Source organism: Notamacropus eugenii, chromosome X (assembly GCF_028372415.1).
Source record: "Notamacropus eugenii isolate mMacEug1 chromosome X, mMacEug1.pri_v2, whole genome shotgun sequence".
In the NCBI taxonomy this organism is placed as follows: domain Eukaryota; kingdom Metazoa; phylum Chordata; class Mammalia; order Diprotodontia; family Macropodidae; genus Notamacropus; species Notamacropus eugenii.
Window position 1 is genome coordinate 95,388,411 of NC_092879.1, and position 72,089 is coordinate 95,460,499.

General features: G+C 41.4%; 1 long non-coding RNA gene across 1 annotated transcript; it reads left to right on the plus strand.

The window, feature by feature from the left end:
* The first annotated feature begins 45,773 nt into the window (after window positions 1-45,773).
* LOC140515637 (uncharacterized) lies at window positions 45,774-46,739 on the plus strand. The gene is made up of 2 exons (XR_011971111.1): window positions 45,774-45,855; window positions 46,323-46,739. It is a non-coding gene; the product is annotated as an uncharacterized lncRNA (long non-coding RNA).
* Window positions 46,740-72,089: the final 25,350 nt, after the last annotated feature.

A 72,089-nucleotide genomic window follows, 5' to 3' on the forward strand; every position in this document is an offset into this window, starting at 1 on the left:
ATTTGCATTTCTTTGATCAACAGTGATTTAGGGCATTTTTTCATATGACTATAGATAGCTTTAATTTCTTCCTCTGAAAACTGCTTGTTCATATCCTTTGACCATTTACCAATTGGAGAATGACTTGTATTCTTATAAATTTGACTCAATTCTCTCTATATTTTAGAAATGAGGCCTTTAACAGAAACACTGGCTATAAAAATTGTTTCCCAGCTTTCTGCTTCCCTTCTAATTTTAGTTTCATTGGCTTTGTTTATGCAAAAACTTTTTGATTTAATGTAATCAAAATTATCCATTTTGAATTTTCCCAATTGTGTCATTTCTTACAGCTAATTTATACCTTATTATATTCATACACCATAACTTTTTCAGCCATTCCCCAAATGATGGGCATACATTGTGTTTCCAGTTCTTTGCTATAATCAAAAGCACTGCTATAAATATTTTTCTACACATGGGCCCTCTCCTTCCATCTTTGATCTTTTCGCAATATATGCCTAAAAGTGATATCACTGGCTCCAAAGGGTATGTATAATTATTTATGAATACCGAAATGCTATTCCTTTAAGGGGTAGTTCTCAAGTTATTTTCCAGAATGGCTGGACCAATTCACAGTTTCATCATGAATGAATTAGTATACCACCTTTCCTGCAGATCCATCCAACATTTATAACTTTCCTCCTTGGTCATCATTACCAATCTGATACAAACCAACCCCTGTTTTGAACACGTCTATTTCTCTTTGAAGACACCACCATCCCTCTAGCTTCCCAAGTTCCCAAACTCAGCACCATACTGAACTCCCCAATCCCCTTCATCCCACACATCCAAGCCACTGCCAAATTTGACCATTTCTACCTCTACAACATCTCTCCTCTCAAATTAGGTAGCCACAGACTTAGTTCAGTCCTTCCTGTATAAACTATTGCAACAGCTTAATTGGTCTCACACCTCAAATCTTTCCCCAGTCCAATATTTCCTTTAGACAGCTATAGAAGTGATCTGCCTTAAACACAGGTCTATGTCACTGTCCTACTTAATAAACTTCATTGCTCTCTACTGGCTGTAGGATAAAATAGAAATACCTGTTTAGCTTTTAAAACCATTCACAGCCTGGCCCCATTTTCATTCTGTACCTCTCATTAGACTATATATGTCCCCATGTACCACTGTTCATGATACAGTCCTTTTCTTTCTGCATTCTCTGGTCTAATCAAATGGGCCTTCTGTGTGGTTTTCACACATGGCACTCTATTTCCTGCCCCTAGGGCTTTGTTATGTCAGGAATGCACCCCTTCTTTACATCTGCCTCATAGAATCCCTCCCTTCTTTCAAGATTCAGCTCAGTAACACTTTCTATAGTGGTAAAAGCTGAAAACTAAAGTAGTTGTGGAATGGTTGAACAAGCTAGGGTATCTGAATGTAATGGAATATTATTGTGTCATAAGAACTGATGAAAAGAGTGAGTCTGGAGAAACCTGGAGAGACTTGTATGAACAGATGCAGAATGAAGTAAGAGAACCAAGAGAACAACTTGAACGATAAAAAACAAGAATGTAAAGACAAAAACTTTGAAAGACTTAAGATCTTTGACCAATGTAACAACCAACCATAATTCTAGAGAATTGATCACAATCTATGTTACCTCCCTCCTGACAGAAATGATGGACAATATGGGAATTTGTTTTGCTCAACTTATTTGTTACAGAGCTTTGTTTTTCTTTCTTCTTTCATTTCAAATGGAATGGGGAAATAATGTTTAGCAATTAAAAATAACATGAAAAAAATTAAAAGACTCAAGCAGTACCTTCTACATGAAATCTTTAATGATCCGCTACCTGCTAGTGTCCTCCCTAATCTACCATATATTTATTCAATACATTCAATATGTATGCACATATTGTCTTCCCCAGTAGACTATAAGCTCCTTAGACCTGAAGTTGTTTCATTTTGGTCATTGTATCCCTGACACCTGGCACAGCATATAGCAGCTTAATGAATCACTGATGATGGATTGCTTGGCATGTTATTACCACAATGCCCAGGCTGAAGAATTCCTAGGTAAGACCTGGTATCTGTGCCACTGGGGTTTTAACTGTGCTCTCCAAGTGGTCTCTTCATAGCAAAAAGAGTGGTCTAACAATATTCTTCCTGTTGGACAAAACAGAACTAGAATGATTCCAGAGTCTTGTCAACTCAAAATACTATGAGCCATTGGTTACAAAAGAGCCACTAGAAAATTCTCTGCATCTTCTGCATTGAGAAGCATCATGGTATGGTAAGAAGCTGGATCTTTAGAAGCATGACTTCAAATGCAGATTCTGTTATTTACTGTGTGACTGTGGGCAAGTCACTAACCTTCTCGGGCCTCATCAGTAAAATGAAAAGACTGGAATACTAAAGTCTCTGCCAGCTCCAAATCTGTGATGTGGGAGCCAAGATGCTGAACACCAGAATAGGGGAGGATGTCAAAGAAGGCCTGCCTCCATGCTGTAGCTAGTAGGACAAATATCTAGCACTGTACTGGATATATATGAAAGCAACCCTGACCTAATATACGTTATACTTATTTTTTCTACTAATATGTCAATAATCTCTCCCATATTAAAGAGAGAACTCTGGCTACAATCATACAATCAATGCCAAACAACTTTTTGAAAACTTAAAAAGTTAAGTTGATTTCTTTGAGGTTCCTAAATATATATTTTATGTCCTGGAGATAAATCTACCTATAGTTTTGTATGTGCGTGTGCGTGCGTATGTATGTACAGCTGAATTTTCCATTTTTAATCACGATATTTTTATAGTCTGTAGCCAGTGCTTTTCATACTCTTATTTTTAGTTATCTAAGAACTTTTCCTCAAAAGCTGACAGAAACATCACACTGGGTTTGTTAGCCTAAAGGTGCAGCAGGCCAAAGTTTAAAATGGCACATTTCTGTAATTACTGCAGTCGGGGTAGTAATCTCACTAGTCAACATTCCAGTCAACATTCAGTGGCAATTGGAACTTTTCCATAAGGGAATTACATCTTTGCTGGTTAGAGACTCAACAATCCTGTCTTCCCTAAAATGCTCACCTTCATACACATGGGTTTTTAAAAGATGCATGTTCTTTGGGTAGTATCTGATCAGGTCTCTTTCCCCTCGTCTACAATGATGTAAAAAAGAAAATTACTAAAAAAAAAAGAAAGAAAAAAGAAAAATGTTGAAAATGAAATGAGTGTTCATTGATTCAGGATTAGTTGACCAAAACATGGAATAGGAATGCAACCTACAAGCACAAGTGTTACCATTTAACCTTGTCCTCTCTAGCAGATTGCCCCCTCTACCATCCCGGTTGTTGTTTAGATGTTTTTCAGTAATATCAGACTCCCTATGACTTCATTTGGGGTTTTTTTGACAAAGATCCTGGAGTGGTTTGCCATTTTCTTGACCAGCTCATTTTACAGATGAGGAAACTGAAGCAAACAGGGGGAAGTGACGACCAGAGTCACACAGCTAGGAAGTGTCTGAGGTTAGATTTGAACTCAGGAAGATGAATCGTTCTGACTCCAGGCCAGGCATTCTATATACTGCAGTGCCACACAGCTGCATCCCCATTCTCTCCCTACTCTTTCTTCAATTTCTCCTCAACTGCAGATTGTTTCCCTTCTGTCTGAAACTCAAAAACTCCTCTCTTGATTTCTCCATCCCCATCTTTCATGGTGAAATTCCTTGAGAAGCTCACCTACAACTGAGGCCTCTGCTTCCTTTCCACTTATTCTCTTCAGTCTGGCTTCTGACCTCAATCCTTCAACAGAAATGCCAATGCTCCCTTCACTACCAAAGCAAACGGCCTTTTCTCGGTCCTCATCCCTCCTGACCTTTCTTTAGTCTTTGACACCGTTAATTACTCTGTTCTTGATTCTCTTTTCTCTCTGTTTTGGTGATAAATCTCTCTTCTGGGTCCCCACCCCCTAGCTGCCTGATTGATCTTTTTCAGGATCCTTTACTGGATCTTGATTCAGGTCATGCTTGCTAACCACAGATATCCCTATGGCTCTGTCCTAGGCCCTCTTCTCTCTATATAACTATTTCACTTAGTGTTATCATCTCCTATGAATTCAGATATCATCTCTATGCAAGATGTATTTAATGACTCTCCTGATCCCAGTCTCACACCTCCAAAAGCCTATTGGACATCTCGAACTAGACAACTTGAAATGGATGTCCTGTAGGCATCTTAAACTCAAAATGTTCCAAACTGAATTTGTTATTTCCCTCCAAATCCTCCCCTTTTTTCTAAATTCCCTATTACTGCAGAGGGTACCACCATCCTCCCATCAGTCACCCAGGCTGACAAGAGGTAAATGTCATCCTGGACTCCTCATTCCCTCTCTACCCACAGGCAATCAGTCACCAAGGACAAATAGAAAAATCTCCATTTTGATTCTGAAAGTCCTTCATAATCTTGCTTCTTACCTTTCCAGTCTTCTTCCACTTTTCTCCCCTCCACAGACTCTACAATTCAGCAACACTGAACTTTTTCCTATTCTTTGCACAAAACAGCACATCTCTGACTTTCATGAATTTTCACTGGCTATCCTCCACATTTGTCATGTTCTCCCCTCTGGTCTCTACCCCTGGCTTCCTTCAAGTCTCAGCTAAAATGCTATGTTCTTCAAGAAACCTTTCCTGGTTCCCCCTTAATACTAGGGCCTTCCCTCTGAGATTATCTCCAACTTACCCTCTCTATATGTTGTTTTCTCAACAAATCAAGTTAACAAAACATTTATTAAGTGCTCACTATCTGCCAGGCATTATGCTAAAGACTGGGAATACAGATCCAAGTAAAAAGAAGCTGGGCCCTGACCTTGAGGAGCTTATATTCTAATAAGGGAAGACAACATATAAAAGGACGCTGAAAAGGACAGAGAAATGCAGAAGGTACCCACTGTGGGGCCTAGTGGAAAAAGAAGTCTGGAGAGTAAAGAGCTGAGCCTGGAGCGAACATGGTTAGCCTGGGCCATTCCTTAAAATGCAGGTTCCAGGAGGAAATGACCAATCAAAGGAAGGGCCCACAGGGGCAAAGGGATCTTCTGGAGTTCAAGAAAGCCACAGAAGCTAAACCATCTTTCAAGGTCAGGGGGCTGCTGGAGCCTATAAGCCACTTGAGGGTAGACTAGCATCTGGGATATAGTAGGCAATTCAATGGAGCTTGCTTGTTGACTTGATTTGACCCTGGAGAATTAATAGGGAAACCGACCTTCCTATTCTCAGAAGACATGGGACTCATAATGGTAGACTAGGTAGATATTAGCAGATTGGTTTGCTGGGCTGAATGGCTTTGCTAAATGGCTTTCTTTGTTATAAGGAAAGGTTCAATGGGGATGGGAGGATAAATGGAAACAAGTGTGGTATAAATAGGAAAAAAAAAGCTTTTTAAAGACACTATTAATAAGAAACACATACAAACAACACCCCCAATATGGCTCTGAGTTTAAAATCCACATGGAACAAATCACCAGGGTGTAGCTGCATGCTGACAAAGGCTGGTCTCCTTCTATGACAGGTGTGCTTTCAAGGTTCTTTTGATCCTGTTCCTGTTTTGTGTTCTCTAAAGCCAACAGCTGCGATCACTGTTTAGTGTCTATAGGGCCCAAATTCCTTTCTTTTTTATAGTCTTTGAGTAATTCCATTTCCCTCCTTCCCTCAATGTTACTACTGTTCTGTTTTAGGGTGGGGGTGGGGATAAGGCTTGAAGTCTTTGTAGCTGGCCCACAGTCAGGCAACTCTAGTTGGGAAGCTTGAGTCAGTCATCTAGGCTTAGACCAGTAGAACCTACCCCAAAAGAACCTAGGGTTTTCTTTACTGGGGACGATCCAGAGTCAGGTTGGACTTACTAGAGACTCTGTAAACCCAACACATTCCTTGAATCACAGCCATGGGATCATAGTTTTAGAGTTGGGAGAGACCTTAGATATATATAGATCAAGTATTAAGCACTTCCTACACTGTAGGCCAGGGATCCTCAGGTGTGGCTTTTTGACTGAGTCCAAGTTTTACCAAACAAATCCTTTTATGTAGGGAATTTGTCCTGTAAAGTTTGGATTCAGTCAAAGAGTAGCTCCTGAGGCTCTAGAGGGCCACTTGTGACCTCAAGGCTGCAGGCTCCCCACCCCTGCTATAGGCACTATGCTAAGTGTTGGGATATAAATACAAGAACACAAGATGATCCCCGCCCTAAAAAGTTCACTACAAGTTTGACTTTTAAAGTTTTGCATGACCTGTAAGCCAAACAGACACAGTCTGTGGATAAAGTATGAGCAAATGTAAGAGAGCCTTCTTATGTATTTTACGTCCTAGACTTCAAAACTCTGAAGATCTCAAATTCTGCAAAATGAATTGGTACACTGTGTGTGTGTGTGTTACCACACAAAAACCTGGTAAAATACCTAAAATGTCCAAGTAAGAAGCAGCAGCAAAGCCCTGCTCTCTCCTATTTTACCAAAAAGTGAGGAAGAATATCAGGCCAAATAGTGATCAAGAACACAAGGAAAAAACGGACAGTGATTCTTTTTTTCAGCCCAGATCAGCCATCAGGGGATAGCCAGAGACCTCGTGGGACTGGGCATCCAGGAAGGCCTGCACATAGTCTGTGGTCTGTGGCTGTGAAACAGGGCAAAGCAGTCCAGTGCTACAAATGAAAGAACACTAGAAGCTACGTAACTCCAACTCTTGAGCTGGTTGAGTTTCCAGCATAGGATAAGGCTAGAGGCCATGAGGATACCTGGGTAAGGAATGGTTAAAGATACAGGGTCAACTGGGTCTGAGGTTTAGCAGGGAGTCGGAACATGAAGCAAGCCAGCAGCTGTATCATTCTGACCTGTCCCATTCTGGGCTGTCCTTGCTAACTGATTGCCTAGAAGGAGAGAGAGTGTGAGGAATCCAGAATGATACGTCATTTGTCAGCCTGGGTGACTGATGGGAAGATGGTGGGGCCCTCAGCAGGAACAGGGAATTTAGAAAAAGGCTCCCCTTTATGGGGAAAAGATAGTCAATTCAGTTTAGGACATTTTGAGTTTAAGATGTCTACTGGACATCCATTTCAAGATGTGTAGTTCGAGATGTCCAATAGGCCAGATTTGAACTCAGGTCTTCCTGACTCCAGGCCCAGCATTCTGTCATTACACAGCATCTTCTCTTGGGGAAATATGAAAAGTGAAGGGTGATCTTTCATTTAATAGAGGACTTCCAGGTATTCCTAATGAAATTACCAGAGTTTAGCAGAAATTCTCAAATGTAAAGAAAGGAGTCAGGAGGAACATTAAAAAGTTAAATAAATTTAAACAATTAGAATATGACTATATAAGCATGAAGTGTTTATATTCTTACAAAGGGAGAAGAAAAAAGTGTCCCCTTAGAATCCTAATGTCATCAAGGGGATTAAATAACACAAAGGCCCTGGGAGTGACTTTATTAAGCTTTAATGATTTTAAAAGAAAGAAAAGGGAGAGAAAAACGAATACACTAGAGAAGAAAGGAGAAACAAAGATAGGGGAATAATATATAATATAATCTGAGAGAGCAAAAAGAAGACTACACAAACAAGAAAGAAAGGATGGAGGAGACAGGTTCTCTTGAACCTCACTTTCATCTGAACAAAATGAGGTTAGAACACATACACAGACAAAGAGCTTGGTTTATAAATATATTAATTGCAACAGGGAAACAGTAGGGACCTGGGAGAGGAGAGACAGGGAAATGACAGAAACCATAAGCAAAGCCAATTCCTAGATCAGAGGATAGATCATAAGGGGGAGTTTAAAAGGAAAGAAAGAAAGGGTAAGAATCTATGATTGGGCCTGGAGGGGAAGGAGAGACTAATTACATCAAGCCTATAGCACTGGTGCTGAGCACACTCCTCTCAAAAACACCCTTTTTTGTAAAGAGGGGGTAGGGAGCAAAGAGACAAAACGCACAAGAGAATAGGATGGTGGGGAATACACCATTAATGATCAACATCATGGTCAGCTTCACATTAGGAATGTGAATGGTATGAACTCATCCAGAAAATGAAACAGGATAGCAAAATAGATAAAATGAATCTAATAACATGTTGTTTACATGAACATACGTGACACTTAAAGATTCACAGAATTAAAACAAGGGGCTGGAGCAAAATCCATTATGCCTCAATGAAAGCAAAAAAGCAGGGACAGCAATCATGATTTCAGACAAACCAAAACCAAAAGCAAAAATAGACTTGATTTAAAAAAACAAAAAGAGAAACTACTTTTTTCTGAAAGGTATCACAGTCAATGAATTAATATCAAAACTCAACATATATGCAATAGATGTGACATTAAATACTTAAGAGAAAAGCTAGGTGGCTTACAGGGAGACAGAGTAAAACTATAAGAGTAGGGAACCTTGATGTACCCCTTTTATAGATACACAAATCTAACAAAACATAAACAAGAAATAAGGTAAAGACCTAAAGAAAATTTTAGAAAAGTTAGATATGATAGTTCTCTGGCAATTATTGAATGAAAATTGAAAGGATTATACATATTTTCAGGTGTTCATAACATCTTTACAAAAATTGACAAAATAAAGGCATAAAACTGCACAAATGCAGAAAAGCAGAAATAGTAAATACCCTTTACTGACCACAGTTCAATAAAAAGTATATTCAGCAAAAGACTCTTTAAGGTATTAAAAATTAATTGGACACTAAACACTTAATGTTAAGGAATTGGTAGGTCAAAGAACAAATGATAGCAACCATAGCTAATTTCATCAAAAATAATGATAATAATGAAACAACATTTAACAACATAGGGGATGCAGCCAAAGTAGTATGTAAGAGAAAGTTTATATCTCTAAATACTTTCATTAACAAAAGAAAAAAAAAGAATAGATTAATGAACTGGGCATGAAACTAAAAAAAAAAAAATAACTAGAATATCAACAAAAAATTTTAAACCCTAATTTAACACCAAAATAGAAACTGAAAACCAAGGAAGAGATTAAGAAAAATGGTAACAAAACAAAAAACACTGAGTTAGTCATTTATTAACTATCAAGTAATCTGATTTTTTTTTAATAGGAAAAATCAGTAGCATAAAAAGAGAAAAGGGTAATTTACAACAAATGAAGTAGAAATAAAGAAAATTATTAGAAACTCTTTTGCCAACAAAACTGACAATTTAAATCACAAAAATTTAAGCTACTTATATTAACAAAATGTGAAATAGGGAACTTCACCCAATCTCAGAAAAAGAAATTAAACAATGAACTCCCAAAGAAAAAAGACTCCAGGTCCAGAAGGATTTACAAGTAATGTGAAACATTCAAAGAACAAGTAATTTCAAAATCACATAAACTTGTCTGCAAAAATAGGAACAGAAAGAATACTACCAAATGATACAAATATGGTCTTAATATAGACTCCATGGAGAGAAAAAAAAGAGACAGAAAGCTACAGATCAATCTCTCTAATAAACATTGACATAAAAATTTTAAATAAAAAATATTAGCAAAGGCTACATTAACATATAGAAAATTCCAGTTCTTCAGTAACTTCAGCAAGTCTCGGCCACATAAAACTATGCTGGTTCTGGTATAAAAAAGACTTGGCTCATATATGGTCACTTTGAGAAGGACTGAATCAAAAGAAATTATATACTGTGTCCAGGTTGGATTTATGCCAGGAATTCAAAGTTGTTTCATATTAAAAAATGTAATTGACCATATTGATAATAAGAATAATAAAAATCCTATTATATCAATAGATGGAGAAAAGGCTTTTGACAAAATTCAACACTCATTTCTGTTTTAAAAAAATACTAGAAAGCCTAGGAATACACAGACCTTTCCTTTTTATGGTCATAGCATCCATCTCCAGAGTCAGCTGCCCAGAACTACTTCTAAGTGTGAAGTACCCTCTTCCCCTCAGGCCTCACTTTCTGATTGGCTGTAAGAGGGTAGTACTGGAAAGAAGTACTGAGTCAAATCAGAGCCCAAAGAAAATATCATGGAAAATAAAGAATACAGGGACAAAGGGCAGAGAGACCCTAGGGAGCCTTAGCCTGCCACAGTAACAGTGGGGTGGTCAGAAGAGAAAGAGGGCAACAGTAATAACTGACTGCCCTTGCCCTCAATAATAAGATCTGAAATTTTGATTTGGCCTTTGGGGTTGGCAGGTTAAATGCTCTCATTTTACAAGGAAACCAAGGCCCAAAGCAGTGAAGTGACTTGCTCAAGGCAGAGAGTAGCAATGACAGGAGTCACACCCTATTCACAACAGCAAGGTCACCCTGAGAAGACAACACATTGTCTTTTGGCCCCTAGGAGAAAGTTTTCCCTAGAGGAGCTGGAAGGAACGTGTTAGCATTCAACACACAAAATGACTTCTGGAGAATGCTGTTTTTATACCATGCATGGCCTCTCAGAGCATCCAGGGGTGATGCCAAATTCATGGGATGCTTCTTCTGGTCAAGAAGAAATAAACCCTTAACTCAACTCTGAGACCTTTCCAAAGGATATGGTCCTCTTCTTGTGTGTGATCAACAAATATACATCCTTAGGGAACCATTAGGGAACCATGTCTAACATCTGCTAGCCCTTACCTCCCAGTAAGAGTGCCCAAAACCAAGGCAGAGGACAAAACACGCTGTCCCAGAGTCAATAATCACCATGGTTGTGCTGCTGTGTGGACTGCCCTACCTGTATCAGTGCTCGCCATGCTGTTCCCAACTCTGCTCTTCGCCTGCTTCCTGCAGGCCAGACGGACCCCTTGATCTCCACCCCTGCCCGTATATACCCAGACTCCACTTCTCCCTGTGCCTTTCTGCCCACTATGACTCACAAGACCACTCACTGCGTATACACTCTGCCTATGTCCCTACTGCTGATAAGGGTTTCTAAGCAATGAAACTCACTAAGCACCCTACCAAGAGAGCTCCTGAGACTAGATAATCTCTGCCTGTCCTTAATGCTTTGACCTGGCACCTGGACTGTGGGGGACAGGGGTCTCTCTCCTCGGAGGTCTCCAAACAGAGGCTAGCTACCACTTGTCAGATATGTTAGAGCAGGGGGTCTTTTTAAGTTGGAGTAGATGGCTACTCTCAAGTCCTATCCAGCTCTTCAATTCTGTGATTCAGACTGGGCTTCGGGCCTCTACATTCACAGTACCCACATACCCTTTCTTTTTCTATCAACTCCTGGTCATTAGGAAACATTCCCTATAACTCTGATTTTAAAAATACCTTTTGGACTGGAACATTAGCCAAAGGCTCCTGCAAATCTAACTCCATTACATCACTGAGTCCTACCTATCCATAGGCTTACTGCCCTTAAAAAAAACGTTCCAGTACATAAAGTGGATATTCTGTGGTCTTGCAGAAGTCATGTTGCACCGGCCCCAACATAGGTATGTTTGCTGAAAGCTTGGGCAATCCAATGCCTTTTTACGTTCTCAGTGCTTTCCTCTTGTGAGAAGGAGATTCATTTCTCTCTAGCTCTTTGGGTCTTCTCTAAAAAAATCATAACTTACACATATCCTGAACAATGTTCTTCCAAGTAACAATTTAATGGAATACAGCCATCCAAGAGTATAAGATCATAAGGGGGACTAGTCTCTCTTTTGGTTCATTTCATTTGTACAAGATTTTTGTTGTTGTTGTGCTTGTTCTTCGTTCTCAAAGAGGAACATGACATCAAGATGATGACGTGATTAAAATAGTAACTGTTTCTCTTTCTCCCAGGAACCTGAGGGTCTTCTCTGGTTTGATTTTTTTCTTTGGATTAAAAGGGCCATCCCTTGAGTAACTTAAAGAAGCCAATTCATTGAATGGGTGTATCTCACTCAAAGTGAAAATGTGTTAAGACCTCAGCCTGAAAGGGCTAGGGTCTCCCATTGTATCCTGGGCCATCTCCAGTCCCCCTGATGAATATCAGGCCAGGGGACCCAGAAGGCTCAGGACAAGAAAGTGAGGTTGGTGACCTTACACAGCCCTCCCTCACTCAAATCAAAGTCAAGTGCAAGTCATGTCATCATATTGATGTCATGATCCTCTTTGACAAGGACAAATACAAGATTTTACAAAATCACTGAAAGTCTATTCTTAAATGTTGTTCCAACAGATGCCCAATATCTCAAGAATCACTTAAAATCACTAGTCTATAATGTTTGCTGCAGGGTCTGTTTGGAGACAAAGATGCTCTAACCAATTTTGGAATGATACTCTGGAATTAGGTTTAGAGAAATTATAAAGATGGAGACATAATCCTTAAGTTCTCAATGTAACTGTCAAAGCGGTTACTAAGGCTTCAGGGAGCTTTGGGCAGGGAGGCTATGATAAACATCCACTTCCAGCTTATATAAGCAAATGGACAGTCTTTGTGACTTCTAATTCCTTATACCAAAACACATTTCAAGGCTCTCAAGCTTGCATGTTCTGGGTCAGAAGTGTCAAACACAAGGTTAGTTGCCTGATTAAAGCCAGAGTAAAATGTAATTGGGAAACATTTAGTCAAATAAATAAAAATGCAACAGAACACAGATCATGCTAATACAGGACTTTCTAAGGCAGTACGTGACCTGCAAGGATCCTTACAGACAGTCTGGTGGCCCCATTTTCTATTTGCGTCTGCTACCGCTGTTCTAAGTGATTTCCAAAAAGCAGAGCATAGCTTGCCGAACTGAATCGTGCAGCTATAAAAAGCAGCTACAGGCAGAAGACTTCCAAAATGCTGATGATTCCCAAACTGGAATTTCTCAGATGATTCTTAAGCCATTTTCATTGCCAGGAAATATTTGTTTCTCTTTTTCATAGAATGAAATGGTGCGAGGTTAAGGCTCATTCCCAAAGGAGGTAGTGGAAATAACATCACCATGTACCAACATAGAAATTTTAAAATATGACTAATATAGTTTTTGCCACTGATAGCAACTGCAAAGATACTGAGTACTCAACATTACCATTCGCTTTAGTGAACTATTAAAACTCACTAATAATGTGCAGAAATTTCAAATATATTTGAAGAATATTTAAAATGACTCTTGAATTACTTTTTTTTAGAAAATTGCAGTAACAACATGGTATAGTGGAAAGAGTTTAGGATTAGGGAGAGACCTAGGTTCAGATCTTGCATGCCCATGTCATTTGTCTACCATGCGCATCAGTTTCCTCATTTGTACAATGAGGCTAATAATAGAGAGCCCTCTACAATCCTATTATGAGTGTACACATATGTATGTATGCACATATGATGTCTATATGTGTGTATACCTCTATATACGAACAAAATGTCATTTAGCAATCATTCCAACTTTTATGAGGCAAAGAAATAAATCATAAACTAAGCTACTAGTGGGTGTGGATTGTTGATTTTTTTTGTCCGGATTTGTGATTTCATTGTGACGTGAAAACCCTGGTATGGAAATTCCCTTCCCTTGACAGAGACCAATACGTGATCTATAACTTCACTCTTCAAAAATTGCCTGACACACAAGAGGTCGCTTTGACTTGCCCAAAACCATAGATCTAATATGTCTAAGAGGGAAGATTTCAACAGGTCTTCCTGATTCCAAGGGTGGTCCTCTATCCATTATACCACATTTTATCTCTTAGCTACTAAGCAGGAGAAATGAAGTGGTGAATTGAAATAACATAACTGGAAAAAGTCAACTTGGAGGAAAATCAGTTACTTACATAGCATGAGAGATGGAGTTTGAGAATGTTAAAAGTCGAGGCCTGTTTGAGGTCCAGAAGAGACTGACAAGTCTAGGGTTCACCTGCTATGTAACTACTGAACTACTGTAACTAACTATTGAAAATTAGAGCACATTCTCCCCATTTCTTTAAAGGGAAAACATCAGATTGCATTTCTTGGAAGAGGGAAAACTTAGAAGGAACCTCAAGATGAGTGATCATGACCCACAGCAAGTTCAAAAGGTATAAAAAAACCTATTTCTGCAAAAGTCTTACATACTGCTGGGGGAAATCAGTGATTAACAAGCCTATCATCTAGTTCCCACATTATAATGCTGGGTATATCATGAGCACAGAACCAATCACTTAGTATAAGAAGCCAGAGCTGTACTTCTTTTCCTCTAAAAAGAAACAGAAGATACAAGGGAAAATCTCTTTGGGGAGGTTTCAGTTACCTCTGGCTACGTGGGATCTCCCAGCCAGAATGGGTATGGTTCCACATTTGAACTTCTTTGAACACAAACAAGACACTTGCCTGAATCCCTTCCGTATCTCTGGCTGACGTTCACTTGCCGACTGACGAGAAGCATGATCTCCTTGACAAATACAGCTTCCTTGGCCTCCTCAGCTGGTGCCAGGTTTGTTTTGTCCAAAGTCTAGTGAGACCATTCTGCATAAAGTCACCATAAAAAGACATGGTGACTTACTATTCTATTCAATTCGACATAGCATCTTCTAAATGTAAGGCAGTATGCTACATGCCAGAGATACAAAGAGAAATAACAAACAGTCCCTGCCCACAGGAAGCTTGCATTTTACTGGAGAAATGGAGAAGATGCATTCACGCCCTGTGTGAACTGTCAGTTGGCTTCAGCTTTAACATGAAACCACTGGTGTAGCAGTGACAGACAAAGGGAGACAAAAACACTCAGAATTTCAAAGCTTTTATGTATAAACTGTCTGTTTTAATTCTCCATTTGGATAAACCTCACCAGCTCCTGCAAATGGAGCCTAAGGTCAGCCTGGATGCAAAATGAAAAGGATAAAAATCTTTTCAAATAAAGGTTTCATTTCAGTCCAGTTTGTACAATAAATCTAAAAGTGTTGTCATTGTAGCATGCTGGAATCCAAACAACCCTGTATTTGACACCAGAGGGCCTAAGTTCATATACCAACTCTGCTATTTGTTGTATTTGTGAGGCCCTGGACAAATCTCTTCACCTTGTGGAGCCTCAATTTTCAGTAAAATAAGTATATTGAAACCCAGTTTCTCTAAGGTCTTTCCTACTTCCAGAGTTCATCACACACACACACACACACACACACACACACACACACACACACGTACAATTATATATGAGTTATTCTAGAAAGGAAGCCTGGTATAGTGGAAAACACTGGACCAGGTGTCAGAGGACCTGGATTAGAATCCAAGCTTTGCCTATTGCCTAGGGTCACATGACTAGTAAGTCACACCTCTCTGTGCCTCAATTTCTTTATCAATAAAACAAATATATGGCCTATCCTGCCTTACTCATAGCACAGGGTTATTGAAAGGATCAAGTGAGATAGAAAAGGTTCATGAAGAGGGAGGGAACAAGAATTTATTTAGCATTTACTCTGTCCCATGGCTGCACTAAGCACTTTATAAAAATTATCTTTGATATTCACAACAAATCTGTGAGATAGGTACAATTATTAGCCCCACTTTACAAAGGAGGAAACTGAGGCAGGCAGAGGTTTAAGTCATTTGCCCATGATCACAGCTATTTAGTGTCTGAGGCTGAATTTGAATTTAAGTTTTCCTAACTCCAGGCCCACTGTCCTATCCACTGCACCACTTAGCTCATTAGATTAGGAAGGAGCCTTTGAAGTAATCTGTTCCAGATTCCTCTCTTTCCAAGTGAGTAAATTGAACCCCAAAGACGTTAAATGACTTGCCCAAGGTCATGTGGTAACCTCATGCAGACTCTGACTAGAACTCACAACTGCCAACTCCTAGTCCAATGTTCATCCCACTGCATCAAAATTGCAAAAATGATTTGGAAACTATAGGGAAAACACAACAAATAGAAAATGCCATTAACAGTATTCCTAAAGAAATGACTGGGAAAGCTAGAGAAAAGATAAGGAAACTGGATTTGAAAGGTTTGGAAGGTACTTTTTGACCTTATTTTATCATTAGCATTAGAGCAAAACATTTTTAGCACACATCATAGGGCAAAACACTTGAGAGGGAGTCTAATAGTTTAGAGGATATTTCACAGAATCTCCACCTGCTCCCCATCTACAAATTTACAAAGAGATTTCCAAACCATGGTTTCCTAATGGCTCCAAAGCAATCACTTGAGAAGGTTTAACAAAAATCCTGGGTTTTCCTTTGGATTCACAATTCTATTTTCAAGCTACAACATACTGAAAAATAAACACAAGTAAAACCCTCTACCATTAGTTTTAAGTCTGAAGGTGGCCCCATTTTATTCATTAACTCTACATAGCCTAGTTGAAGAGCTGCATGGCACTATGGGTAGAGAGTTGGTCTCTGAATTAGGACAATCTGGCCTCTGCTGCTATATTCTGGCCATGGGGATCTCAGAAAACACTCAGAGTTCCTGGGGCCAACAGGAAGCTCAGAACTTTGTACTGCAGAACATTGCTGAATCGGTTTGGTAGAAGAAGCTTCCTCATCTCGGCACTCCCTACACCAACAAAATCCCAGATCTAGGACAAAAAAGTAGCTTCACTTGTTGGCTACTGACTCAGGGAGGGACAGTAGGGGATTTACACCCTTTGCTGAGTGTGCTAGAAAAGAGTTGTCATATCCTCATGCCAGCAGACTTCAGTGTTAGAGCTACTCTGGGGAGAAGACAAAGCAGCTGCATCAACATTTTGGACGCATTGAAATATCACTGAATTGTCTAGCTGATATGAAACCTGACCTGAAGGCTCAGAGATTATATGATCACAGCTGTAGAGCTGGAAGAGACCTCAGAGGTCACCTTGACAAGCTGCCCCATTTTACAGATGGAGAAACTGAGGCCCAGGAAAGATCAGTGATTGGCCCAAGGTTATATAATAAGCATCAAAGGTAGAATTTGAACCAAGGTCAGTCCAAATCCAGAGCTAGTGTTCAGATACTTCCTGAAGAATAGAATGTGGGCTCCTTCAAGACAGACTGGCCTATTTCATTTTTGTCTTTGTATTCTCAGACCCTGGCAGAGGGGATGGAACCCAGGGGCTCATTAGGATCATCAACAAAGAACAGCAGATTCAATCTCCTCACTTTGCTTTGAAAACCAAGGCTTGGAGAGGTCAAATGATCTGCCCAATGCTTCCTGAAGCTTCTGAGGCAAGGACCATTCCAAGCGGCTATGCTATATTTAATCATGCTTTTCCAGGTCTTAGGTAAAATCTTCCTAACTTTGATCCTGGTTCTTTTAACCTTCCCATAATTCTCCACTATGCTTCCAAATATGCTGATGTCATCACTTTATTCTCAAACCTCTGTGGCTCCTTGTTACCTACAAGACTAAGCTCAAACTCCAAACTCTGCAATTCAGCTTCCAACTTACTTGTCCAGCCCTATAGTCTACCACCACCCTTTGTGGCCTTGAAGAGAATATGGCACATGGTGGCCAAAGAGAGGATTTGAGGGACCAGAAGAGTATTTGGGAGGCAATCTGAGTCTGGGAAGATCTGAGCTACCTCTGCCCCAGATACCTCTGGTGCCCCCTGGGGAATCCTCTGCTCTCACTGACTGAAGACATTTCCTCAATAGGAGTTCCTTTTAAATGCTGGAAGGTCTCTCTGGTATAGAGATGTCCAGTAGGAAGAGGATTAGATTATTCTACTTGGCCCCAGGGGTAGGATGAGGAACAATGAGGAAGTTGCCAAGGCATCCCTTGGCTTGACATCAAAACCCTTCCTATGCAATCCAAAAGTAGGATGGGCAGACTTTAAAAGCAGTGAGCTCCCCCTCCCTGGAGACTGTGGAGGAGAAGCTTCTCTGACCAGTGAACGGCAATGTCATAGAAGGAATACCTGGTCAGGCATGGATTGGACTAGATTTCTGAGGGCCAGTCTAAGTCAAAATACATGATGGTATCATTAGTGTGAGCAAAGTCACACTTTCTTTCCTTGGCCAGCAGTTTTCTACAACAGGAGAGCCATGATCAATGACCTACAAGGTCTCTTTAAGCCCTAAATCTCATGATCCTCTCTGCCCCACATTCTCATCCTGCATTATCTTCTTCTATCTCTTTCTTCACATTATCCAGTATAACTGGAATGGATTCAAGCCATCAATAAAACATTTATTAAGGGCCTACTATGTGCCAGGCAGTGTGCTAAGCTCTGCAGATACAAAGAGGCAAAAAGCAGTCCCTGAACTCAAGGAGCTTCTATCCACATGTCTCAAGAAGACAACATGCAAACAAATATAAACAAAACAAGGTCTATATAGGATAAATAGAAAATAACTAACAGAGGGAAAGCCCTGGAATGAAGCGGGGCGAAGACTTCCTGTAGAAGGCAGGATTTTAGTTGAGGCTTAAAAGGAAGCCAGAGAAGTCAGTAGCCAGAATAGGGAAGGGCAGTATTCCAGACATGGAGGACATCCAGAGAGAATGATGGGAGCCAAGTGATAGAGCACATTGCAGGTGTGATAGCCAGAAGGCCAGTGCTAGTGGACTGAGGAGTAAGGTATAAGAAGATTGCAAAGGGAGGAGGGGGTCTAAGTGATGAAGGGCTTTGCATATCAAACAGAGCATTTTACATTTACTCTCAGAGACAATAAGGAGTCACCTGAGATTATGAGGCACAGGCTTGGGGTGGGGTAGAGAAAGATTGGGGCTACGCAAGAGTGGTGGCAATATAAAAGGAGAGGAGGGGCATTTGTGACAGACGTTATGAAGGTAAAATCAACAAGGCCTCAGCAGCAAGTTGCATATGGTGGCGGGGGATGAGAGAGTACAGAGTCAAGGATGACCCATAGGTCAGAAACCTGACAGACTAGGGGGATGATGATACTGTAGTCAATGATAGGGAAGATAGGAGGAATTCACATACCACTAAGGACATATAAGGTCCTTTACACTTCCAAAAATATGACTCTCCTTAAATGTCCCTACTCCCACCAGACATTCTGCCTGATTCTCTCCTACCAGTTACCATCCGCCTTCGCCTCACCCTCATTAGTCTCAAAGACTGTGCCATTTCTGTTTTCTGAGAGTCTGTCATAGTTGCACTTAGTAGGTACCTAACATTTCCTAAAACAAGTTTAAAAGTCTTCAAGACAGGGTTCTTAGAAAAGCAAAGCTAACAGGACACATGAAGGACGCAGCTTAGAGCCACACTTTCAGGCAAAGTCAGAGCAAAAACTCCCAACATGCATCTGTCAATTCAGAAGCAGCAGAGGAAGAATAGGAGGAGCACTTTGAATCAAGGCCCTGCTGCTCTCCAGCTGTGTGGCCTCAGGCCACAAAGAAGCTCTCTGGCTGATTCCCTCTTCTGTCAAATAAGGAATTTAGACTAGATAAGGCAGTGAAGAGACCATGCACAGGCTGCTGGGTTTGTATTCTGAAGACCTTGAGCAAACCATTTTCCCTCCATGGGTCTCAAGTTTCCTTCTCCAAAAAATGAACGGCGTGGCCTAGCTGACCTCCAAGGCCTCTTCCAGCTGACTGAGGACCCTCCAACTCCAAGTCTCCAAGCCTACATAGAGATCCCCAAAGAAATAATCTATGTCTGCACCAAACAGCAATATAGCCACTATTCAGTATTAGAATGAAAGGTACTATCAGGTAATCATCAATCTGCCTGAGCAGCAGGCTCTGCACCCAGCAGACACTAAACAAGTGGATCACAGATCAGAGTAACAAAGTCTCTTGGAGATCATAGTCCAGGCTTTCTGAACCTAGGGCCCATAGGTTCTCTGGAGAGTTCAGCAAGTCCATGAAGTTAGATGGGCAAAAACAGTGACATCTTTATTTTTGCTAACCTATGGCTTCCTTTGTAATCCCAATTTTATTTAACATATTCCTCTGAGGGGTCCCCAGGCATCACCAGACTGTCCAAACAGTCCAACACAAAAAAGGGTAAGAATCCTTGATGTAAATCCAAGTTTATGGGAGAGGCCAGGGAGATTTGGGCAGCTGAGGTGACACCCTGGGTCACATTAAAAAATGTGAACTAGGATTCAAGCCCAGGTCTTATGGACTGTCTCTCATTTCCCCAAACCCTGGCCCCTCTCCTTCAATAAAAGCTGGCCAGTCCTGTCAAAGCTACCTTCATGCCATCCCTCGCCCAGGCTCCTTCCTCTCCTGCTATTGCCACCAGCCTAGTGCAGGCCCTCATCACCTCATGCCCACAGGTCTGACCCACTGTCAAGCTATTCTTCCAAAAGTATAGTCTGTCACCCCACTACTCATGAAACTCCAGTGGCTTCTTGTCTCCAGGGTCAAATGGAAAATCCATGGTTTGACTTTGAAAGTCATCTATAAGCTTCCCTTTCTTCTGACACCCATTCCCCTTCCCACACACTCTACAATCTGGTGACACTGGACTGTTAATCTATTTCCCAAATCTGGGCATTCCTCTGGCTGTCCCCTGAGCCTGAGATTGACCCCCTCTTTATCTCCATCTCCTAGCTTCAAGTGCCAAAAGACGCCTTCCCCAGCCTCCATTAGTGCTAATTCTTTCCTTCTAGAGTTATCTCCCATTTATCCTGCCTAGACCTTCTTTGTACATTGTTGTTTGCATGTTGTGTTCAACAGAGTTCCTTGAGAGCAGGGCCCATTTTTTTTGTCTTTCTGTGTATCCCTGGTCTTTAGCACAGTACCTAGCACAAAGTAGTCGTTTAGTTAAATACTGGTTTTACTTGACTTCAAATACAGTATTCTTCCTATTTCAATATACTTATTCTAAAAGGACACAAAAGATACTGCATAAAGCAGGTGTGACCAATGCACACGTGGCATTCATGTCCCGCACAGGACAAAGCGGAGGTCTCTGGCAACACAGTCTCATGGCTGGAAGGCCCTCCGAGGCCATCAATCTGAGGAGCTTCCAGAAGTTCCATGTGTCTCTATGACACATACACAGGTAAATAAGTAGAAGGTTGTTTAAGGAAGAACATTGGCAGCTGGAAAGAACCTGGAAGCCTGGTAGGTCTGGCATCTGACCTAACCTTGAAGAAAGTTAAAGAGGAAGGTGTGTATTTCAGCTAGGAAACAGAATTTGGGAGAAAAAGGGAACTGGGAGATCAAATGTGAAGTGTGGGGAGCAGGTAGGAGTGAGCTGGCCACTTTAGATGAATGTAGATTGCATGGAATCACAGGAAGTAAGCCAGGAAAGGTTGGCTGGGACTGGACTGTGAGAGCTGTCACCTTTCATCTTATTATGGATTGTTTTGTTTTTTTAGCATCTTGTTAGGCTTACTTGACCATCTAACATTTAGTCATTTGATAGAGACATTGGAAACTAAGACAGCAAAAAACACCTGTCATTTGAGGGGATTCCTCCCCGCCCAAAAAAAAACACCCAGTTCACCAACTTCCTAATGGTGAGCATCTTAGGATATTCTTTTTTTTTTTTAATTTAACTTTTAACATTCATTTTCACAAAATTTTGGGTTACAAATTTTCTCCCCTTTTCTCCCCTCCCCCCCCCAAACACCAAGCATTCTAATTGCTCCTGTGACCAATCTACTCTCTCTTCTATCATCCCTCTCTGCCCTTGTCTCCGTCTTCTCTTTTGTCCTGTAGGGCCAGATAGCTTTCTATACCCCTTTACCTGTATTTCTTATTTCCTAGTGGTAAGAACATTACAGTTGACCCTAACACTTTGAGTTCCAACTTCTTTACCTCCCTCCCTCTCCACCCCCTCCCTTTGGAAGGCAAGCAATTCAATATAGGCCAAATCTGTGTAGTTTTGCAAATGACTTCCATAATAGTTGTGTTGTATAGGACTAACTATATTTCCCTCCATCCTATCCTGTCCCCCATTACTTCTATTCTCTTTTGATCCTATCCCTCCCCATGAGTGTCGACCTCGAATTGCATTCTCCTCCCCATGCCCTCCCTTCTGTCATCCCCCCCACCCTGCTTGTCCCCTTGTCCCCCACTTTCCTGTATTGTGAGATAGGTTTTCCTACCAAAATGAGTGTGCATTTTATTCTTTCCTTTAGTGGAATGTGATGAGAGTAGACTTCATGTTTTTCTCTCACCTCCCCTCTTTATCCCTCCACTAATGAATCTTTTGCTTGCCTCTTTTATGAGATAATTTGCCCCATTCCATTTCTCCCTTTCTCCTCCCAATATATTTCTCTCTCACTGCTTGATTTCATTTTTTTTTAAGATATGATCCCATCCTCTTCAATTCACTCTGTGCACTCTGCCTCTATGTATGTGTGCGTGTGTGCATATGTGTGTGTGTACTCCCACCCAGTACCCAGATACTGAAATGTTTCAAGAGTTACAAATATTGTCTTTCCATGTAGGAATGTAAACAGTTCAACTTTAGTAAGTCCCTTATGACTTCTCTTTGCTGTTCACCTTTTCATGGTTCTCTTCATTCTTGTGTTTGAAAGTCAAATTTTCTTTTCAGCTCTGGTCTTTTCATCAAGAATGCTTCAAAATCCTCTATTTCATTGAAAGACCATTTTTCCCCTGAAGTATTATACTCAGTTTTGCTGGGTAGGTGATTCTTGGTTTTAGTCCTAGTTCCTTTGACTTCTGAAATATCCTATTCCATGCCCTTCGATCCCTTAATGTAGAGGCTGCTAGATCTTGTGTTATCCTGATTGTATTTCCACAATACTTGAATTGTTTCTTTCTAGCTGCTTGCAATATTTTCTCCTTGACCTGGGAACTCTGGAATTTGGCCACAATGTTCCTAGGAGTTTCTCTTTTTGGATCTCTTTCATGCGGTGTTCTGTGGATTCCTTGAATATTTATTTTGCCCTCTGGTTTTAGAATCTCAGGGCAGTTTTCCTTGATAATTTCATGGAAGATGATGTCTAGGCTCTTCTTTTGATCATGGCTTTCAGGTAGTCCCAAAATTTTTAAATTGTCTCTCCTGAATCTATTTTCCAGGTCAGTTGTTTTTCCAATGAGATATTTCACATTATCTTCCATTTTTCCATTCTTCTCTCTTTGTTCTGTGATATCATGCTTTCTTGCAAAGTCCTTAGCCTCCATCTGTGCCATTCTAGTTTTGAAAGAACTATTTTCTTCAGTGAGCTTCTGAATCTCCTTTTCCATTTGGCTAATTCTGCTTTTGAAAGCATTCTTCTCTCCTCGTTGGCTTTTTGGGCCTCTTTTGCCAATTGAGTTAGCCTAGTTTTCAAGGTGTTAATTTCTTCAACATTTTTTTGGGTCTCCTTTAGCAGGGAGCTGATCTGCTTTTCATGCTTTTCTTTCATCTCTCTCATTTCTCTTCCCAGTTTTTCCTCCACCTCTCTAACTTGATTTTCAAAATTCTTTTTGAGCTCTTCCATGGCCTGAGCCCATTGGGTGGGCTGGGACACAGAAGCCTTGATTTCTGTGTCTTTGCCTGATGGTAAGCATTGTTCTTCCTCATCAGAAAGGAAGGGAGGAAATGCCTGTTCTCCAAGAAAGTAGCCTTCAATAGTCTTATTTCTTTTCCCTTTTCTGGGCATTTTCCCAGCCAGTGACTTGACCTCTGAATATTCTCCTCACACCCACCTCACCTCCTGATCCTCCCAGCCAGCGTTTGGGGTCTGAGATTCAAATGCTGCTTCCAGCCTTAGGGCTTTTGGCGGGGGCAGGGCTGCTATTCAGTGTGAGATTAAGTTCAGGTGCTGAGGTTGGGGCAGGGCCGCCTCTCAGGCTCAGTTCCCTCAAGGGGTTTATGCACAGACCTTCCACAATGGATCCAGGCTCCTGCCCCCTTGGGGAGCCCTGGTCTGCAGCTGCCTCTCAGCTTCTACCTCCTGGGGGGGCCTGAGTTATGGGGGCACCCCACTCCCCTCTCGACCCACCAAAGAGACCCTCTCACCGACCCCCGTCACCTGTGGGCGGAGGGACTTGTGCGGCCGCTGGAGATCCCGTCCCTGAAGCCTGCTCGGGTCTGTTTCTCTTGGTGCCGTAGCCGCAGCAGGTCTGGGCTGGGCTCCGCGTCTGCAGCGCGACGGACCTTTTGTGAGAGGTTTGCAGGTCCCTCTGTGGGTGGAGGGACCCGCGTGGCCGCTGGAGATCCTGTCCCCGAAGCCCGCTCGGATCTTTTCCTCTCGGTGCCGTGGCCGCAGCAGGGCTGCCCTCAGCTCCCAGTCCTGGCACCCAGTCTGCAGCGTGAAGGACCCCCCGCGAGAGGTTTGCAGGTCCCTCCGGAACAGAAATCTCCCTCGCTCCAATATTCCGTGGCCTCTGGGTGCAGAATTCGCTGTGAGTTGCTCCCTAGCTGTTCTGTGGGTTGTGGGTTCGGAGCTATGTGTATGTGCGTCTTTCTACTCTGCCATCTTGGCTCCGCCCCCCATCTTAGGATATTCTTGCAATGGCTCTTTTCCTTTTCCCTAACTGCCCCTTCCCCACTCTGCCCTTCTTTCTGCATTTTACTCTTAAGACCAAATTTCTTATAATGTGAACTATCTGTGGAAGAAGAAAGTCCCAGGGTTGGAGGCAAAGAGCAGTCCCAGATCTCCTGCTCTTTTCAGGTAAAAGGTTAAAGAAAGGTATTTTGTACCTCTGAAAACCCCACACTTAAATAAGTACCTTCAGTTTTCATTTACAGTTTCTTTCTCTCCTTACACCTCTCTAACAATCATGAAAACAGCACCAGAAGCTCACACAGCATTTTCAAGTTTGTCGAGCAGTTTCTATACATTAGCTTGTTTGCTCATTTGCGATTCTGTGGGGACAGGTAATGCCCTACAAGCACATTTGTTCCCATTTTATAGATAAGGAAACTGGGGTTCCGAGAACTGACTTGCCCAATCACAGAGCACCTAAGTGTTAGAGCTGGGGTGTGATGCACCCTCCCCCCAGGTGATTGATGGGTTTTTTGCTCTCATTATTCACCTTGCCAACTGCCTCTTCAGATCCACATGTATCTACACACCCAAACAGGCAAGGACATTTCAGATGATCCAACTTCAGTCTGAAGCTATGGTTCCAGGACCACTACATATTCCAAATCTGAGAGTACCAGAAGGCAAACAACTTCTCCAAAAAGATTTTTTTTTGCTAACAAGATAGACAGAAAATAGTCACCTTCTCAAATGATGTATAGAAAATGAGTTCTTAAACTTTGTGTCATGGACCCCCTATGACAGTATTGTGAAGCCTAAAGATCTTTTCACAGAATAATGTTTTTAAATAACTGGAAAAATGCTAAATGTCAGAGATTAGTATAAATAAAGATATAATTGTTTCACCACTCAAGTTCTTGGACTCCCTCAAATCTACCAAGGACCTGCAGAGGAGCCATCAACTAAGAACCCCTGGTATACAGAATGCCAAAAAAAAATAACCTTTAAAAATGACCCCTAACTGAAACATTCCCCATATTTTGAATCAATGATGTCTATACCTTCTCAGATAAGTTGTTCAGGCATTTCAAGCATGTCCCACTCTTCATGACCCTATTTTGGGATTTTTTTGGCATAGATACTAGAATGGTTTGTTATTTCCTTCTTCACCTCATTTTACAGATGAGGCACTGAGGCAAACAGGGTAAAGTGATTTGCCCAGGGTCACCCAGCTAGAAAGAATCTGAAGCCAGATTGAAATTCATAAAGGTGCATCTTCCTGATTCCAACGCCAAGTGTCTGATCTACTGTGCCACCTGGCTGCCCTCTCAGAGAAGGAGGACAGTTTAATGTAACTGTCAGAGCAGTTTACATTGAGGTGGTTTTGCTAAATGATAAGACTCACAGAATCAGAAAGGAATAGGTGACCACCTAGTCAAACCCATACAAGAATCTCTCCCACAGTCCTTTGTGAATTGTGGGAAGTATGGAAGGGCACTCAAGAGGTCACTGAAGCTTCTACAGCTTCTAACATGTGCCGCTGGCTCCCGTGTGCCACTCTCTCTGAAGTGGGCTGGGAAAGGGGACTTTCAGAAATGCTGGACACCCATTGGGGGAGGAGGGGTTGGCATTGTTACACATTTCCTGTCAACCACTAATGTCCTCCTTTGGTTTCTCAAAGTTAAATCCGTCCCAGGGAGAAAGAAAGGATTTTTGAAGAGATAACAAGCATTTCTAGCTTGCTGAAGGGACACTCAGGCATGCTGTTACTATCTATCATACAGCTCTTTGCCATACCTGAGGGGTATTTCTCCTCAGAAGGGAAGCACCTTTCCAGGGTGAGACTGGGGCACAGTGGGAGGGTTCAAATTTCTTTGATGAGTCTTCAGTCTCATGCTGAGGAAAGGCTAGAGGTCAAGGTTGCCTCAAAAGGATCATCTCTGGCTGATCATCATGGTGACCTGAGTGTAAGAGGCAGAATGAAACATGTCCCTTCAAATGGAGGCTTTGTGACCATTTGCTTGACAAAACTTATTGGGTGCGAAGAATCAGCTGACAAACTATCAAAGTAATGCAAAAAAAAGACAAGGAAAGGTTAAAGCAACATTTTAAAATACACATAAGACAGGAGAAATTCAGATGAGGACAAGTTTTTCTTACTATTATGATGCTGGAAGGCCAAGTTGAAAGCATATCACAGCTTTGAGATCCAAACAAGAATTCACAGTTTTCCCCATTAATTGTATTGTCTTCTCTCTGTATTGCATCTCTATATACTAACAAGGGCCCTTGTGATCTCCCCCATTGGAACATTCATTCAGTTTCATTTACTCTATTAGTCTGGCTGGGCCCTGATACAGGTCCTGTAACAGTCATCCTTCAGAAACAATTGGTTATGGATCCATTGATTACAATCCTAAAAGCAATATGGATTGTCAATTAACTAGTAATAAAGTTTAATGACTATGGATCAACTAGATTTAGCAGGAAAGTACACCAAATGAAAATCGCTGCCCAGCCCTGCAAAGGGGTGGTGAGGCTAGAGGAGGAAGAGACTTGAGGTAAGGAGACCAATTTGAAGGTCCAGAAAATAATTGTGAGAACCTCATCTAGTTCGATCGTCACAGGTACTAAAAAGGAGATAGCTGATAGAGACAAATTCACCACCTAGCAAGCCAGAAATGAGATGAGATAAAGGACGGTGATCATGTGACCCTAGGAGACTAGTGGAACCCTCCATAAACAAATGAAAGAATTAGGAAGGGGGTAGAGAGCAGAGGGAGGAGAGATGATTTGATTTTGGACATGCAGAGTTTGCAATGCCTATGGAACATCCAGGCTTCAATATCCAAAGAGTAGTTTGGAGAAGATTCAATATTCCCAGGCCAGATATACTTGTCTTGCCCTGTGCCCCATCTCCAGAGGAAGCTGAACGAATGGAGAACACTTACCAGGCCTAGTCTACACATGCAGCCTTATCTGTAGAGCCTGCAAGCCAATGGATGGAGTACATGAGGAAGAGATTCAAAAAGAAGAGAAGTGTGTAAGTTAACAAAAATTACAGAGGGCAATAGAAGGGCAGGGTAGAGAATGGGGATGAGGGAATGAGGGAGTGGTGATAGTTTACCTCTAAATAGGAAAGAAATGTAGCCATCTTCTCGAGGAATATATGGAAGCAGCCAAGGGAATAACTCCAACAGCATACAAGCCTTGGGTCCAGGTGGGGAAGAAAACCCAACACAGGAAAATAAAACAGTGACTCAGACAAGAAAAGACATGCTCATGAGTCAGTGGTAAGCTACAGAAACCAATGAAAATGCTAGAGAAGTTCAGAATTAGCTCAGAGGCCCAACATCATGGCACACTGCAGAGCAGAAAATGGATCCCTTGGTCCAAGCCGCCCCTCTGGGCCACTCCAAAGGGCTGGGTATCATGGATCTAGGTGACAAAGGAAGGAGGGAAGGGAGGAAATGAAGGCCCAGGGTGGAGAGAGAAGAGGAGGAGGAGGGCCATGCTTGCTGGGCTCCCCCTTGTCCTTCTTCAGACTGGAAACAAGGGGCTCAAATGCACTCAGGCTGCCCACTTCAGGCCAGATCAAGCCACAAAGCTAGGAGCCCCCTGGACTGAGAGAGCAATCTTACAGAGCACTTATCTCTACATCTAAAACAATGAGAGAAAAGACAAAAGAAGAGGTAAGAGCCTTTTCCCAGATACTCCTGAAGCACAGGGGAAGAGAGACCCTAGGTCTCCAAGGATCCTGTGGCATCATTGGCCCCTCTGAGGAAATAGGACCTCTTGGCACCCCTTCGCTCCCCACCAGCCCTTCCTTGGGAAATATGCCAACTACAAGCCTAGGCATAGCCTCAGGCCATACCCTTCCAGTCCCAAGTTCTATGTTCTTTGTGGGGGAAAGGAGGGGAAGGTGAGGGCAGAGGATCTCTGGTTCAGGTTCTTAGGATTTCTTAGGTCCAGGGCACTGGACTGACCTGGCAGGCTGCCAGAGACACAGGGTCCAGTTTGGCTTTTTTCCCAATGTCACGACAGAGATACATCATGGAGACTACCATTTCCACAGCTGCTGCCAGGCCTGCAGGGGAGGGGGGAAAAAGCACAGAAATGGGGGAAGGCACCCCACATCATGTCCCACAAGAGGATGGGGGTGGGGTAGGGGAGCAATGCCCCCCCAACTCCTGACAGAGAGGGGCCCAGTACACCGCTTCTGCTAGTGCTGCTGGTACTTCTTCTGCTACCCCTCCATGGGGAGGTTGGTGCTGTAGGTATCCTAGCTGTGTCCTGGGTTCCTTCTCAGTGTTGCCTCTCTGGGCCCTCAAATGAGCAACACCACAAAGGTGGTGAGAGGAGCCTCAGGAGAGGAAGGGAAGGCAAAGGTGACATCCAGCAAACCTGCACCCCCTCCAAACCCAGGCCCAGGGCAGCCAGGGTGGCCAAGCCCAGGCTCATGGCCCCAGTCCCCCTAAACCTCAAATTCAGGCCCAGATCCCAAGGGCAGGAGCTTCCTAGCCCTATCCCAGGGCCTCTAGCACAAAAGCCACTTACTCCACTAAACTCAAGCCTAAGCCCCAAGGGAAATGATCTCCTCCCTTCCATCCCAGGCAGCCCTGCTGCTGCCAAATCCCTCTAAGCCCAACCTCAGGTCCAAGCCTGGAGGGTGGCAAAAATGGCCCAATTTGTTCCCTTCTGCCCACCAACCAAAGCAAGAACTCAAAAGCTGCCAAAGGTGCCCGGGGCACCCTCCCCCATGTTCAGGGCTGCCTCCCAAGGCCCAAGTTCAGCCAAGATGGCTACCCATCAGCAGAACACCATGGCAGTTAAAAAGACAGCCAAGATGGCCCAAGGTGCACCCACATCCCCCAACCAAAGATGCAGACCATGCACCAATCCCTGGCCAAGAGCAAATGGACTGATTCCCTCCTCTTCCACCCCAGGTCCCCATGGCATCCAAAACTGCCAACCCCTTCACATCCTACCCACATACCATAAAGCCCAAAGCTCAAGGGAAGCTACCACGTCCACCATAGGTCCCACTCTTCTAAGCGTTTCACCAACCCCAGGCCCAAAGGGCAGTGATGCAGCCCACATACACACAGCAGAGGCCCAGGACATGAAATCATAGATACCCCCCTTTCATCAGGTTTAGGACTCCAAAACAGTCAAGATGACAGACTCTATCCCCTCCACCAGGGCGCTAAGAGCCACCAAGCCTGCCAACCTGATGCCCAGATCTCCAAAGCAGTGGCTCCTGCTTCTGCCCCTCTCCCCCGCCCCTATAACCACAGAGCCAGAGTCTTACCAAGCCTGCTATGTACCTTCCAGCCCTGGCCGCATCCCAAACCCCACTTTATCCTCAACACACCAAGACCTCCTACTCCAAGCCTTCCTCTGTCTCTTCATCAGCCTCACACACCAGTCTCGGGTGCCAGGGCCTCAAGGAAGCCACAGGGCCCAGGTGGCAGCGGCAGTGGCAACAGCAGCAGTGGGTGGGGGCTGTGGTGGCGGTAGCCTTGGCAGGCAGCAGCCAGGTTGGACTCCTCAACTTAAAGCCCCTGGAGGAACTGAGCAGCTGCTCTGAATCTCAGCCCTGAGAATGGTCCTGGGGTAAGGAGGAGTGCTGGCGTGGCAGAGCTGGAGACTTTTGAGGAGTAAACTCCTCTCCCTTGATTGTGTCATCTCAGAGGAAATGGAAATGTACAGGTCCTCACAGTATACCCTACTCTTGACAAAGGACCCAAAAGTCAAGTAACTGGCTGGGAAAATGCCCAAAAAAGGGAAAAAAATAAGACTATAGAAGATTATTTTCTTGGTGAACAGGTATTCTCTCCCATCCTTTCAGATGAGGAAGAACAATGTTTACCGTCAGAGGAAGACATAAAAGTCAAGGTTTCTGCATCCAAAACCTCCAAAATAAATATGCAAAGGTCCCAGGCCATGGAAGAGCTCAAAAAAGATTTCGAAAATCAAGTAAAAGAGGTGGAGGAAAAATTGGGAAGAGAAATGAGAGTGATGCAAGAAAATCATGAAAAGTGATTCAACAGCTTGCTAAAGGAGACTCAAAAAAATGCTGAAGAAAATAATACCTTTAAAAATAGGCTCACTCAATTGGCAAAAGAGGTCCAAAAAGCCAATGAGGAAAGAATGCTTTCAAATGCAGAATTAGCCAAATGGAAAAGGAGGTTTAAAAGGTCACTAAACAAAATAGTTCTTTAAAAATAAGAATGGAGTAGATGGAAGCTAATGACTTTATAAGAAACCAAGAAATTACAAAATAAAGCCAAACGAATGATAAAATGGAAGATAATGTGAAATATCTCATTGGAAAAACAACTGACCTGAAAAATAGATCCAGGAGAGACAATTTAAAAATTATGGGACTACCTGAAAGCCACGATCAAAAAAGAGCCTAGACATCATCTTTCATGAATTATCAAGGAAAACTGCCCTGATATTCTGGAACCAGAGGGTAAAATATTGAAAAAATCCACAAATCACCTCCTGAAAGGGAGTCAAAAAGAGATACTTCTAGGAATATTGTAGCCAAATTCCAGAGTTCCCAGGTCAAGGAGAAAATATTGCAAGTAGCTAGAAAGAAACAATTTGAGTATTGTGGAAATGCAATCAGGATAACACAAGATCTAGCAGCTTCTACCTTAATGGACTGACGGGCTTAGCATATGATATTCCAGAAGTCAAAGGAACTAGGATTAAAACCAAGATCACTTACCCAGCAAAACTGAGTATAATATTTCAGGGGAAAAAATAGTCATTCAATGAAATAGAGGACTTTCAAGCATTCTTGATGAAAAGACCAGAACTGAAAAGAAAACCTGACTTTCAAACACAAGAATCAAGAGAAGCATGAAAAGACAAACAGGAAAGAGAAATCATAAGGGACTTACTAAAGTTGAACTGTTTACCTTCCTACATAGAAAGATAATATTTGTAACTCTTGAAACTTTTCTCAGTATCTGCGTAGCTGAAGGAATTATACACATACACACACACACACACACAGAGCACAGGGTGAGTTGAATAGGAAGGGATCATATCTAAAAAAATAAAATTAAGGAGTGAGAAAGGAATATATTGATAGGAGAAAGGGAGAAATAGAATGGGACAAATTATCTCTCATAAAAGAGGCAAGAAAAAGTTTTTCCAATGGAGGGGAAAATGGGGGAGGTGACAGAGAAAAAGTGAAGCTTACTCTCTTCATATTTGGCTTAAGGAGGGAATAACATGCTTGCTCAATTTGGTATGAAAATCTATCTTACACTTCAGGAAAATAGGAGAGGAGGGGACAAGTGGGGTAGGTGGAATGATAGAAGGGATGGCAGGTGGGAGGAGGGAGTAAGCAGAAGTAAACACTTTGGGGGAGGGACAAGGTCAAAAGAGAGAATAGAAGAAATGGGGGGCAGGATAGGATGGAGGGAAATATAGTTAATCTTACACAACATGACTATTATGGAAGTCATTTGCAAAACTACACATATATAACCTTTATTGAATTGCTTGCCTTCTCAATGGGGATGGGTGGGGAGGGAAGAAGGAAGAGAAGTTGGAACTCAAAGTTTTAGGAGCAAATATTGAGAATTGTTTTTTGCATACAACTGGGAAATAAGAAAAACAGTTAATGGGGAACAGAAATTTATCTTGCTCTACAGGACAAAAGAGAAGATGGGGATAACTGAAGAGAGATGTGTTAGAAGGGAGGGCACATTGGTGGAAGGGGCAATCAGAATGCATGGTGTTTTAGGGTGGAGGGAGGGGAGAGATGGGGAGAAAATTTGGAACTCAAAAATCTGTGGAAATGAATGTTGAAAACTTTAAATAAACAAATAAATAACTTTTGGGACCCCATTTCTGTGTTGTCAGTGTGGGTGCAATCTAAGAACTTTTACACCTAGGAAGTTAAGTCCCAGATCTTAGAGGACAATGAGTTTGAACAACTCTCTGGGTGTCAGTTTCTGCAGCTGTAAAATGAGACATTTGGTCTAAATAATGGCTGAGGTTTCTTCTAGCTCTGCCCTAAAAGCCTGTGATGCTGTATAGACTCGTTTTGATCCTCTGAATTTTATAGGAGGTCTTGCCATAGGGCAGCTAGGTGGCAAAGTAAGATAGAGTACTGGGCCTGAAATCAGGGAGATTTATCTTCATGAGTTCAAATCCAGCCTCAGGTCCTCTTCTGTAAAATGAGCTGGCAAAGGAAATGGCAAACCACTCCAGAATCTTTGGCAAGAAAATCCCCCAAAATGGCATCACAAAGAATCAAATGTGACTGAACAACAGCCTCTGGCTATGAATTAGTCATATGACATTTATTTACATGGTTAAAGGAAAATTCTCTCCTTTTTCTTCATGAAAGCCCTCTCATATCTTAGTTTTAGAGCTGATAACTTTGCAATGAACCAACAGTCAAGAGATTGTTTCTGAAATCTTTGCTTAGATGTCTTACATATCTAGAGATTCCTCTGTACACTGTTGCCAGGAACCTCAGTTTTCTCATATGCAAAATGAGAAAATTTGATCTCTGAAGTCCCTTTCTGCAATCTGATGGGTTTTTTTTAACAGACTAGTGTGGCTGGTTACATTGCTCTGTGACATTCCCCATGAGATATGCCACTAGCATGAAGATGTCTTTACTTAGATTGATGCTGTGGAAATTGGAGTTGGGGGATCTGTATTCAAATACAGACTGTCCCACTCACCACTCCGGCTTGCTGGGCTGCAGTTTCCTCATTTGTGAAATACAGAGATCAGACTAGCTAGCCTCTAAGACCCCTTCTGTGATGATGTGATTTCCTTAGGGTGAGTGCTCTTAGCCACTGATACCTCTTCCAGCCCCTTTACACCTGCTTATTCTAGAGAAAATGGTTTCCAAAGATTTTAGCTCATGATAAAGGAAGACAGACATCCAAAAATTGATATAATGACGAGTGTCAAGGGAAGAGAACAGACTGCAGTCTGGAGCCATGCAAGAATGACTGAGTTCCAGCCCCTAAACCTTCCTTCTTTGTTCTCAGGTTCCAGGAATAAAATAGGCCATGACAGAGTCAAGTAGACAATTTCTCATCTCATCATTTAATAAAAGGTTTAGTGACATCACATCAAAAGGAAATAATCATAATGAGCCACCTGGCCTTTCTTAGAGTTCTGCATCCTGTACTTTAGATAATGAAGAGCTGTTTGACAGCATTAGGAAACCATTTGAACCCTTTGTGTCCATGGTCAGTTGATGGCACAGGCCCACAGCAAGAGCAGTTATTACATTCCAAACCTTGACAGCAAGAAAAGTGTCCTTGGATTTTTTTAACCACATCGTAACACAGAAGGCCCAATAGACATAGCATTTGTATTGGCTTAGAGAAGCAGAAGAAAACATCAGTGCTATAACTAAGGGAAGGACAGAGAACACCAACATTTCAATGGGTTCTTCTCGTAGCATTTTCAATCCTGTAGCAATATAGAGACAACTGAATTTAGGACCTAGTTAGGAAGAAGAATTTATTAAACTAGGAAGGAGGAGGAGGAGGAGGAGCTGATCTGAAAAGGGTGACTAAAAGGAAGGAATATCAAAACCATCTATTTTGGTATGTGCTAGGTGGAGAGGAAGAGTATAGAAGGGAAATCAGACCACTCAATTTAGATGGAAAGATGGAGTCAATTGAGTCAATCCCTCTCTCCCTGCTTAGCTAAGATATTTTTATCAACTGATAACAAATCTCAATTGTTCATTAGGTGTCAAGAAAGCCAGAACACATCTGGTGAATCAATCAACCGTGGAGTAATAGAAATCCTGTGGGCCTCCTATAATACCAGCCAGTTAGTATGGAATCTTGGATTCTTTCTGGCCAAGATTCTGAGAAGGAATGATTTGAGGAAAAGGGAGGAGAAAAGCCTTATGCTCAGTCAGATGAGGCTCTTGTGAACTTCAGGTCTGAGGATTAGAAGATTTGGACTTCTCATTGCTGCCTGTCTGTGTTAGAAGCCACAGAAAGTGGACACAATAAGGAAAGGCTCATTAAAGGCTCAACTAAGAGCCCAACAGAAAAATCATACTTAGGCAGAAGTTCATGAGAAACCCCTGAAGGGAAGAAAAGGACTTGGAGCTATGAGAAGCTGTGAGTTTGTCACATGTACACTCTAAGATTGAGCCCACTTTCCCCTGGATTCTGTGTATTGCAGGGAATACAGATTTCGAATGGATGTTTCCATCAAACTATACTGCCTCAGTAAATAATCCGAACCAAAAACCAATTAAATCTGCCCTCCAAATTGATAATCCAGAGGTGGAATGGAAATATACCCGTTGGGGTCCATGAGCTCCAGTACTAGAAAGCACCCCAAACTCCTCAGAGCTACCCCAAGATACAGAGGCAACCATTAGCTATTCTCTGGGGATCCAACCTCTTAGTCTGAATTGGGATTCAGAGAATAGATCCAGAACATGTGCTACATAGGGATTATTAGTACTGATCCAATTCTACTTATTTCTCTACCTTCTTTTTCTTTGTAAAGGGAAAAAAGGAAAAAGAGAGACTCCTGGGCTGCCCCTACTCAGGGCTCTTGCCATAGATCACCAGGGCTCTCCCTATATTGGTCTTTGCCTGGGATCTTTCTCTTAGCTGAGCTCCACAGACACCCCTCTTGTTGCAGGGCCACTTTACATCAACCTTTCCATTTACCCTTGTCTGTCTACTTCAGGTTTTCTGTAAGATTCTTGCAGTCCTGGGCAGGGTGAAGGAATCTACAGCAGATTGTCCTAATTTGTTTTTACCTGGTGCATTTTTGTTTTATTTTTATTTTTTTTAAATTACATCAGTTCCAAATTCTCTCCCTCCCTCTACCCCACACTCCCACCCATCCAGAAGACCTGAAATTTATATATATATATGAAGTCATGTGAAACATACTTCCACATTACTTATATTAATATAAAAAGAAACCAAGAATTTAAATAATCCAATCTCAGAAAAAGAAATTTAACAAGCCACTAATGAAAGCTCAATGAAAAAATCCATGCCCAGATATTTACAAGTAAGTTCTAGCAAACATTCAAAGAAGAATTAACTCTGATATTATATACTTCCCAAAATTAAAGAAGGCATCCTATCAAACTGCTTCTATGAGACAGGTATTGTCTATCCATCCATCAATCAATATTTACCTACTATGTGTCAGGCACTGTGCAAAGCTCTGCAGACACAAATAGAGCCAACAGTCCCTGAACTCAAGGAGTTCTCAATCTAACAGGGGAGATGCCTATCTACAGGATAAATAGAAAACGATTTTAAAAAGTGAAAACACTGAGGTTAAGAGAGATTCAGGAAGGTTTCCTTGGAAGCCAGGAAGGCCAGTAGTCAGAACAGAGCAGGGAAAGTGTTCTATGCATGGGGGCAGCCAGAGAAAGTCCTCAGGGTGTCTTGTTCAGGGAACAGCTGGGAGGCCAGTGTCACTGAACCAAAGAATATGTGTCAGCAGCTAAGTTTCAATATGACTGGAAAGTTAGAAGGGTAGGCAATGAAGGACTTTGATGTCAAAAAAGCATTTTGGATTTGCTCATGAAGGCATTAGAAAGCTAGTGGAGTTTAGTGAGTGGGGGGAGTGGGGTAGTTTATGGTGGTGGTGTTATCACTGGACCTATTTTTAGGAAAATCACTTCAATGGCCTAATGGAGAATGGATCCTAGGGGGAAGAGACTCAAGGATGGCAGACCTACTAGCATACTAGCAAGCTGATAATTAAGATATGAGGTGATGAGAGAGTGCACTAGAGTGCTAGCAGTGTCAGAGGAGAGAAGGTGGCATATTGGAGAGCTGTTGCAAAAGTTAAATTGACAGACTTTGACAACAACTTGGATATGGGAGGGGAACGGGTGAGAGATAGTAAGGAATCCACGATGACTCCTAGGTTGTGAGCCAGAAGGTCTGGGAGGAGGGTGATACCTTTGACAGTAATATAGAAGGTAGGAGCAGAGTATGGTTCAAGTGGAAAGACAATGAGTTCTCCTTTGAATATGCTGAATTTATGATGTCAAAATTATTATATGCCAGAAACTGGTTGTTTTAAACCAGTAATGCATGGATGTATCAAGATTAGGAAAACTATAAACATGTTAGAACCATATTAACAGCAAAACCAAAAAGCATGACATTTATATCAATAGATATAGAAAAGGTTTTGACAAAATACAATACTAATTTACTTTAAAAACTTTAAAAAGAGAAGAATAATTGTACTTTTCCTTAATACAGTAAACAATATCTATCCAAAACAAAGAGGTAGCGTTATCTATAATGGAAAAACGCTAGAAGACTTTCCAAGAAGATGAGTGGCATAGACACTGTTACCATTATTACTGGATATAGTTACTATAATAAAATAGGAAGATAAATTCAGAATAAGCAAAGGCAAAGAAGAAACAAACTGATCACATCTGCAAGTGATGTCATGTTCTACATGTTTAGAACCTTGTGGTATCTACACTCAATAACATCAGCAAAATAGCAGAAAGCCACAGAAATCATAAGCCTTTCTGTATATTACTAATGAAACCCAGCAAGAAAAGATAAATTCCATTCAAAAGAACTTCAAAATGTATAAAACATGCAGGAGTACTCCTACCAAGACATATTTAGGACCTGTATGGCTACGACTAGAAAAAAAAAACTCTTTAAGTGAAGGAAAACAAGTCATTAGATTTTAAATGTTTATGATTGGGCTAAGTTGCCAAAAAAATGAGAATACTATCTAAATTAATTTCCAAGTTTAGTACCATACTAATCAATCTACCAAAGGGTTACTTTATAGAGCCATGTGAAATAATAAAAAAATTCAAACACAAATCACCTGGAAAAACACAAGATGAAGAATCTTAAGGGATAACTGTGTTGTACAGCCATAATCACCAAAACAATTTAGTACTGGTCAAAAATACAAAAACATGATCAGAGCTTAACACCATCTAGTCTAGTTCCTACTGACTGAAGTACAAGCATGCTACATTTCATCCCTCACTCAGGGCTATTATCCAGTACCCTGGGGGTGAGGGGAGGTGGTAGTGTCTAAACTCTTAACGAATGGCTCCAGCACCCACCAATGGTGCCCCTTTAATTTTAAGGATGTGTTGCTTACACCTCAGTTCCATTTAACCACCAACAGTCAGATCAGCTTTTAGAGAGGAATATTTTCTTCAAAGATATAGGCCCCAGTCTGCCAGAAACTGTTTTTTCATATTATCTGTGCAACCAATAGATAATTATTATCTATAACTTCATTCAAGGGACAGATGTCCAAACTGGCACAGTGGCTCCCATATACCATGCCCTCTGATATGATTTTCTTACCAAAAAGATTTTAGGTATTATTTCTAGGAATCTTGAACAAGCAAAAGATCCAACTATGTAAAAATATAGTTTAGCTGAACATCCTGGAATTTGTCACCATCCCATTCCCTCATGAACATCCCTTCACTCTTAGGAGCTAAACAAAAGGACCTTCTTCCATACATATTTTCTTCCTTTCTCAATGGGATAAAGGTGGTGGGGGTGAGAGAGGAGGGGGAGAAAGGTTCCGGCACCAATCACTTGGAGGGGCTGAGGAAAGACAGTCAATAACCCAAAAGGCTCTGGGGGCGGAGGAGGAGGAACTATCTCGGCCAGACAAAAGTTAAGTTTGGTTAGCAAAACCTTAATCCATTTACCTAAGTAAAGCCTTTTTGTCCTCCACCTTAACTCACCTTTCTCAGGGACTTTTCTCCAGATTTGGAAAGAGCTTTAAATAAAAATACTATTTTGAAATATTTTCAGTTTTACTAAAGAGGAGATTTCAGATATACTTCTACATTCTTAACAACCATATGGAAAATGAGGGACATGTAAAAGGGCTACAGCATGGCAAGTCACGTATATTCATTCCAATATTTCTCACCACTGATCTTATGGAAAAATAAGCTGTTTAAACAGAGGAACCACTGTAACTGAGGACTGTCTTTTTATGTAGAATCATGACAAACTCCCTTTTCAAACATTATATGACAGTTAAACAGTATTCTTTTAAAACATTTGACCGTGTTTGTTCCCCGAAGAAGATCCTTTGGGTTCAGGTGATTTAATTGAGCATTAAAGTGTCTTTTAAGAGGTGCATTGGCTTTGATGGCATTTGACACCTTGTCTCCCCTTGGCTTTAAACTTTTCTAAAACTGGGCATCTGGTCATCAAGGATGACTCTGTTCCATCACCACCAGAAGGAAAAACCCACTATGACTGGGCTCCACATTGTAAAGGTAATGGCTAAGTCCTAAAATCTGACAGATTATTACAGAGGAGTAGATCCTCTACTGTATTTCGAGGACAGCCTGCTTTAAGCAACCATAATATTTGAACAAATATTTGAATTGCCCGAACTTGAATTTGGCTGCTAAAAATTAACCTTTTGATGTTTATGAGGAGGTTTAGGGTACATTGTATGAAAGAGCTAAATGTAAACCATATGCAAACCATATGGTTTAATGCACATGCAAATGAAAATTATGGAATCTTGATGAAAATATACACTCCAGGAGGGAAAGGACTATTCTATATATATGTATATATATATATATACATATATATATACATATATATATATATATATGCTTAGGATGCTAGGTTGGGAGCCGGAGGGAGGAATGTTACTAAAAGTTTGCTCACTATTAAGACCACAGAGATTGAGAGGTGGCACAGGATTGTGTTTTCAGGAGAAGGCTGGGATTCTAGTGGGCCCACTGGGGCAACCTCTGCTCACTGGTGCCCCCCATACCCCCTAGACTTGGATGCCTGGCACAGTCCTAGAAAGGGCTGGCCCAGAAAGAGATGATCAGGAGCACCTAGGAAAGGACTTTGGGCATCAGTAGGGCTGGATGGGGGCAGCAGCACTCAGGGGTGGCTCATTTCAACTTCCCTCTGGGGTCAGGTCTCAAGCCTGGCAGAGAGCTCAAGAGAATGATTTTTAGGAATACCTTTGAAGAAGCCCCCGAATCCCACCCCGACTCCCTCCTTCTCTTAGGGCTAAAGGACTGGAGGAAGATATGTTGGCTGGAGGGTAAGACTATGGTTGGAGGGTTGATTTGCTCCTGGCACCTTAAGGGTCCTCTGAGGTGCTCCTGGCCAAGGGTCTCCAGTACAGTCTGTCCCACCGGGATCCATGGACGCCATACCCACCGGCCTACCATTGCACTGGCTGTGCCTGGCTCCTCCTTGCAGGAGAAGGAGAGTAGAGAATTTGGGGCCTGACTGAAGCAGTGTGGAGAAGAGGTCCACCCAAGTCCAAAGGGAGGGAGTACGATGGGCCTGGCACAGAGAGATAAGCACACACCACCAACGCGATGCAGGCATGCAACTCTGCGCCCACAAACACACCCAGCTGGACCCGATTCCCGACGGCCCCTGCGGCTCCCCCCCCCAACCCCCGAGGGAGCGCAGCACCTTCAGGGCGGGGGCGGGGGGCACGTGGCCACGAGTCCACGGGATTGGATGGGGGCGGAGGGGAGGCGCGAGAAGGGACTAGACGGGGGTCTCCCCGCAGGGGCCCAACCGCCTCGGGATAGGTTGGTGGCGGGGCCCCAGGCACGGGGTTTCCGAGGCGCCCCTGGCTCGGGGCAGTTTCCAGGCTGCAGGGGCCGGAAGGAGAAGGGGGGGGCTGCGGCTTGGCCCCGCCCCCACTTCCTCCCAGCTTTCTGGCGCTTTCGCTTCGCTTTCTCCTCACAAGCTTCGGGGAGCCGCGGGAGGCCGATGGGCCCTGGGGCCCCCCCCCCTCCCGGGCCTTTGGGGCCCCCTTCCCACCGTCTGCCCCCTAAGGGCATGGGGCCCACAGGCGGCTGGGGTGGTGACGATGGGGGCAGTGGGGCGGGCTGGAGGGGTAAGGACGGGGGGGGGGGGGGGGGGGGGGGGCCTCGGGGGAGCCTGGGGCGGCCGGCCATTTCCTCTGTGCTTCGGCCCTGGAGTGGAAGGGGGACTCAGCCACCCTAAAGGCCCGAGCCTGGGGGGGGGGGGGTGTCACCTTGGCTGCCCTGGGACTTTGGGAGAGGTGGGGGAAGACTGAGCCTTTGGGTCGGGGTTGGGATGGGGGGAGGGGGGTGACCTTGATTGTTCTGGGCCCTGAACCCTGAACCCGTGGTTGTTTGTAGGGACCCTGGGATCTAGGAGGGCCTGGGCCTGGAGCCTGTGGGGCTGGGGGGGTAGGGGGGGGGCCTGGGGCGGGCAGCCGTTTTGGATTGAGGATGAGGGGCTGGGGCCAGGGCCGCCATTTTTTCTGCCTACTGGCCTGAGCCAGTGGGGTGAGGGGGAGAAGTGACCTAGCTTGTTCTGGGCCCCAAACCCGTGGTTGTTCGTGGGAATCCTGGGATCTAGGAGGGCCTGGAGCCTGTGGGGCTGGGGGGGTAGGGGGGGCAGGGGGGGGCCTGGGGCGGGCAGCTGTTTTTCAGATTCCTTTGCTCCCTCCATCTGAGGTTGGGGGTTCCTGTCCCCGGGTCCTCAATCTGTGTTTGTGTGGCACTACAGGAATTTGCGGGGTTTCTGTGGCTGCTGCCTCAGGCCCTCAGCCTGGGGGTGGGGGTAATTGGAGCCCCTTTCTCTTGCAGATGTAGGGCCTGCTGGATTTCACTTCTGCCTTCCCTCCCCCCAGAGGCCCTGCCCAGTGTTGTCCCTCTGTGGTTCCAGCTTTCTGGGGAACCAGAGGACCAACACTGAGCTGGACCCCAGGACAGACCTCCGGACAGCAACGAGGATGGACAACCCAAGCCATCAGCAAGCAGAGCAGGAGAAGGAGCTGGGCGCTGGGGGGGTGGGGGGGCGGGAGGCAAGTGGGTCTGTTCAGGATCCTGCAGGGGATGGGGGCACAACTATCTAGCCTTTTGCTGGGCAGAATTTGGGACACAAAGCTTCTTTGGGAGGGAGGCTGCGCTGCTCCTTGTCTTCCCCTTTCCGCTTAATGTCTGGTCAGCCTCAGTCTGTAGAGAGAGAAGGCTCCTTGACCTGGAGGATTCCAGAACTTCTGGGCTGAGGGGCATGGCAACAAGGTCTTTTTAAAAATGTGTGACCCGAGGGGGAAAACTGGCTTAGGGAACATTCCTATGAGGCCTCAGTCATTCTTACGGGGTCTCAAGCCTGTGAACTATGGCTTTTCTTTCTTTTCTCCTGCCCTTGTAGACAGGATTTTGTGCTCCTTGCCTTGATTGGTGTGTGTTTCTTTTGTTTTAGTCCCCGTTCTATTTTCTCATTATTTTTAAAATCTTATTTTTAACGACTTTCTTCTTAAATTTTGTTCCAAGTTCTTTCCCTTTCTCCCATCCCTTTCTCCAGCCACTGAGAAGGCAAGCAGTGTATTAATTATATTTGTGACTCATGCAAAACACACTTCCATATTAGCCCTATTAGAAAAAAAAAGTGACAAGAGTACATTTCAATTTGCACTCAGAGTTCATCATTTCTCTCTCTGGAGGTGGACTGCATTTTTTCCTGATGAGTGCTTTGGAATTGTCTTGGATCATTGTACTGATCCTCTGGCGTCACAGTTGATCCTCATGAGGACATTGCTGTTAGTGCGCACAGTGATCTCCAGTTTCTCCTCACTTGCTTTGACATCAGTTCACCTGAGTTTTGCCATGGGTTTGGGAAACTCCTCTAAGTCATTTTCCCCAGCACGATAGTACTCGGAAGTACTAAGCCACAACTAGTTAAGCCATTTCCCAATTGATGGGCATCTCCATTTCCAGTACTTTGGCACCATAAAAAGCAGCTCTAAATATAGGTCCTTTTCTGTTTTCTTCTAGTGTTTCTGGGACATAGACCTAGAAGTGGTATTGCTGAGTCAAAGGGTATATTTGGAGTTTTATAGCTCTTTGAGCCTAGTTTCAAATTGCTTCCCAGAGGGCTTGGGTCAGTTCACTCTTCCATCAACCTTCATTGGATGGTGCACTGAATAGAATGCTGGGCTTGGAATCAGGACATCCTGAGTTCAGATGTGACCACGTGACTCCAGGCAAGTCACTTCACCCCGTTTGCCTCAGTTTCCTCATCTGAAAAATGACGTAGAGAAGGGTATGGCAAACACAGTACAGCATCTTTGCCAAGAAAACCCCAAATGGGGTCACACAGACAGTTGAAAACAACTGAAAGCTAGGACAACTGGGAGCTAGGAAGGACCTCAGGCAGGAACCATCTAGTCCAAGCCACGCATAAAAAGACACATTCGTGTACCTGTTTTTCATTCATTCCCTCCAGCTTTTGCCATTTCCAGTAGGTGTGTGGTATTTCTTCAGGTTTTGAATTTGCCGGCATCTAATCAGTGGTGATGGAGAGCGTTTTTTCATATGATTAGATAGTTTTGATTTCTTCTTCTGAAATCTGCCAGTTTATATCCTTTGATCATTTATCAAATGGGGAATGACTTTTATATCTTTCTATGTGACTCAGTTCTAGTCTCAGTACATATTTAAGAAATGAGGCATTTATCGGAGAAACTTGGTGTAAGTTTTTGATACCGCTTCAGCATCTATTGTACCTTTTTAACAAAATGTTGTTTCCTCAACCATCTCTCTTTAATTTGGTCTATTTTTGCTTTGTCTGAGATCATGATTGCTACCCCTGTCTTTTTCTAGTTCAGCTAATGCATGTTAGATTCTGCTCCAACCCTTTATTTTAACTCTGTCTATTACTGGTGTTTCTCTTGTAGACAACGTATTTGTCTTGTAGACAGTGTATTGTTGGATTCTGGTTTCTATTATGCTATCTGCTTCTGTTTTATGGGTGAGCTCATCACATTCAGTTAGGATTGTTAACTGTTTTTCCCTCCATCCCATTTTCTTCTGTTTCTTCTTTTGATCCTTTTCCTCCTCAAAAGTCTTATTTTGTATCTGACAACTCCCTCATTTAATCTTTTCTCCTTTTTGTCATCCCCTCTGTCCCTGTCCTCTTAGGGTCTTTCCTTTCTATTTTCCTTTTGAGTAACTTACGTTTCTGTACCCAATTGCATGTGTTTGTGTGTGTGTATACATACATCTATATCTATATCTATATGTGTGTGTGTGTGTATACACACACATGTATATGTATATATGTTCCTTCTTTGAACCAGTTCTAATTAAGAACTGGTAAGGTTCAAGCATTGCCTTCCACCCTTCCCTCATTTTCCTCTCCATTATACCCTCTTTTATGTGGGAAAATTTCCCCCATTATGCTTCTTTTCTCCTTTTCCCAGTGCATCACTCTTTCTCACCCCTTCATTTTTTTCACAATCGTTCTAATAATCAACTCACACCCATGCCCTCTGATTATGTGAACTTTGAACTGCCCTGATAATAATAAAGTTCTTAGGCATTACAGGCATCATCTTCCTATGTTGTTGAGTTGTTTCTCAGCCGTGTCTGACTCCTTGTGATCCCCCTTGGGGTTTTCTTGGCAAAGATCCTGGAGAGTGGTTTGCCATTTCCTTCTTTAGGTCATTTTACAGATGAGGAAACTGAGACAAACAGGGTTAAGTAACTTGGGCTAGGCCACAAAGGTAGCAAGTGTCTGAGGCTGGATTTCAACTCGCAGAGATGAATCTTCTTGACTCAGGGCCCAGTGCCCTATCCTTTGTGCCAACTAGTTGCCCATCATCTTCCCATGTAGCAGTATAAACAGTTTAACCTTTATTATTTCTCTTTCCCGTTTGCCTGTTTATGATCCTCTGGAGTATTGTACGTGAAAGTCAGATTTTCTCTTCAGCTCTGATCTTTTCATGGGGAGTCCTCCTTTGAGAGTCCCCTGTTTCATTGACTATCTGCTTTTTATCCTGATGGATTATCCTCAGTGTTGCTGGGTAGGTGATTCTCAGTTGTGATCGTAGCTCCTTTGCCTTGAGGAACATCACAGTCCAAATCCTCGGATCCTTTAATGTGGTAGCTGCTGAATGTAGTAAACTGTAGCTCCACAATATTTGAATTGTTTCATTCTGGCTGCTTGCAGTATTTTCTCCTTGACCTGGGATCTCTGGAGTTTGGCTATGATGTTCCTGGGATTTCTATAAAATAGTCCTTTTGGGATGTCTTTCAGGAGGTGATTGATAGATTCTTTCAGTTTCTCTTTTATGCTCTGCTTCTATGATATCGTGGCAGTCTTCCTTGTCGATTTCTTCAGATAGAAAGTTTAGGCTCTTTCTGTGATCGTGGCTTTCAGGTAGTTTGGTAATTCTTAAATTATCTCTGCTTGATCTGTTTTCCAGGTAAGTTATTTTTCTGATGAGATCACATCCCTTTCTGTTTTTTCATTCTTTTGACTTCGTTTTATTGTTCTTAATGTCTCATGGAGTTGTTAGCTTCCACTTGGCAATTCTAATTGTTAAGGAATTATTTTCCTCAGTGAGCTTTTGTATCTCTTTTTCCATCTGGCCTGTTCTTTTTTAAGGAGATCTTTTCTTCAGTGAATGTTTGTGCCTCTCTTACCATTGGACCGATTCTGTTTTTGAGAAGTGTTATTTTTTGTGCCTCTTTTCCCTTACCAAGGTGTTCATTCTTTTTGTTCTTCTCCTGTGCCATCTGGATCCAGTGGCCTGATATTCATCAGGACGGTTGGAGATGGCAAGTCATGTCATCATCTTGATGTCACGGTCCTCTTCAAGAAGGGAGGACAAACACAACAACAACAATTCTTTTTACAATTTCTTTCATCTTATTTCTTTTCCCAGTTTTTCTTCTACCATTCTTAGCTCTTTCTTTAACCCTTTGAGGGATTTTTGTTGTTCTTGGGTGCAGTTAGCATTTTTATTTGTGGCTTTGTTTGTAGCTGCTTTTCACATTGTTGTCTAATGAGTTTGTCTTGGCAGGGAAGACCCTGCCACCATACTAGTTTCTTATGTTCAAATGTTGTTGTTTGCTCCTTTTCTGGCCTATTTCTTGACTCTGAGCTTTATGGTAAAGTTGGGTCCCAAGCATCAAGCTTTTTTGTGTTTCTTTTCCCTGAGCTTGTCCTGGGGGTCTACAGGTTTTTGGTGCTTCTGAGGTGGTGCCATCCTGGGAAAGGTGTGGTCCCTGCTTTCTTGGTCTGTACCCAGCAGAGGCCCCTGGCCCCTTGCAGCTACCTGCACTAGTATTCTCTTTGCCATGGAACTGTGACCAGGGCCCCTATTCCCTTGTGACTGACCCCCAGCAGTCCTCTCCCCCCAGGAAGTGCTACCCTGAATTGCATGTGGGTAATAGAGTTGCCGAATAAGTGCCAGCTGTACTTGGTGCCAGCAGAGGGTCCATTTTTTTCCTGACCAGTTGCCCAGGCCCTCCCCTTCCCCCCACTTGCTGTCTCTGGGCTGAGAGCTCCCAAAAGTGCTGCTGCTGCTGCTACTCCATGTGTGGGCTCTGGACAGGCCTTCACTCTGGTGTCACAAACTTTTCCTGCTGATCTCCCAAGTTTTCTTATACCGGAAAAATGTCTCACTCTGACCTTTTGTTAGTTATGCTGCTTCAAAATTTGATTTGAGATGTGACTTTAAATTTGTTTGGAGTTGGAATGTTGAGAGAGTTGAACTGGCTTGCCTCTAACCTGCCATGTTGCCTTAGCTTCCCTTGTTTTCTCATTCTTATAGGCTGAGCAGCTGTGGCCAGTTCATTTGACTAGTGACTGAGCAGCATGCCAAGCATGCATCAGGTAGGTTCAGGGATTCTAGCAGAGCTGCCACTTCCCTCACCTTTCTAGGAGAGGGAAGGAATATGCCATCATATGATATCTCCTATGTGCCACGTACCGTGCTGAAGGGTATTTACCAATGTTATCTCGTTTGAGCCTCACAACCACCCTGGGAGGTAGTGATGCCCTTTTTGTATTTGAGTAAAGTGAGATGGATACAGATGAAGGGACTTGCCCAGGGTTCACAGTAGCTAGGGAAGTGTCTGAGGTCTGATTTGATCTCAGGTCTTCCTGACTTGAGATCCTGGGTTCTTTGCACCATGCCCCCTCGATGCCTCCTGTCATTTTCTGTCAGGTGGTATGCCTTCCTGCTCCCCATCCACTATAGCCACCTAAACGGTTTCATCTGTCTGTCTGACACGATGTGACAATTGAACGTACGCTGTTTGTCTGGCTCCCTTTTTTCCCTTTCTTGCCTCCCTGTCTAGAGGGAATCTTCATGGTGACCACAGTCATCTTCTGCAGGCAACTGTAGCTGTTCCAACGTGGAGGCCCGAGACCACTGAAGCGTCAACAGAATCTGAAAACTGGAAACGTGTTTTAACTGTCTCATCCTGAAAGTCCCTTCTCAACCCTTCCCTCCTGTGAAAAACCACGACTCCAAGCAGTGGAGAATGGACCCATTTTATAAACTGGTGTTCTCTTCCCTTGGGAGCCTGGACTTCCCCTACTGAGGAGAAAGCTGCCCCAGGGACATACTGTAGAACAGCAACATGGAGAAAGACCAGGCCTTCATGGTACTACTAGTCCTAGAAGAAACTTCAGAGGAAGTTTCCGAAGAAACTCCAGAAGAAACAAAAGCCCCAGCCCCTCCCCCCATAATAAAGCTTTGATTTTACAAGGTCCCTTCTCTGATGTTATAGCAAGTTTGACTGCCTAGTAACAAAGCAAGGGAAAAGAGACGTTTTATTCAAAGTGCTACTAATGAAACAAAAGTGTTGCACACGTGGGGCGGGCAGGGGCGGGGGCGGGGGGGAACACTGGTGCCCAAATGGCCGTTTAAAAAAGTTTTCCAGTACCAAATCCTGTCCCCCACCCTACATTGAGAAGGCAAGAAATACAATGCCTGTTTATACATATGAAGTCATGCAAAACATTTGCACGTTAGCCACTTTGTGGGGAAGGAAAGGACAGAAATACAGAAATGTTTTCCCTGGAAGTGGATTGCATTTTTCATCATAGGTCCTTGGGAATTCTTGTGGCTCATTACATTTTAAACTGGATAGGTATGCCTTTGGCAGTTGATGATCAATGTAACGTTGCTGTTATTTTGTACAATGTTCTGCTCACTTGACTCTGTATCAGACCATGTAATCTGTCCCTGTTTTCATGAAACCATCCCCATCATCATTTCTTAGAGCACAGCAGTATTCCATCATGTGAAATCTCACAACGTGTTCAGCCACTCCCTGATTGATAAATTGCCAAATGGTTATTCTAACAGCACTGAGGCCCTTCACATAACGGGGAGGGGGACAACGTTCAGTTGACTCCTCCATCTGTTTCTGAATTCTAGAGAAGGTGATGCTGCATATGTGGGCAATGTTTGAGAGTAAGCTGCCAGTCAGTTGGCATTGAATACTATGTTCCAGGCACTATGCTAAGCACCAGAAGATAAAGAAGGCCTCCTTTTAATAAGTGAAATGTCTGGGACACAACTTGGGGTATAAATTGGGGGCAGTCTTAAACAAAGGCAAAACAAAGGGAATAAGGATTGGGAAAGGTTTGTACAAGGTGCATGTTCAGCTGAGAGATCATGTAGGATGCGGAGATTAACAGGGAAGGTCTTCCGGGCGTGGGAGACAGCCAGGGTCGATGCCTCGAATCTAGAGTTCTGTTCAGGGAATAGTAAGGAAGCCAGTCTTGCTGTATCTCATTACCTGAGACTGTTCAACGTTTAAGAAACCTGGTGAGGTGGAAACCAGGTTATGTAGGTCTCCAACATCAATGGGATTTTGTGGTCCTAGGGGTGATAAGCCACTGGAGTTCGATTAAGTGGAGGGGTGGGCATGGTGACTCAGTGGGACTGATGGTCTAGGGAGATTTGACATTTGAATGGAGAATGGACTGGACGTGACAGGAACGCTGGCAGTAGTCCTACCATGAGTTAATGGCATCCTGCTTGAGGTCCCTTATGAGCTGCTCATTTTTTCCTGCCTTTTCCTTTTACTGCTCTCTCCTGGTCTTGCTATTTAGTCATGCCTTTTTTTCTTCCCCTCCCCTCTATATGGTGCTTTGGGAAGTGGGAAACCGTGGTCTGCACTCTGTCTTCCCCTCTCCACAGATTACGTGTGATATCTAAATAGTAACTGTTTCTCTTTTACACAGGAACCCTAAGGATCTTCCCCTCCCAGTTTGATTTTTTTTTTTACAATTAATGGGGCCATTCCTTGAATAACTTAAAGAAGGCTGTTCATTAAATGGGTGTATCTCTCACATAGTGAGAATGTGATACAACCTTAGCCTGAAAGGGCAGGGTCTCACATTGCATCCTGGTTAATCTCCAGTTGTTCAGATGAATATTAGGCCACCCAGATGGCTCAGGAGAGGAAAGTGAGGTTGGTGACCTTGCACAGCCCTCATTGAAATCAAAGTCATCTGCAACTCATGTTATGATCTTGATGTCATGGTCGTATTCAAGAACAAAGTACAAACAGCAACCATAACCCCAACTTGTTTAGCCATTTCCCAATGGATGGGCATCCCCTTGATTTCTAGTTCTTGGCCACCACAATGAGAGCTGCTATAAATAATTTTGTACATGGAGGACCTTTTCCCATTTTTGTGATCTCTGGGATACAGTCTTAGAAGCGGTATTGCTAGGTCAAAGGTTATGCATGTTTTTGTAGCCCTTTGGGCATAGTTGCAAATTACTCTCCAGAATGGTTGGATCAGCTCACAGCTCCACCAGCAATGAATTAGTTAGTGTTCCAACTCTCCCACATCCTCTCCAACATTTATCATCTTCCTGTTTTGTCATGTTAGCCAACCTGAATGGTGTGATGTGGTACCTCAGAGTTGTTTGATTTGCATCTCTCTAATCAATAGTGATTTAGAGCATTTTTTCATGTGACTATAGATAGGTTTTATTTCTTCCTCTGAAAACTGCCTGTTCATATCCTTTGACCATTTATCAGTTGGGGAATGACATGTATTCTTGTAAATTTGACTCAATTTTCTATATATTTTAGAAATGGGGCCTTTATCACAGACACTTGTTGCAAAAATTCTTTCCCAGTTTTCTGCTCCCCTCCTAATCTTGGTTGTATTGGGTTTGTTTGTGCAAAAACTTTTCAATTTAATATAATCAAAATTATCCATTTTGCACTTCATAATGTTCACTATCTCTTGTTTGGTCATAAATTTCTCCATAAATCTGACAAATATACCATTGCTTGCTCCCCTCATTTGTTTATAGTATCAGTCTTTATACCTAGATCATGTATCCATTTGGACTTGCATATGGTGTCAGGCTTGGTCTATGCCCAGTTTCCACCACACTGTTAGCCAGTTTTCCCATCAGTTTTTGTCAAACAGTGAGTTCTTATCCCAGAAGCTGGGATCTTTGATCTAATAATCAAAAATTATTTTTCTACATAATTTTGTACAAATCTCGCCCACTTTGCATCAATTCATAAAGATCTCAGTTTCTTCTAAAACTTTTCATAGTTTTTTCTGGCATCATAATTATCCATCATATTCACATAGTGCAATTTTGTTAGCCGTTCCCCTAGCATCTTAGTTTCCAATCTGGTTACAGGTCCTTTAATTCTTGTCTTTTGATTCCTTTGAGGGTACACACATGGCCTAGTAGTGGGATAGTTAGAAATTGTTTTCCAAAATGGTTACAGCCTCCAATTAATGTGCCAGTTTTCCCAGAGTCCTTCCATTGTCTGTCATCTCATCTCTCCCAGTCTAGGGATGAGGTGGAAGATCAAGATGACTTGAATTTACATTTCTCTAATTGTTAGTGATTTTTTAGCTTTTTTTCCCCTCATATTGTTGCTGAAAGCTTGGATTTCTTCCCTTGCAACCTTCCTGTTCTTAACCAGCTTATCTATTGGGTAATGGCTTAGTTTTATAAATTTGAATGAATTCCATGAATATGATATGAGCTCTTTGTCAGAGAAACTTGCTGCAAAGATTTTTTCCAGTTACTTGTTTACCTTCTCATTTTAACTACATTAGATTTGTTTATGCATGAAGTTTAATTTTATATAGTCAAAATTGTCTTAATTTATCTTGTGTGATCCTCTCTATTGCTTGTTTAATTGTAATTTCTTAATAAGGCCTTTTTCAAAGGATGGTGACAGTTGCCTGGTGCCTTTCACAGATTTGAAATACTTGGGTTTCCTGGATTCCTAGCTTCAACTAAAGTGGAGTCATCTGAAACTTCTCAAATTCTTTATAGGTCTTTTAAGTTAAATTCAATAAAATTTTAAGTTAAATTCAATAAAATTCAAATAAATTTTAAAAATTCATTACAAAATTCAACAAATTCAATAATGAACAATTATTAACTACCTACTATGTATACTCTGCTTAGTGCTGGTCTCTATTCATTTGTAATGATTGCTGATTTATATGACACTAATTTTTGCAAATTTTCTGTAAATGTTCTCACTGAAAATTTAGCAGTGAGCTCTCAAGCAGGTTGGAGCTGACTCCAACACTCCTGCTACTTTCCCTCTTAAGATAGATCTCTTTATCATTCCCTCAGTATTTCTCTCCTCTATATCCATTTAGATTTGTTATATTTCTGTATCAAGATATTTATGTGCTTGTGGCATGTTTATGTGATATATTCAGTTATAATACGATTGAGATAAAAGTTAAGATCCTGGGATATGTGTTTCCCCCAATCCCTTCTTCCATTCTATGAACTCTGTATTTTCCACATCTCTATCACAATAGAGAATTCCCTTCCCTGCTTTCTCTTTTTTCCCCAGTATTGCTCCCTATCCTTATTGTTTTTGTCTTTTAACATCGTTGAAACAAGAAAACTGCCCATATAGCCATTGACATTTTTACCTTTCTCTATGATCATTATGATCATAATGCTTATGTAATAAGCATTACAGTTCTGAAAAGATAGGCTTCTTATCTCCCCATTAACATGCAAACAATTAATTCTCCCTTCCCAATTATATGAATATGTATACTTTTATATGTTTCTCATAGCATTTGTATTATCATTTCTTAATGTCTGTTCATGTCCTTTCATCAGACATGGTTGGAAGTCCTCTGTTCCACTACAGTTTCATTGACACACCACACACACACACACACACACACACGCACACACACACAGACACAGCATAACACACCACACACTACACAGTCACAGCCCTCCTTTCAAATGATGTGCAAGCTCTAGAATGTGACTATCATGTTCTTAGGGATTTTCCTTTTTTTTTTTTTTTCTGGAGGCATCTGGTCGATTTTTATTTTTACTTTATCCTTTTTTTCCCAAGAGTTCTGGATAGTTTTCATTTATAATTTCCTGAAATATGGCATCCAGACTTTTTTTCTGATTAAAATTTTCGGTTTGATAATTCTTATTGCCTTTCCTTGACTTGTTTTGCAGGTCAATGTTTTTATATTGCTTAGATTTTCTTCTGTTTTTTTCTTGCAATTTTTTGGTTTTGTTTCACTGTTTATTCTATTGTTGAATCATTGTTCTCTGTATGACACATTATAATTTCCAGGTGATTTAGTTTTTGATTGAGGTTTTCCAACATCTGTTGTAAGGTATCAGTTTCCCCCCTCATTCTTTCTTACCTGGTGTTTCCATTCTGTCTCTCATTTCTTTTCTTCCAGATATTCCTATAGTCCCTGTGGCCAAGTCATTTTTCCCTCAGGCTTTACCTGGACTTGTGGGGTTCTTATGCTCTTTGGTGTTTACCTACCCCTCCCCAGTGTCCAAAACTAAGGTAGCTTTTTATGGTGGTCAAGAGTTTTCCTTGGTTTGCTTTTGAGGAGGAAGGGAAGAAAGGACTGTGACTGACTTAAGCTCCACAGCTGATGACTGGTATGGGTACGGCCTACCTGGTGCCAAGTATAGTGGGCAGGCTAAGGCCCTCCTTCAAGAGACTCCAAGGTCTCCCTGATAGTACCCCTTTAGCAGAGGGCTCTAGGACTTCTCCCTCCTGTGGGCTCTTCTAGGTTCCTTCCCTTTTGTTACTGGGTTCTTATCCTAGGAGTCAAGGACTAATCAGGCTTTTCTCTTGCAGCTAGCTAGACCTTACTGAGGAAATCCTTTTTGTTGATTTATCTGCTTGGCTAGGACTGAGTCCAGGTGCTTTGGGGACTAGGCTGATCTCAGGCTGTTATCCAAATCCCAGAGTGCCGCTGGGCCTGGTGAATGCCTCAAGGCAACATTCTCCAGAGCAGGACTTAGGCAGTCAGACATGGATTTAGGAAAGGCTCAGCTCCTTCCTGGCTTGGGCAGGGAGTGAGTGCTCTGTATTTGCTGTTGGCTGTCTGGTGAAGGCTCTGGTTTGGCTGGGTTTAGATATTCTGGAACTCAGACAGGGATTGTTGGAACTACTCTAAAGACTCGGAGGAACTGCCTGCATTCAGCCCTCTTCAAACTTGGCTCTACTGACTTTGGCTTGCCCATCCCAGGATCTCCACAAGACTCTGGGGGGTCTTTGTGAATGCATGGAGTGGGATGGGGTAATCTAGAGGTGATCCTTTTTATGGCCTAGTAGAATCGTGCATTCCTATGTTCCAGTGGAGTGTTTGAAGGGAATCTGGAATCTTTTGTATGCAGTTAAGCTAACAGCTTTCCACAATCCCCCAGAAGCTGGTTAAAATAAAATATCAGATGTGAAGTAGTGGATCATTCCAAGTCCCATGTTCATTAGTAGCTTTTTTGCATCATTTTAGGAAGTAGGACTCCCAGGGGGAATAAAAAGTTCTATTTCTGTGAGATACGAAGCAGTGGGCCAGACTAAAGCCAAATGTATAGAACATTAGTGAGTGCTTCAGGCATTTGAGGACTGAATGAGTTGTTTCAACTATCAGGATAAAGGGATGATCTGTTATGATCCATCCGAAATTTAATGATCATAATACCTGAAATAAAATGCAAAAGCAAGCTGCTGATTAGTGATTAGCCTGCAAACTCTTAGTCTAGGCAATCACACAGATCCAACCTCAGGAAATCTATGGAAAGACTTACAGGAGTTTGCTGATTCTTCTAGATTTCCAAGGAAATCTATGTCTCTCCTAGGTGGCCAACTGTCTTCTGCTACCTGAAATTCTAAAATGAGATTCTTTTCTTCGGTTTAGCAGTGATTCCCATTGAAACTCTTCATTCTGCTGCTACAAATTCTTTAATGGCATTTTCAGCAGTAAATGATTGTATGATATTAATGACTAGTATGTTCAGTTATCCTGGAGTACACCTTTTTTGGGGGTGGTGGTGGGGATCAAAAGGGATTTGAAGATCCAAAAAATTGGGACTCACTGGCTTAAAGCATCATGAGTTTCCAAAAATCAAAAGACCATCCCACCCAGCAGAATTAATGCTGGAGGCAATGGAGGGCAATTTATTTTATCAGCTCCTTTAAGACCACTGAGCATCAGTGTCGATGGGATAGAGAGGCAGAGACAGGCTGAAGATGCAGGACCTAGGCTTATTCAATCCTAATTAAAGAAGACTTCACAGTAGAACTGTAGGGCTTCTCTCCAAGAATTTAAAAAATTGTGGAAGAGGGACTATGGTGGCTGTACTTGACTCCAGAATAGAGTAGTGGGAAAGAGGGAGGATTTTAGGCCAATTTCAGCTGGATGGAAGGAAAAACTTGTTAACATTTAGTGCTGCCACAAAAAAGGATGAGCTGTCTAGGAAGGTTCTCCTTCACCAGACATCTTCAAATGAAAGCTGCTTGACTGTTAGGAATGTGGTAGAGTGGATGCATTTTTATGGAGGTCTCATTACAAGACTGAGTCTACATAAAAGGCAACAATGACGTTAGTTTGTAATAAGTCACTGCCTTCGCCCCCAATTTTTTTCTTCTGGAAAATAAAAGGATTGAACTAAATCAGGCAAACTACAAAAGGAGGGTCCTTGGGCGAGCTAAGAATGGGTTTAGTCTTTTAAATTAAACTTTTATTATGTTTAAAAATATCAAAGCTCTTCTTAGCCAGTCGGGCAGGACAGGAACAGGCAGCACAGGCCCTCAGGCTGTAGTTTGCTCATCCTCAGAACTAGATAATGGCGATTCCCTTTAAACTTTAAAAATCATGTCATCTCTCTCCACTGGGCCTTTTGTCACTCTTCCCTACGACTGGAATGGACTCCTCTCCCTCAGTCTTGAAGTTTGTATTTCTTCAAGGTCCAACTCAGATCTCACCCCCTCAACAAAATTTGTCCACCCTAGGCAAGTGCTCTCTCCCACCCTAGATTTCTCAAAGCACTTTGCCCACCCATGGAGCAAAGTGATTTGTTAACCTATTCTTTACCCACATTAGATGGTAAGCGCTTTGAAAGCTGGGGCTATAATGTTTTTCATTTTTATTTCCCTAGAATCTAGCATAATGCCTTGAAAGTAGTAGCTGCTTTTACACGTTTCCTGAATTGAATTGAATGGCACTCAGGAAAGGGCTCTTAGCAAAAGAGAAATGAGTTATATTTAATTTGCTCACTGGTGCTTTCCTGGATTTCATGGGCTCTATAAACTCATTCTGGGAGATGAAATCAACTCTGAAGCTCCTATCTTCTCCAATCATTTTCCCCTTGGGCCATAAGACTTCATCATGCATGAGTACACACACCTCCACACAACCCTACCCCAAAAAAACCTCCCACTTTTCAGCTTTTACATGTTTTCTTCTTCAGATTGTGAGCTTCTTGAGGCCAGGAGCTGTCTTTTGCCTTCTTTTGTGTCTATAGTGCCTGGCATACCGTAGGGGTATAATAAGTGTTTACTGATTATTGCTCTGAGAGATTTAGCTTCCAGGAGCAACCTTAGTTCAACCCAGAGGAGGGTATTCATTTCATGGTCACTTAAAACATTTTTACAAGATGCTCTATTCAGCTATAGTTAGCTTTTTGCATATCTTTTTTAAGGGAGGTGGAAAGGAGATAGGGTACTTCTTTGTACAAGGTTAATAAGGGAATTTGTTTTGTTGGACCACAGAGATATAAGATGGCTCAGGAGAAGAAAGTGAGGCTGGTGACCTTGCACAGCCCTCCCTCACTCAAATCAAAGTCAACACCAAGTTATGTCATCATCTTGATGTCATGGTCCTCTCTGAGAATGAAGGACAAATACAACTTGTGAGTGAGTAGCAGCTCCTCTTCTCTCCTCTCCTTCCCTCCCTTTCCCTCCCCTTCCCTCTCATGTTCTGCTGCCTTTATTTCCTTTGGGATTCCTGGCTGCATTTCTTGCTCAAAGATCAAGCCTAAAACCCAATTCACTCTGGGATTCATAGACTGGACAAGTCCCCACCCACCTAGCACAGAGTGCATGTAATAACTAAATAGTAATTGTTTCTCTCTTACACAGGAACCCTGAGGGGCTTCCCCTCAGTTTGATTTTTTTTTTAATTAATGGGGCCATCCCTTGAGTAACTTAAAGAAAACTATTCATTGAATGGACACCAATCCCACTCAAAGTGAGAATGTGATACAATCTTAGTCTGAAAGAATCAGGGTTTCCCATTGCATCCTAGGCCATCTCCAGGTGTCCAGATGAATATCAGGCCACTGGACCCAGATGGCTCAGGACAAGAAAGTGAGATTGGTGACCTTGCACAGCCCTCCCTCATTCATATCAAAGTCAACTGCAAGTCATGTCATCATCTTGATGTCATGGTCCTCTTTGAGAATGAAGGACAAACACAACAACAACAATTTTGAGGAATTTATTTTTTTGTTTTTGCTTAATAGGAGGAGAAGTGGTGGGAGGGACAGATCAATTTTTTAAACAGAAGTTCTTTACTATTTGATGTCTCAGTTTCATCATATGGAAAATGAAGGGCACATGGAATAGATTGTCTCTTTAAGTTCCCTTTGGGCTCCACTGGCCTATGAATCTGTGACTGGGGCAATGTTCTACAATTTAAATTCTGAAAGATCTTCCAGGTTTGATGTAGCTAAGCAAAATGTTTCAGAAGTCAGTTGTGAATTTGAATCCCAATTGTGCATATGACTGAAGTACTGAGTCTTGGTTTTTTCATTGGCAATGTGCAGAACAATGACTTTTATATTTTTGGAAATTGGCAACTGGCCATCTTTAATCTATGTAGAACTATGGGCCCACTGTTTTCCTGATGTGACCTTGGACACCATTTCTCCTAGACAAATGAAAGAGGAGCATGCTGAGATGAAAAGGAAATACCTGAAAAAAGAGCTCTAAAAACCTTAAAAACCAATCCACAAGTATTTACCAGATGCCTATGGCTAGAAGTGTCAGGAAGTGTGCTAGACATTTGGGGGCACAAAACCAAAAATGAGACAGTTCCTGCCCTTATGGAGTTCACCTTAAATGGAGAAGCCAAGAGGTACACATGTAGAGATATTCAGAATATATTCAAGGTAACTTTTTGGAGGGACCACTAGTCACTGGGGCAATCAGGAAAGACTTCACGTAGAGGTTGCTACTAAACTGGGTCTTGAGAGAAACTAGGCATCATGCCTGAAAGAGGTAAGGAAGGATGTACAATCCAAGCATGGGGCAGAGATGGAGTATTATGTGTGAGGAGTAGCAGAAAGCCTGTTTGATTAAAGCATAGAGTATGGAAATGAATGAATGAAAAAGCATTTATTAAGTACTTACTAAGGGCAGATAGGTGGCACAGGGGATGGAGCATTGGGCTTGGAGTCAGAAAGACTCATCTTCTTTAGTTTAAATCTAGCCTCAGATACTTCCTAGTTGTGTGACCCTGGAGAAGTCACTTTACCCTGTTTGCCTCAGTTTCCTCATCTGTAAAATGAACTGGAGAAGGAAATGGCAAACCACTCAAGGATCTCTACCAAGAAAACTTTAAATGGGTCATGGAGAATTGGATATGACTGAAAAACAACTACATGATAAAGCACTTAACTATGTGCTGGGCACTGTACTAAGCAGCAAAGAGAATAATGTATAATAAGGTTGGAAAGGTATATTAAAGTCAGGTTGTGAAGGGTTTTAAATGCCGTAAAGAAAATTATTTGAAGAAATGACCATAGTGATCTTGTGTTTGATAAGTAAAATGAAAAAATCTAAACTTTTGATACAATAACCAGAAAACTGGGAAGTGGTTTGGCAGAAACTAGGCATAAACCATACACCAAAAGAAAATCAAAATGGGTAGATGATTTAAACATAAAGGGCAATACCATAAGCAAATGAGGGGAGTGTGGAGTAGTACACTTGTCAAATCTATGGATAAGGGAAGAATTTATTACCAAATGAGATAAAGAGTATTGTGGGATATAAAATAGATAATTTTGATTACATTGAATTTAAAAGTTTTTGCACAACCAAGATCAGAAGGAAAGCAGAAAACTGGGGGAATTTTTTTAAAGTAATATTTTATTTTCCCCCTAATTACTTGTAAAAACAATTTTTAACATTTGTTGGTTTTTTTTTTAAAGTTTTGAGTTCCAAATTCTATCCCTTCCTCCCTCCACTCCTTCCTTCCTGACAGAGCAAACAGTCTCATATAGGCTATATGTGGCAATCATGTAAAACATTTCTATATTACTCATTTTGTGCAAGACTCAGAAAGAAAGAAAGTGAAAAATAGTATGCTTCAGTCTGTATTCAGACAACATCAGATCTTTCTCTGGAGGCAGATAGCAATTTTTATCATGAATCCTTTGGGATTGTCTTGAATCATTGCACTGCTGAGAATAGCTAAGTCATTCACAGTGCTTCATCATACAGTATAGTTCATACTGTGTATAATGGTCTCCTGGTTCTGCTTGCTTTAGTTTATATGACTTCTTGTAAGTCTTTCTAGGTTTTTCTGATTCCATCACAAACATATGCCACAACTTATTCAGCTTTTCCCCAGCTGATGGGCATCCCCTTGATTTCCAGTTCTTCACCATCCCAAAAAAAGGTGATATAAATATTTTTCTTGTTCAAAATTTTTACAGTAAGTTTCTCTGATAAAGGCCTCATTTCTTAAATACATAGAGAATGGAATCAAATGTATAAGAATACAAGTCATTCCCCAATTGATAAATGATCTAAAAATATGAGCGGGCAGTTTTCAGAAGAAAAAATAAAAGATCTATAGTCACATGAAAAGAAATACTCTAAGCTGCTACTGACTAGAGAAATGCAAATTAAAACAACTGAGGTACCAAAAGTGACAAATGTTGGAGTTGTGGGAAAATTGGGACACTAATGCATTTTTGGTGGAATTGTAAACTGAACCAAGCATTCTGGAGAACAATTTGGAATTATGCCTAAAAGGCTACAAAACTGTGCATATCTTTTGACCCAGCAATACTAGAGATTTTTTAAAAAGGAAAAGGACCTATATGTACAAAAATATTTGTAGCAGCTCATATTGTGGTGGCAAAGAATTAGAAATTGAGATGATGTTCATCACTTGGAGAATGGCTGAACAAGTTGTGGTATATCTTGTGATGGAATACTATTGTATTGATTTGCATTTGTATTGATGCAAAGTGAAGTGAACAGAACCAGGAGAATAGTATACACAGTAGCAGTGATATTGCATGATCAATTATGAATGACAACTCTTCTCAGCAATACAGTGATCCAAGACAATTCCAAAGGACCCGAGATGAAAACTGCAATCCACTTCTAGAGAAAGAACTGATGGAGTCTGAGTGCAGATGGAAGCAGACTTTTTGAACTTTTTAAAATTTTTCTTGCTTTTCTTTTCTGCATTTCCTTTCACAACATGACTAATATGGAAATGTTTTACATGATTGTACATGTATAATCTTTATCAAATGGCTTGCCGTCTCAGTGAGGGGAATGAGGAAATTGTAACTCAAAATTGTAAATAACGAAGGTTAAAATTTGTTTTTACATTTAATTGGAAAAAATGAAATATTAAAATTTAAAAAGAATATGTATTTGATCTTAGAGTTAACAGAGAGTCATAGTTTATCGAGAAGAGAAGTAATAGGATCATACTTGTGATTTAGGGGAAAATCACTGGAGTAGCTACATGGAGGATGAACTGGAGAAGGGGGAAGACTGGAGTCAAGGAGACCAATTAGGAGGTTATTCCAACAGTTGAAGCTGAAGGTGATGAGGATATAAACTAAATTGGTGACTACATGAATACAGGGAATAAGTCCAACATGTTTGGTAGATAGAGTATTAAGTGTTTACTATGTAACAGACATGGTTCTATGAGCTGAGAAAACATGCAAGCAAGCAAAGGACAGTCCTTACCCTTGAAGAGCTTACATTGCAATGGAGGGAAGACATCACATAAAAGGGAGTTGGAAAAAGGCAGAGGAGGGGTGGACTGGGATACTCCAACAAGGACAAAGTGGAAAAGTTCAGAGAGTAAGGAGCTGAGTCGGGAGAGAAGTGGGCAGCATAGATAGTTTGGCTTCTTCACTAAATGGTGCTAAGCAGGCACTCACCAGAGGATGGGTCATATGCTTCGAGGCACCTTTAAGGTGAGAAGGCTGTTGGCCAAAAGGTGGAAGAGGAATTTTGTAGGGGAAGAAAGAAAGCTTGGCAGTTGGTGGGTTGTATGAAGAAAAGGTGTGTGGGAGAGAGGGGAGTTGAAGATAATGGCAAAATTGCAAACTGGAGCTTGGGTGACCTGAATGATGGTGGGAGATAGAGACATTTGGAGGAAGGAAGGGTTTAGTGGAGAAAGAGAATGAATTCTGTTTTGGCCATGCTGGGTTTGAGATGACTATGAGCTATCTCGTTTGAAATGCCCACTGGGCAGTCAGAGATGTGGGCCTGGACCTCAGGGGAGAGGTGAGGGCTGGATTTATACAGCTGACAGTTGGCAGCATAGCAGTCTTCATTAACATAAGGAGTCTCTTAGGTGAGGACACTTTATCAATGTGGGCCAGTCATTTATGGTCTTAGAGAGCTACACAAAACATTGGAACACTGTGAACTGCCCAGGGCCATGTGGTCATTGTGTGTTAGAGGTTAGATTTGAACGCAGGTCTTCCCAGCTCCAAGGCTAGCTCTCTACCCCCTGCGGCACTAGTTATTTATATAGAGAAAACATGTGGCACAGCTTTTTCAAGTGTGCTGATGTTGGGTGAACCCTCTGAGAGGACATGGGAAAATGGTCAGTCAGTGAAGCCTCGCATCCAGTGTTGCAGTTGAGTTCATGATGTAGGGCTGAGCATGCTGCTGCCATGATAGAACTGGAAGACTCCTCAGAGGTCTAGTTCAACCTGCTCATTTTTACAGATGGGGAAACCGAAACTTACTGTTGGGAGCTGGTGGCAGTGCCACGCCTAAGCCTCCAGCTCTGCCACTTTATTTCCATTGGGCCTTAGGAGAAGCAATGTGCCAGGGTACACACTACTGCTGTAGTCTAGCATTGCCTAACCTTTGCTCTCCTCCTGAAGGCTGTTCTGACATGTTAGTAACCATTTCAAAGCTGGTTGGAAAATCTGGTCTGGTCTGTCTGGAATTCCTTTCACTGTTCCCAGGACAGAAACTTGAGACCTACACATTGGATGGGGAATATGTTGGTTGGTTCTTTCCCCATTAAAAATCCCTTTTGTTGGCTTCTGATGCTGAAAACATAGGACTTGAAAAGGCAGCATAGTCCAGTGAAAAAGTGTTGGATTTAGAGGCAGAGGGCCTGAGTTCAAATCACAACTTTATTTTCCAGGGCCTCAGTTTGCTCATCTTTAAAGATCGATCTCCATTCTTGTTCTGTGATCCTCAGAGAGCTCTCTGAGGGCAGGGGTTCTTCACTTTGTTTTTGTACCTCTAGTGCATAATGTCTTTGTACCTCTAAGCATAATGCCTTACATATAGTAAGCACTTAGTGAATTGAATCCTGTGATGTCTCTCTGAAGCATCTGGGTACAATATTGACAAATCATAAACCAAGAAAATGAGGGCAGTGTGGTATAGTGGATGCAAATTCCCCTATGCCACTTTCTAGCTCTGTAACCATGGGCCAATCCTTTAACCTATCCAAACCTTAATCAACTAACTCAGATTACAAATCAACCTACCTCAGTAGAGAGTTCCCATCCCATGGAATCATAAGTCTTGGAGATATTGACATGCCCAGAAGACAGGAATTTATTTCTCTTCTTTACCTATTTTACTAACAAGTCTGTTTCTTTACATTCTTTAGAACAAGAAATTTCACTGCACAATTTCTTTAGGAAGACCTATCTAAAGTGCAAACAGGGCTCATCAAAGAGGCAAGGACTATCTTTCTCTACTTATATTTGTATTTCTAGCACTTAGCACAGTGCCCAGCATAGAGTAAGCACCTAATAAAGGCTTCCTCACTACATCCAATCATTTCATTTCCAAGGTAACTCAGGTCCTTACAGGAGTCCAGCCTCTCCTTTCCCTAGATCACACATATGATTGTGCCAGGACTCTGGTAGCACCAGAACCAGACAGGAAATAGAGAGAGGGAGAAAGAGATCAAAGTTGGGCCAGAGGCCTACATGTAACAGTGGTCATAATATTAAAAAATTTTTTTCGAATCCAAATAGTCTCATATCTCTACAAATGCAAATGTTTTGGGGGAACAATGATGTGTCCTTCCTGGGAGCTAACTCTTCCTTCCAGAAGATTTTTCTCAATGTTTATCTCAAAACAGTCAGTCCAGTCAAGTCATCTTCTGATTGGCTGCCAATGAGCCCTATATAAAAGATGAATAGACTGACATGACAGACTGAATGTACATTGCGGGCTGGTGAGAGTTAAACACTTCCAGGAAAAATTGGAACCCTAAGAGAGCTGTGATATTGCAGCTGCTGCTGCAAAGGCAAAATTGAGGCCAAAGAAAGAATGCTACTTTCTCTCCTCATTAATATTAAAAAACATGATCTAGAAATGAGTGGCAGTGAGAAGAGAACCAGATCTCCGTGTTGCATCTGATCTCATCTGCCCGCCAACGCAGTCAATGACATCGTTCGTTATGCTGTTTAGATCTACATAAGGAAAATCCATTCAGACAAACATATTTAACCAATTCATTGTGTCAAAAAAAATCCCAAAACACTGAAGAGGAAACTAATTCTGCAAAATGAGAGATGGGTCTAAAAATCAAGAGAAATTTAAAAAAAAAAGGGAGGGGAAGAGAATGCTGCTCTGTCTGAGCTTTTCTTCACATATCCTACAGTTCATGACACAAAAAGAAACTGAGCCTCATCATTCTTTCCCTTTGGTACTTATGACCTGTATGGACCTCTGGCAAACCTCTCAGGAATCACCTGGTCCTTATTCCTAGTATAACAGATGGGTCAGAAGCTTTAAAGACCTTTCTAAGGAGTCAGGACCTTGCTCAGCATTACCACCTCAGTCACGTCTAGTCCTAAGAGTGACTGTGAGAAACCTTACCAGCCTCTTAGATGCATGCTTCGATGTAATAAGCCTACATATGATTGAAGAGTTAGCTGTGTCTTTCATAGACTGTATCTTATCTCAGCTGAGCTTCTCCAGCACATAGAATAGTACTTTTTAATAATGCTCTGCACATAATAGGCAATGGATAAACTTTTGAAATTTTGTTTTTATTCTTGTTCTTGTTTTAAAACTCTCAATGATGAGTCAAGTGTCTTCAAATGAAGCAATCACAAGGACAGAGCAGAAGCAGGGACCTGCTAGAGCTCTCTCTACAAACCCCTCAAAAAACCTGTTAAGAAATAACTCTAAACAAATTCTAGAGCAGGAGAAGCCACAAAATGACAGACTAAAGCTAATTGCCAGCCCAGAACAATCTCGAAAGTTGAGAGGAAAGTCTATTGCACTTGGCTGGGCGCAGGACACAATTTGGCATGGGTCATACCAGCATGGACAGAGCTGGAAATGGTCTTAGGGGACTGAATTAGTAGGCAACTTCTGAGAAGTACAGGCTTCTCAATCCACAAATGCTAAAGACAGCCTCCAAAGTCAGTGGGAAGTGTCTCTCACTTGGCTGAGAGGGGAGCGTGGTCTGGCCCCAGCCCCAGGGCACCTGCAGCCACTGGTGAAGTGGAGGCTGCTTCTGGAGACTTCCACTTGACAAAACTCAAAAGTCAAGTAATTGGTTGGGAAAATGAGCAAACAGGGGAAAAATAAACAGACTATAGATTCTTACTTTCTCATTGAAGAGGTATTTTCTTACAGCATCAGTGACGAGGAAGATCAAAACATACAGCCAGAAGAAAATAACAAAGCCAAAGCTCCTGCATCCAAAGCCTCTAAGAAAAATATGAGTTGATCTCAGGCCATGGAAGAGCTCAAAAAGTATTTTGAAAATCAAGTAAGAAAAGTAGAGGAAAAATTGGGAAGATAAATGAGAGTGATGCAAGAAAATCATGAAAAATGAGTTAATAGCTTGCTAAAGGAAAGCCAAAACAATGCTGAAGAAAATAACACCTTTAAAATTAGACTAACCCAAATGGCAAAAGAGGACCAAAAGCTCCCTGAAGAAAATAATTCTTTTTTTAAAAAAATATTTATTTATTTTTAGCCTTCAACATTCATTTCCACAAGATTTTGAGTTCCGAATTTTCTCCCCATCTCTCCCCTCTTCCCACCCCAAGACAACATGCATTCTGATTACCCCTTCCCCCAATTTGCCCTTCCTTCTATCACACCCCTCCCTTCTCTTATCCCCATCCCCTCTATTTTCTTGGAGGGCAAGATAGATTTCTATACCCCATTGCCTGTATATCTTATTTCCCAGTTGCATGTAAAAATAATTTTTAACATTTGTTTTTAAAACGTTGAGTTCCAACTTCTCTCCTTCCCTCCCCAGCCATCCACACTGAGAAGGTAAGCAATTCAATATAGATTATACATGTGTAGTTAGGCAAAAGGCTTCCATAAAAGTAATGTTGTGAAAGACTAGCTACATTTCCCTCCATCCTATCCTGCTGCCCATTTATTCTATTCTTTCTTTTGACCCTATCTCTCCTCAAAAATGTTTACTTGTAATTACCTCCTCTTCCCATTTGCCCTCCCTTCTATGATCCCCTCCCCCCCACTTATCCCTTTCTCCCCTACTTTCTTGAAGTGTAAGATAAATTTTCATAGTAAATTGAGTATGCATGTTATTCCCTCCTTAAGCCAAATGTGTTGAGAATAAGGTTCACTTTTTCCCTCTTACCTCCCCCCTCTTCCCTTCCATTAAAAAAGCTTTTTCTTGCCTCTTTTGTGTGAGAGATAATTTGCCCCACTCTATTGCTCCCTTTTACCTCTCAATATATTCATCTCTCACCCCTTAATTTTATCCTTTTAGATGTCATCCTTTCCTATTCAACTCACCCTGTGTCCTCTGTCTATATGGGTATAATCCCTCCAACAACCTAAATACTGAGAAAAGTCTCAAGAGTTACAAATATTATCTTTCCATGTAGGAATGTAAACAGTTCAGCTTTAGTAAGTCCTTTAGGATTTCTCTTTCCTGTTTACCTTTTCATGCTTCTCTTGATTCTTGTGTTTGAAAGTCAAATTTTTCTATTCAGCTCTGGTCTTTTCATCAAGAATGCTTGAAAGACCTCTATTTCATTGAATAACCTTTTTTTCCCTGAAGTATTACACTCAGTTTTTCTGGGTAGGTGATTCTTGGTTTTAATCCTAGTTCCTTTGACTTCTGGAATATCATATTCCAAGCCCTCTGATACCTCAATGTAGAAGCTGCTAGATCTTGTGTTATCCTGATTGTATTTCCACAATACTTGAATTGTTTCTTTATGGCTGCTTGTAAAACTGAGTGTAATACTTCAGGGGAAAAAATGGTCATTCAATGAAATAGAGGTCTTTCAAGGATTCTTGACGAAAAATGCTATCCATCCCCAGAGAAAGAACTGATGGACTCTGAATACGGATTGAAGCATATTTTTTTTACTTTATTTTTCTTGGAGTTTTATTTTGGTCCATGTTTTCTTTAACAGCATGACTAATATGGAAATATGTTTTGAATGACTACACATCAAATAGCTTGCCTTCTAAATGAGAGGTGTGTGGAGGGAGGGTGAGAATTTGGAACTCAATTTTACATATGTTGAAAATTGTTTTTATATGTAATTGGGGGACAACCAAATACTAAATTTTAAAAAAATGAAGCAATCACAAGTAAGCCAGATAAGGACAAACATGGGGCTTAGTCCACTCTTGCTGATATCATGGGCTACATTCATGAATTCATTAGTCAATTGACCTCTTTGTATTTCTCCCCCTCCTTCCTCTGGGGAAAGAGATTACAGATTGGGGGTGAGGGAAGAATCTTAAGGGTCATATAGACCAACCTATCATTTTAGAGATGAGGAAACCTAAGACCTAGAGAATAACCTCTTTAGGTTACCTGTTAAGGTCACACACTCAGGAAGTGAAGAGGTAAGATTCAGATTGAGATCTAATTTCAAATCCAGAGTTCTTCCCACTATATAACTTTGCCTTTCCAGGAACAAGCCTAGTCTAAGCAGTTTTCATTAGGGTGGATACCCACTTGTTGTAAATATTGTAAAAGGGATTCTTGGTCAGATGTGAATTGGGCTAGATGGCCTTTGAGGCCCCTGTAAACTCTAAGGTTTGGGGATTCTGTGAAAACAACATGTATACCAGTCAACGACTACTGACTTCCTCATTTCAAGTCAGTTTTCTCACCCTGTCCATTATACACACCAGGCCAGACCAGTTTACCTCAAGTAGTATTATTTTTCATAGCAGAGTCTTACATATAATAAGCACTCAGTAGAAATAGAAATAATTCATGTCATTCACTTCCCAAAATTTCTTTGAATTCCCCCTAGCTCCTTTCTCTCATGTGTTCTTTTCCCACCCCCCTTCTCCTTTCCCTTCCCGTTTCTTTGTTTTTTTCTCTCTGTTCTTCTCTATGAATATTTTGCATAGATAGGTATTTTCTTACTATCAATAATCCAATATGGACCCAATATTGGGATCAGAGGGGCAAAAAGTATAAAAAATGATGTGCCTATCCTTTAATAATTCCAAGTTATTATGCAAAATGGTTGGACTATGCCAGTTCCATGAGCAGTAAATTAGTGTGCTCATTCTTCCACATCCCTACCCATTTTGAATTTTTCTATATTTTGCCATCTTTGCCAATTTGATGAGTCTGAGATAATATCTCAGATTTTCACTTCTAATCATTTAGTAATTTTGAATACTTTTAAAACCATTTGTATTGCTTATTTTGAGAAATGGGGAATGGCTCTTAATTTTCAAAGACAGATTTAGATTTTCAGGAATATGTTGTGCAAAGATTTCCCTTAATCCTTATTTATTATTTAAGCTGCATTGACTTTATGTGTGCAAAAGTTTGTTTTTCCTGTAAGCAGTCAAAATAGTATAGTTTGTCTCTTATGATTCTATGTTGTGGTTGGTTACAAATTCATCCCCTAATCCTAGTCATGAGTGAGAGAGAGCACTTTCCATCCTGTGCCATTTTGATTTTAATAGTGCAACTTTTCCCATTTAGCTCATTTATTCCTTTGTATCATTCTTATGGTACTTATCACATTCTTCCAGGCATTCTCATTCTTTCTGTATTTGTCTTATCATCCTTACTGGATTGTAAACTGCCTGAGGGAAGGAACCAGGAATTGCTAGGATTTGTATGCTCCACAGCACTTAGCATAGACCTTTCTGATAACATGACCTCATGAAATGCTTGTTGAATTGAATCTAATTCATTCTTTCCCACTGGGATATAAAACATAGCAACAGCTTACAGGAGAATAAAGACAGTGATGTTATTGGCTTAGGGTCATGTAGAATTCAATTTGGTCTCAAGCCTCAATGTGATAAATATTTAGAAATTGCATTCCATGAATTGAAATCTATAGCAACTCTTTGTATATGGTTTCTTTGTCTCCTTCCACCCTCTGTATCTGAAGGCCCTTAATCTCTGTTTTCTCTTTTGCCTGCTCTCTCTCTCTCTAATAATTCTGACCAAAGATAATAGAGATCTGAGGAAAGTACAGCCTTTCCCTGATCCCTCTACTGAGCAACTAAAGAAGCCTTCCCCTTGGAAGTTCTTCCAGAACTGAGGCCATCCGTCCCCAAGGACATTATGCAATGGCAGTAGATTTGACATTGCTCAGAAATGTGACAAGGCCTGGCCTTAAAAATCAACAGAATAGATAGCTATTTATGTGATGTAAAGAAAAAGATCTAAAGCACTTGTTATAGGGCCTACCTTGTAACCATTCAAAAAGTCACTATTTGAGTCTTGGAGGCTTTTCTGTATTCAAGAATTCCCTCTCAAAATGCTAATATTCCTAAGAAGAAGAAAGCCTTTAAGCAAGGGATCCCCTAGCATTTGATCAGTATCTATCAATACATTTCAAAAGTGTACTTGAAACCTCTCTAAACTTCACTGTGGTCCCAGGTACCAGATAAAAAGTCATTTCCTTGATTTGCTTCCATCATAACTGCTATAGTCTCTTTCTTCCTACCCTGTATGGTAAAGTTGTATGAAGTATCTTCTTAAAGCTCTTCCTATGACAAGGGAGGATTGGGTTTATTTGGTGATGTGAAGATTGTGAGAAAATGAGTATCTGAAGGCTAGGAGTTACTTTTCTGAATTCAGCAATAGGGTTAATAATCCCGTCCTCCCTTCCACTTAGTCAAAGAAGACTTCATGGAGGAGGGGAAAGTCATGAGACTTTTGAAGGCAACGGAATCTCTAGGATACAAGGAGGGGAAGGGGTTTTTAAAGTTTCCAGAACAGCCCAAGAGAAGGTTATGTTTTCCTAGGGGTAGGGTAGCACAGTGGAAAGACTGCAAGATTAGCCTGGCTCTGAATAACAAATGAGAAAGTGCTCCTCTCCTTGATGTGGAAGGTTGTATCCACTGTCAGTCACTAGGCTTATTGGCATGGCTGAACTGTTCTTCTTTATTAGGGGAGTGGGTATTTGTGTATGTGGGGAGCTTAGAGAACTTCCAAGTAAGCACCTGAAATATAACTACCTTTATAATGTACAAACAAAAAGCACCCATAATTTTTTGAATTTTCTTTTTAAGTAAGCACTAGATTAGAACTGGGAGCTCCTAGGTTCAGAATCTAGAGCTCCTGCTTCGTGCCTGTTTCACCCTGGGCAAATTATTTAACCTAAGTCTCAGTTTCTGCTGTAAAATGAGGCAGTTGTACTTCATTACATTTGAGGTCTTTTCTAGCTCCAAATCTGTGTTGCAAAGAAAGATTCCTTAAGAAATCGAAGTTTGGAGTTTTTAGGGGGTTTTTATGTGATAATGATTCTTTTTCAGTAGGTCACTCAGAGTGTATCACAGCCACAGCCAGTTCATACCTCATTACCCAAGAGAAAGTAATCAGATTCCAGGATTACCATTTAGTTATCTGGGTTACAAGACTGAGAGAAACATTCCTGTTTTATCATTCTAAAATGATAAAGCCTCACATTCCTAACATAATAGTCTTCCAGAAACAAAAGTCTATTTTTCAAAAACCAAAGAGAGGAAATACATCTAGAGGTATGTAAGCATTATGGCAGTCTTGCAAATATTCAGTCATGGGTTTCAGAAGAGTACAAAGCTTATTGCTAACAGAATAACCAGCATGAGGCTCTCACAAGTGATGCTTACATTGAAAAATAAAGGGAGACAGATCTTCCTGTAAAGTTCCACCAAAATATCAAATTCTGAAAATAGGGAGAATTTTGGAAGGTTTTGGTAACTGGTCAGAATGAAAATCATTAGCAGAACCTTTTTGGTGGCAGAATTCCTCTGGATATTTTTTGAACAAGGAATTCAGTTAGTTAGCCCTTGGTCCTAAGAGAGTCTTCCAGAGATTGGTTTCTCTTTACTTTAAGCCCAATGTACTTCTCTCACTTGTCCAAGAAACCAAGAAGGAAAAAAAGCAAAACCAAAAACTTCTTTTCTAACCCAAAAGAGTTCATCTATTTTCATTGGTTCCAGCTGTAGTGTTGGTTTCAGAGCTTGCCAAGGGGGAGAATTTAGAGAGAATGTGCTTTGTCTCTAGATGGCACTGTGTGGGGTTGATTCTGAATATGTCACTAGTGGAAAAGCTGATTTGTCAAATGCTAGCAGTTGTTGCTCACATGCGACCAGGGTTATATGTAAGAACAGCAATTAGTAGCTGGGTTTGGTTTATAGAATAAGGTCACTTTCTTGGCCTACACTTCTAGCTCAGTTCTAGAAGATTTTGTAGCACAGAAGAAAGTCAGTCTGTTTTCTCTCAAGATTCTTGGTAAGGGCAGTTTATTTTACCAGCTATGAGAGAGGTGGCTGGGTCAGTCTTAAGTAGCATGTTCCACTGACTTATCTGAGCAAGCATGAGTAATCCCCTCCTGCTAGGGAGTGCTCCTTTCATAAAAGCCTAAACTTCATCTCCACAGCCCAAATGCTAGAAGAGGTTGAGTTCTGGCTTTGATAGTTCCCTTCCCCTCTCTGGCCTTCAACCTCTTCTGTGAAATGTGAGCCTTGGACTTCATGGCCTCTGAGATCTTTTCTGTTTCTGGCATCCTCTCTTCTCTGGCATATTTCACATTTCAGAATCCGCATGATTTAATCAGTGACCAGCTACTTGCCTATTGAAAACAAGAGCCACAACAGCATCAGAAGAACTGACATTTGACGTAGCACTCTAAGGTTTGCCATGGGCTTTACATATACTGTCCCTCATTTGAGCCTCACAATTACCCTGTGAGTTAGTACTATTATTAAACCCATTTAGCAGAGGAGAAAACTAGGGCTCAGTGACATCAAGGAACTTTTCCAGAATTTGCACAGCAACTAAGCTTCGGAAGCAGGAACTGAACCCCTGTTTCCTGATTCTGAGTCCACTGCTCTATTCACTAAGCCACTATTCTTCTCAACAGGATACTTTGTGTACGGTTGTGGCTGTACTGTATTTCAAGAACTAGGTTGAAAATATATGCAGCAAGCATCCTCCTATAAATGGACTAAATAATCCAATAAAATGCAAAAGAGTGATAGATTGGCTAAGAAAGCAAATCTATGCTCTGTCACTTACAAGAAACACATATAAGAAACGTAGACATAAGCAAGATAAAACTTAGGGCATGAGAAAAAATGTACTATGCAACAAGTGAATAAAAAAACATTGAGTTACAATCATGTTAGCTGACAAAGCAAAAATAAACATTCGAAGAATAAAGGAGACAAATAAAGAAACTACATTATGCTGAAAGTATAGACAAAATCCCCTCAATATCAGGGTTAAACTTTTATACTCCAAATACCTCAGCATCTAAATTAATAAAGGAAATATTATCTAAGCTACAAGAAGACATAGGAAGTAACAATGGCAGCAGGAGACTTCAATATCTCCCTCTCAATTTTGGATAAGTCTTAATGGAAAGATAAAAAAGAGATAAAGTATGGAACCAAACAAATTGCTCAAGAAGCTAGAGTTAAAAGACTTATGGCATCTTATAAATGGACTGCAAAAGTTTATACATATTTCTCAGCACCACATGGAACTTTTACAAAAGTTGATCATGAATAAAAGCATAAAGATGTTGCAAATAAAGACAGAAATAGTCAATACGTCCTTTAAAGACCATAATGTAATAAATAGTCATTGGTTCAGGGACCACAAACAAACAGACCCAGATGGAGACTTAACAATAAAATCCTAAAAAATGAGTGAGTCAAAGAACAAATCATAGAAACAATGAAAAACTATGTAAAAGAAAATGATAATGATGAAACAACATACCAAAATTTCTGGGATACAGTTAAAGCAATCCTCAGGGGAAGAATCATATCCCTACAAATATACATTAACAAAATGGAAAGATTAATGAACCCAAATTAGAAAGCCAACAAATAAACATAAAATAAGCACAAATGATGATATCTTTAAAATTAGAGAGGAAAAAGATAAATTAGAAATTTAAAAACCTATTGAAATGATAAATAAAACAAAAGCTGGTTCTTTGAAATGAGTAATAAAATAAGTAAGCCCTTAGCTAAACTGATTAAAAAGAAGAAAGAAAAATCAAATCAATAAATAAATATACACAGCAAATAAATCACAGCCAAACCAGAAGAAATAAAAAGAATAATTAGAACAGATTATACGCAGTATATGCTGTCAAAATTGAGAACACTAAAAAATAGAGGAATATCTTCAAAACATACAAAATACCCAAACAACTAGTACCCATACTTCATAAATTATTTCAAAAATTGAGATTGTGCCTTGCCAGAATCCTTTTATGAGACAGAGTCCTAAAGCCAAACCAGGGATTTCCCTCAATATAAAACACAGAAGGACAACTGTAGGCCAATATCATTCATGAACACTGACTCAAAAAAATTGAACAAAATCTTGTCAAATGACAGTGATTTATCCAAGAAGCCATTCATTATGACCAAGTGGGATTTATACCAAGGATGGTTCAATATTAGGAAAACAGTCAACATAATTATTCACAGTAAAGACCAAAACATCCAAAACCACATGATCATTTCAATAGCTGCAGGAAAAGCTTTTAACAAAGTGTGGCACTCTTTTATGGTAAAAAGCAAACAATGAAACAAAAAAAACAACAACAAAGTATAGTCAGAGAGGGGTCTTTTTAAAAAAATAGCATAAAAAGCATCCATCTAAAAATAAAAGCAAGGGGATCAGCAAAGATGCTAACCTAGACAATGGCTTAAGCAAAGTTGAAGGCTACAAAATAAATTCCTCAAAAGTCAATAATATTTCTATATAATAATAAGAACATGCAAGAAGCAATAACAGGAAGATTCCATTCCAAGTAACTGCAGCACTCATAAAGTATCTGGGGATCAACCTACCAAAGCACACAAAAAAGTAGAGATTCAATTATAAATGTGCTCCTTAAAGAAATGAAGAGCAACTTAAAAACTGGAAGGCAATTCAGTGCATGGCTATGCCAATGTAGTAAAAATGATAAATTTACACTTTTAATGCCATGCCAATCAAATCACTAAGGGGGATACTTTATAGAACTTGATAAAAATTTATTTAGAAAAACAAAAGATTTAGACTATCAGGAGAAATGATGAAAAGAAGTAGGAATGAAGAGGAAATAGCATTTCTAG